Genomic DNA, 72,089 nt, shown 5'->3' on the forward strand with positions numbered 1-72,089 from the left:
TTTATGATCATGGTTGTTTTCAATTTGGTTTATAAGTATAATATTAATTAGTTAAGGGCCAGAGTTACCTTTCAATCTTAGGGTTTGACATTCATAAAATTAGTACTCAAGGTAAGATAGGAAATTTATTTAATTATTTATATATTACCTAGTGTAGGTTTTAGCAAATTAAGATTACTTAGGTTAAGATGATAGTAAGGGTTATGATTAGAGTTAAATTCAATACAAATTGACATTACAGAACTAATCCTAAATGACGCCCAGCCAAGGGATCCAAAGAACTAATCAAAAGTTTTACTAAGCAAGCAATAACATACATACAATAATTTACATTTATAAAAAACATAAGAGATTGCATTCCTTAATGAGCATATTTACATTTTATTTTTAAATAATTATAAACTACTAAAAGTAAAATAAATAACACATCCACATGAAATTTCATATTAACTACTTCAGTTCAATCCATTTAAATAATTTATATACATTTGTTCTTAATGCCACTTGGCAAATTAATTCAGAATGCACAATCATCCACTATACATGTCATAGGGTATGAGGGGCTAAAAGAATATAAATTTATAAAATAGTTTACATCATCCATTTTTGATCCATGAAAAAAAGCACAATACAATTTAAGTAAAATCATTTTAAATACTATAAGTTTTTTGTTTGGATCCTTGGTCGGCTGTTATGTGATTAAGTATTTTATATATGTTTAGGGCTTTATTTATATGGTTAGGTCGAGATTATAGTTTAAACAATGAATTTAGGTCGAGGTTACAGTTAAAACAAGGTCAAGGTTATATGGTTTTAGGTCAAGGTTATATTTATTTGTAAAATTACATGTTTAAACAATAAATTTACATCTAATCTAATCATTCAACATTGTAATAAATACATAAATTAAATACATTTCAAAACATCTAAAATAATAATTTTTTAAATAAGCATTTACAAAACTATATTTTAATTAACAAATACAAAAATTTAAACATTTAAGTTCATTAACAATGTAAATTTACAATTTTACGTACATATTAAAAGTGAAAAAACAATAAATTAACATACATATTAAATTGAAAATTGAAAAAAATAAAGTAAAATAGTATAAAACATATTAAAATACCTGTGTATTGAAACTAGCAGTAAGGGGGTAGTCAGTAGGGCTGAAAAATGAGCTCCCGTATGCGTCTCTAATCGGGCTCCTAGTTTTGAGGTCATGAAAATGACCTCAAAAATGCCAAAAAAGCACTTATATAAACTTTTACAAATCGGGTACCCGATTTGTAAAAAATCAAGTACCCGATTTTTAAGCAATCGGGTACCCGATTCTTAAAAAGGTGGGCATCCGATAGTTAAGCGGCTCAGGCACCTGATCCGTTTTAAATATCGGGTACCCAATTTTTAAAATTTGGCTTGGGTGCTCGAAGCATAATTTTAGAAATGGGTACCCGATTTTTAAAAAATCGGGTACCCGTTTTTGAGAAGTACAATTCCGCGGATCTGACTTTCGTGGAATTGCGACCCAACTTCTTGCGGTCACCCCTCTACAAGAATTCTTGTTTTATATACAAAAGAAATCACCTAACATGAAGAATTATTGAGTATTAGAAGAAGCTTTAATGAAAGTGGTTGCCTCCAATTTAGAAGGATTCATTATGGATAAATTACCACCTCAATTGGGGTTTTTTAATTAGTAGTTCCTATCGTAGGTAGGAAACTATAGCATTCAATGCACTTCAACCTTTTAATTTGTTTGTCCAATTAGAACAATGTATTATTCAAATACTTTTTGAGCTATAAAGTTTTCATATTTACTGTATTAAAAATAATTCAACAAAATATATTTTTTGACATTTTGATTGGTTGTTGTATGCTACAGTAGGGAGTGCAAGTTTCTCCTATGTTTGTGCAATCATAACAATTTATTATTCAATTACTCTTTGCAACCATAAAGTTTTAATATATATTATATTTCAAATAATTTACAAAAATATATTTATTGACAATTTAATTGGTTGTTTTGTGCTACAATAGGGCTTGCAATTTTTTGTACATAAAATACAACAAATTATTTTAGAGACTTTCTAAAAACATTTTTTTTCTTAAAAAATCTCTAAGATTTATTTTAATTGTTAAACAACACTTTACATTAATATTATTTCTTTCTATTGAACTCAACAAAAATCAAAACTACTATCCTCAACACAAATCAAAACTATTAAACTACCATTTGCAAGAACTAGACCAGATGCGTTGCGTACTTGTTAAAAATGTAATGAGTTATAAATTGGTACAATTAGTTATAATATCAACTCTTCTGAAATAGATGAAAGGTTGGACTATTACAAAGTAAACACTAAGGTCTCGTTTGGTTGAAGGAATAGTGGTGGAATAAGAAAACCCCAATTCATGCATTCACCAATATTGCGTTTGTTTGCAATCCACCAAATCAGAATTAGAATTCAACTCTCCTCATTTGACCTTAAATTGGGAAGAGTGGTATTCCTAAAAAAACATGGTATTCCATATTTTTATAAACTCGATTTCATGTCCTATTAGGTCTGTGAAAAGGAAAGGCAAGTTTTTTGCCACTTGATGCTTTTTGTTTGCTACTTGTGGAGTTTTTAGACACTTTTGACTAGGGTTTTCACAGGGTTTTCGATGTCCATGTTGTTGTTGCCAACCAGAGTCGACACAGGAATACAAGCAAAGGTAATGTTTTCCTGAAACAGGTGATGGGTTTTTGCAAAGTTCATTTTTTTCTGATTTTTATTAACGACATCTGATGAGGGTTTGTTTTTCTATGCAGGATTTGTTGATTTCTGGGAGATCTTTGCACAAAGTATTCATCTACAACTAGGGTTTGTGTTGGGAGAAATCACTAGGGTATGTTGAAGTTTCTCAAAATGTTTATCTGCAAATTTAGATGGAGTTTTTCGTGTTTCTCTGAATGGTTGTTTTATGCTTCTTGATGTGCTTCTTTATGTTTTGGCGAGTAGTTTTTGTACAAGTTGTGAGGACATCTCAGTCCCCTCAAAGATTTATGGTCTTAGGGTCTGCATCTCACTCCCAAGATGTGCTCAATCTATGTTTCAATATTTTTAGAAGGTTTTTCACATCTGATATGGAAACAGAAAAGTGGGATCTCTTCCAAAAACCTGCAACTCTGTTCTAAAGTTTCCATGGAATCTTGTATAATATTATCCAGAATCACAAGTTGTGGTCACACTTGATGACTGAGAATTTAGGTGTTTAAGCAATTTTGGAGCTTCTATTTTAAATGCCTTTAGATGAATTTAAGTATTTTTTGCATACATTATTTTCTGTGCTTCGATTTAATAGTTTTGGAGGCATTTTGATTGCCTTTGTCCATTGAGTGCCTGATAAAAGATACAAGGGACCTGAAGGTGGATGGAGCTCTTTGCTATCGCTCATAATTTCATTTCATTTCATCTGTTGAGTAATCATAGGCACACTAATAGTTAATTAAGGTTCTCACTACAGCTCGTATTTTGATTTCCTTTCCTTCAGCTGAGTCCCTAATCAAGAGAAGCTTTTAATTCTGTTGCTTTTGATTTTATTTTGCTTGTTTTGAACATTTTGTAGAGTATAATCTAGCTTTATATGGTTGTATAGTTCATTTGAATATTGAGTGAAATTGTACAGCAAAATAGTGTTTTTTTTGGATTACATTTTTTGAAAAATATATATTTTAAGTATATCGATAAGTTTCAGCCTTCAAGTCATTTTTTATTGTGATTTGGGGCTAAATTGTTCTAGTGTTTAGTTTAAACAAAAAGCTTGAGTTGAAATTATATAATGTAGGGTAAGTTTTGTTTTGGGAGATTGCCTAATTTGTACGATTAAGGAAGAAATTGTGTAGTTTTGGGTTGATTTGGTTTCAAGTGCCCAATTGGAGGGTAGGTTTCAATTTTAGCTCTGATAGCTATTGTTTCCTTCAAAAACATTGGAAACATTGTGTTTGTGTTTGTAATTCCTTTATATGGAGCTCTCAATCTCCAACGTTTAAAGAATGAATTACAATTTCAAATCTTTGATCAGACATTGTAATTTTTTGGGCCTGGTTTAATGGACTTCATTACTTGGCTGAGATCATTCTCACCCAAAGTTACTACCTCACAGTGTGCTCAATAATGTCACATATCTCAATCCCAAGCCACACATCTCACATTCAAATCATGGCTAAAGAGTCAAACATGTGAGATAACTTGTCAAAAATTTGTTAGATTGTGTAATTGGCAGATCTCTTCATTAAAAATATTAATCAAAATCACTACAACAGAAAGAAATCTAATCAACCAAACCACAATATTACAAATCGGGTATGATAATAAACTCGGTAAATTGTAGAACATTTTCTTTATATGTTTTTAGACAGGTGCTAGATGCAAAAGCTTTACAGAAACCACTACTAGAATATAATAAGAAGCATGAATCACAATTAAAAATCTTTCAACTAGAGATTCTCATATGTTATTAATACATGTCATGACTCATGAGTACAACTAGATTTCTTATATAATACTTGTAATGCCAAATACAATATGTAACATCTCTCATTCATCATCCATAGCACTATCTGACGATGGGTTTATAAATTGGCTTCATTAGTTAGCTAGTTAACACAGATCCAAACTAAATTCTACGCATTATCCTGGCAAGCAACATCAGTCAATTTTTTCTCCATGCAATTAAGAGACTTTCTTTTCTTTATTGCTTAGAGTGCACACATACACACTATTATATAAGACTTTGATTAAACAATTAGGTCGTGCAATGTATCTTTCTTTGTCATCAGACAAGGATAATATGTTCCCTTCACTGTTATAATTTTCATAATGAGCCTTGCAATCTGTATTTTATGTCGTTTCCTAAATAGTTCCCAGTTTGAACTTCAACCAGAGATACCTTGGCCTTAGTAGTTATTACTATTGTCTTCGCATATATATATCAAGTTATCAACAACTGCACAGCTGAATGCAAATGCCATACAATCATATTAGCACTATTAAATACTAATAGCGAACGACAACTGCAATGTGGCACAAGGTGTTGATTGGTTGACTAGAATTAGTTTAGTTAAATAAAAGCTTAATTATGCTTCAATGAAACTATGGTCCTCAAGCAAGGGTGATCCCTCCTTGCCTGGATTATGCATGACAACTTCATTGAAGGTCCTTTTAGTTCTTTCTGTATTGTTCATCTGCTTTTCTCCCACCCAAGAGATGGATGTAACTAAATACATCTCTCCAACTAGAATGTAGCTGATACTACATATGTGGAGGACTGAAGTGGTACTTAAAAAGGCTGGGGACTACGTTAAGAATAAAGTAAAATGTGGGGATCAAATTCCCAGTCTTCTTGTGTCCTTTCCAGTTCTCAGAAAACCTGGAAAGTCTTTCCCATGCTTAAGAATATTTCCCAAGACAAATGGACAAGAAAAAATGCTGAAAACATCTTTTAATTAAATTTTGGAAAATTAAAAGAATCATTTGGAAATATAAAAACTTCTGGGATGTTGGTTCACCAATTCTATGCACTAACTGAATCATCCCTGCTCAAAAACCAAAATGAGATATAAAGTGCAATCACATCTGATACATGAGGAACCACACTAGACATTATTAAGTATTATAACATTAAACCCAAAAATCTATGGAGGTAACAGTGATTCAGCTGTAAAACCATACCATGAGCAAATCATCACTAACCCAAATAAGTTAGTTGAAAACAAAAATTGCAATTCATTAAATTCTTAAATGTTAAAAATTTGAACCCCAGTCTAAATCAACTAGTATAACCTAGCTTTATATGGTTGTACAGTTCATTTGAATATTGAGTGAAATTTTATAGCAAAATAGTGTTTTTTTTGGATTGCATTTTTTGAAAAATATATATTTTAAGCATATCAATAAGTTTCAGCCATCGAGTCATTTTTCATTGTGATTTGGGGCTAAATTGTTCTAGTGTTCAGTTTAAACAGAAAGCTTGAGTTGAAATTATATAATCTAGGGCAAGTTTTGTTTTGGTAAATTGCCTAATTTGTACGATCAAGGAAGAAATTGTGTAGTTTGGGGTCAATTTGGTTTCAAGTGCCCAATTGAAGGGTAGGCTTCAATGTTTTTAGAAGGTTTTTCTGGTTATTTTCAACTTGTGTTTCTTGTATGCCATTGTTCTATAAAAGACTCTATGGTCTGTTTTAATTTCTATTGTTAACTACTAGTTGAACTTAGAGGCTCGATGGTCTCAGATACTCTTGTTTGATTGGTATTTGTATATCTTAATTTGTGGGTAATAACAGATACTAGATTTCTAAAAGTTCTATTCATTATTTAGTATGAATATCTTGGTGATGACAATGATTATGTGCATAGGTAAGGCAGACTAGCTCATATGGGCTAACAAATTGAATGGAAGTGAAATGTTAGAAATCCAAAAAGTGCATTAGGTATGAGATGCAATTGTCATTAGTCTTTTTATGGTGTTGTTTGAGTTCTATGTCACTATATTGTTGCACATTCAGTACTAACCTTAGTTTCATTAATATAACAGAAAGTTGGGTGTACACAAAGCTACCTTCTAAATAAAATAATAGCTTATATAACTTGTTAAAATGTATAGGGAAAGCTTATAATTTAAAGGTTAATATTCATATTAGAAAATTGATTTTGTTTCAGATTTCACTTTGCTCATCTCTAGTACTGATTTTTATCTAGGTCATTGATGGATCTTCTAATGATCCAAGGATTCATGGTCTCATTGGTAGGAGGACTAGAATCATGCTTGCTCTTGTAGCTTCTCTTGTTGCCCTTACAATATCCATTGTGGCATCTACACAAGAAGCAAGAAGATAGAGGCATAAGTGCAGAAGAGATGAAATCCCATTTTATAAGAGTATTATTCATTCAAATGAGACTGATTTCCATGACCAACTTCGCATGACTAGAACAACCTTCTTTCATCTATCCACTATTCTTAGGCATAAAGGAGTCATTGGAGATTCTTGCAACATCACTTTAGAAGAACAACTATTGATGTTCCTCCACACACTTGGACACAATTTGAGGAATCGTAAGATTGCTCATAAGTTTGCTCACTCAAGAGAGACAATTAGTAGATACTTCCACAAGGTCTTGAGGACTATCTTAGCGCTCCATGCTGACTATATGTTGCTCATTGAACCAAACACTCCTTCTCAAATTCTTGGGAAGGATCATTTTGATCCCTACTTCAAGGTACATCTCCTATTGCCATATATTTTTTATGTTGATTATTACTTATAAATTAATGTTTTTAATGCAAATTCACAATTTGTAGGATTGTATTGGAGTAATAGATGGGACCCATATACCAATTACTATTGATGTCGACAACCAAGCTAAATATCGTGATAGAAAAGGCAACCTATCACATAATGTTATGGGTGTGTGTTCTTTTGATTATAATTTTCAATACATTATTTCTAGTTGGGAAGGGTCTATAGCAGATAGTCGTGTTCTTGCTTCTACTTTGTCCAGATTAGATCCATTAGTAGTTCCCCCCAGTATGTGCAATCAACTTGTTCATGTTTAGTTCCTTTGATTTTATTAGAGACGTGTCAAGGTTATATCAGCATACTTTTGGTACATTTGTGTAGGTAAATTTTATTTGGTTGATGCAGGATATTCAAATGTACTTGGATTTCTTGTCCCTTATTGGTGTACACGCTACCATCTAAAGGAGTTTTGTAGAGAAAATTTGATTAACTCTCCATGAGAGCTATTTAATCATCAACACTCCACACTTCGAAATATAATAGAGCATACATTTGGTATTCTGAAGCAACATTTTCCTATCTTGAGGCATGCGACATTGTATCAAATCATGACACAGACTAAGATTGTCTTAGCATGTTGTATCTAGCACAACTTCATTACGATAGAGGACGACATTCCTTGTGAAGTTGAAATTGAAGAGGATGAGTGTGATGGGATAAATGTACCCATACTTGAGACATATGGGATGACTCAGCGAGATAGAGATGATTGGGGAAACTTTCGAGATGAAATAGCTTGGAGGATGTGGGAAGACTATAGAGCGTGTGCTTATTTGTAGTTGGAACATTACTTTTTGTTGTAGAATATATATTGGCAGATATTTTTGATATATATATATATATATATATATATATTGACACGTGTGTTATTTCAAATGAATGAATTATATGTGACACTTTCATCATCATTATAATGTGGCTGTAAGTATATTGACTAGTGTGAGTTTGTATTATTTCTCATTTTTGTGTTGTATTCTATTTTTTTCCACATCTTATTTGTGTTTTGCCTAGATTCAATGAGTGCTGAGTGTTCCATTTATTCTCATGAGAGATAGATATTAATAAATATTAATCTCATTAATAACTTTGAATATCTGAATGATGTACAAATGTCATGGTAGTTGCTCCATTGTTAAGGTATGGGAAATACTATGGGATATTTTACTGTGGGTGCCCTAGAGAAGCTCCATGTGATTGTGCTACCTTACATTGGAGCTGACTTGACATCCTTCATTTCTGCAAGGGCTACTTAGGATTTTCTCATGCTATTTCATTTCTTTTCCTTGTATATGCCCTTGGTTCCTTCACATATTTTCTATTGTATTGACCTTAACACTACCTCTCTTTGTTGCTCTGGGACTTTGTGTTTAGGTATGCCAATCTTGGAGCTATTAGTCTTGGAGCTATTCTAAGTGAGAAAATCCTACTTAAATAAATTGCACTTATCGTAAACCTAGCATCTAAAAAAGATGTTTTATAATAAAGTGGTCACTACCACTCAATTCCTGCAAGTTTTAGGATTGATATGGAGCTAGTAAATGCATGACCAAGTTGAAATGAATCTATTCATAGTTGTTAACCTAAATTTTGTGTGAATTATAGTTTGCTAGGTATTTTGCAACTGCATTCCCAATTTTCTGCAAAGATGTTTCATGTTGGTACATCACTTGGAATTAAGGCAAACTTAACCTGGAAATCAGTTTCTCATCAATAAACCATATTTCTCATGAACAAAAACTCTTCTTGAAATTCCCTTTGGCATCATTATTGTTGTCATATCACCTGAGATATTCCAATTATCTTGGACCCATATCTTTTTAAAGAATTTCTCATATCATACTAGCATCCGTAAATTTGCATATAATTAATCTTTTGCTTACAATAACCAAAATTCTTCCTTCAAATTTATCCATTGAGAATCTTCAACATAGTTTTATTCTGACATGGCATCCAATTCCTTTGTATGTGGATGGTCTTCGTACTAATAATGTATAAATCTTTGTAGCCCTTGCATATTTATATGATTTCTTGCTATACAACAGTTCTGATTTATGCTTGAATTATTGGAGGAAAAATTCTGTGAGGGGTCATGGTTCCCCTACTAAGTGGCAAACACTAGATCCAACTAGTTGATCGTTTGGGAAAGAAAATTACAAATTATAACTACTTAAGAGAGTCAGCTCCAAGTGATATTATCTTCTCTAGTTCTTCTTTAATGTCATCAGAAATAATGTTTCTAGTAGGCTCTCAGCTATGAGGATGCTATCCAACCTACTTTGTTGTAACTAATAGTAATGTTTATTAGTACAGTTTTGAGTTTCTCGTCATGTCATGAATTCTGAGGGCAAGACTGAAGTACATAAATCTAGTTATATAAATCAAAGCTCCACACTAGCAAATCAAGCTCTGATTTAATGGAGAAAGGGGAAGGGTTAAAATCAAGTGGAAAATGTTGTGTGATTTGTTTTGTAACAACATACCTATCTGCATATAAAGTACTACTTGTTTACATAAAATATATCTATATTTTATGGCAGGCCACTCATCACATGTGATTCCAATAATATGTTTTTATGTTGAACTATGGAAAAAAGTCCTACAGGGTTTGGTTTAATGAAAGGTTCTCTTGCTTGGAAGTAAAACATCAACATCTTTACATTATGTTAAAATACGAAGCGTTCTTTCTTAGTAATGATTTATATGCTGTGCTCAATTGTCCTTTTAAAGTGGTCTGATTTCATGATTTTGTATATGGTCTAATATTATATGGTCGAGTATTTTTTACATACACATTATTAAGGTCTAATATTATATGGTCGAGTATTTTTTACCCATTTTTGTTATGTTCCTTAGCATGGATCAAGAAACACATGTCAACGATGCACCTTCTACAAATAGGGTGCTATCGAGTAGGGATATGGAGCACAAATTCCTTGAGTTGCTTCAAGAGCAAGTACAGCTAGGTCAAAAAGGTGAAGGTGGTTTCAAAAAGGAAGCTTGGACTGCCATTGAGAGGTGATTTAATGATGAGTTGAAGGAAAATCTAAGCAAGGATAATTTGAAGAATAAATTGAAAACATGGAAAGCGAGATTTAGAGTAATAAAAGATTTAAGAAATACAACTAGCTTTGCTTGGAATAAAGGTACACAGTGCGTGAATGCTGAAGACAGTGTTTGGAATGAGTTGTTGAAGGTAAAATGGTATTTAATATTCATTTTTTAAAAATAAATTTGGTATTTTTTATGTTGCAGGGTTGATGGCTTTAATCAATGTGCCAACATGTCGATGTGGTGCTGGCCCTTGTTTGTTGAAAATCTCCAACACAAAAAAAAAATCCTGGGCATAAATTTTGGTATTGCTCGAATAAGAAAAAGGTCGTTATTAATTTTCTTTAAAATTAGCATAATGAATAAATAATTATTATACTAGGAACTAATGAAGATTTGCTATTGTAGGGACACAATGGATGTGGATTCTTTGAATGGGCTAGTGATGCACAAACAAGTATAGTGTGTGATGATTGCAAGTGTTGCAATAGTCAGAAGGCTAAAATTTAGTTTTTACGATGTCTTGTTTGTCTTTTAATTGCATTTATTTGTTGGGAACATATGCAAAAAAATGCATAGCTATAATTTGTATAAGGATTTTTATTGATGACAAAATGTCTAATATCAGACTTGATATTTATTATAAACTTTTGTTGGTTGTTCCCTATCTTTGTTTGGTGAATCACACTACTGTATTTGGGTCTTATATTGTAATATTTTTAGATTTGATGTACAAGGTTTCACGACCTTTCAAAACCTATTTTTACCTAATCAAAACTTTTGTTAAAATTATCTTTACAAATAAATGTTATCTTTAGCCTTCTAAATAAAACTTGGTTCAAATATCGTATATTTTACTTTTTTAATATATTTAAAACAAAAATGTTTGTGTTCGTTGAAAACGAGAGACAGATGGCATCTTCCTTGATAAGGATGGGAATAGTCTTTGGACTTTCCTTCACACATGATTCTTACCCAAAAATAAAATAATTTTAGTTTTGATATTATATTCAAATTTATAATTTTTTTTTTTTTTTTTTAGACTGTAGGAATCGGTGCAACACGGCCCCCTATAAACTGTAGTGTGCCTGGTAAACTTCTTTACGTGACCGGTAGCACTGGCGCGACACGCCCACCGGTACCACGAGGACGGGGGAGACTAGAACCTGTGACCAACCCCCTGCAACAGGGAAGATTTAGCCAACCGAGCTAGGGCCCCCGCCCCTACAAATTTATAGTTATATTTAACATAATTTTTTATATTATTTATGCATACAATAGTATTTATAATCGAATTCTATAAATGTAATTAAAATTATTAAAAATGTTAAATATTTATAATTAAAAATCATAACTTTTGACTTCTTTAACAATAAACATATATATTAAAAAATTATGCTTATAATGGAAATAATTTTAGGCAATATTGAATATACTTTTAAAATAACTAGATTAAAATCCAATGAATTTAAGATCCAAAAACGTGGGTATGACAAAGCGAATTGATTAAACTTGGTTGCTTTTAGTGTGGGCTAAGCAAGCAAATATATTTGTGGATAAGAGAGGTCTAAATATTTAAATTTTATAAACTTTGAAACACATTTAACTCGGTATTAAGTGAGATATGTGATATACCTTTTTTGCTGATAAAGTCAATTTATAATGAAGAGGGTAGTAAATTAATTTGACTTTTAAAAATTTAACAGAAAAATATTTTTTATAAATTCGTATTAAGATTATTTAAAAAACTTATTCTAATTCCTATTTATTTTGATGCAACCAAACATGGAATAGTCATCTACCAATTCCTCTTCCGAGACAACCAAACACCTCCAAATGATATTCCAGAATTTATTTTAGAATGTGCGAATTCCAAAAGAGAGCTTATTCCAGCATAGTTGAATTCCACATTGAACAATTCTCGCAACCAAATGGAGTCTAAACTACTACATTAGAAACAAAAAGTCAAAGCAATAATAAAAAATTGACCATAAACTATTGCATTGCAAACAAGTCAGACACAAATCGGAACAACGTTTCTTGACAATTGTTTGATCTCTATCAATTTGAGGTTCATGCTAGCCTAACGTTTCTCCTCTTTACAATGATTCACTTGCCAAATCCTTTAGCTAGTCTGCTGTTTGAGCTTTGAAAGGTTGCATTCCATTATGGAGGAAGTGTTTCCAAGATACCATGTTTTCATAAATCACAGAGGACCTGATGTCAAGAAAACACTGGGCAGCCTCATCTACCGCTCTCTTAAGAGGTTTGGCCTAAGAGTGTTTCTTGATGAGCACGAACTACAACCAGGGAATTCTTTAACCCTTGCAATAGAAACTGCCATTAGTAATGCCACAGTTCATATTGCTATTTTCTCTGAAACATACGCAGAATCTCCATGGTGCTTGAATGAGCTTTTGTGGATGTTGGACTGCCATGGCGCCAAACTTATCCCAATATTCTATGACATCCAAACTTCTGACCTTTGTTATATTAAAAAAGAAGCATATGCCGAAGCCTTCAGCAATCACAAAAACAAGGGCAGGATTGACATTTCACTGTTGGAGAGATGGATGAATGCTCTAAACAAAGTATCAGGTGTTTCTGGTCTTTTGTTCAGTAAGGTCAAAGAGTAAGCATTCCTATTTTCTATCACCTGCAAATTTATGCTGATGATTATTAATTTTCTTTGTCTTTTACTCTGTTTTTTTCCGCATTTCTCTTATTTCTTTGATGATGGGGATGCTGTGATCTGAAATGTTTCCCATTTCTCTTATTTCTTTGATTATGGCTATCCTGTGATCTGTTGACGAAAAAGTGACAGTCAAAGTCAGAAACAACAGCAATCGGCTTTTTCCATTCATCTTTACTGATAGTTAACTAATGTTTACAGCAATTTATTTTTTATATTTCAGTGATCTTGGGGAGCTTTTAGATAGAATTGTGGACAATGTATTGAAAGAGGTGACGATGGAAACAGTCGATATAGCTATACACCCTGTGGGGCTCCATCAAGCTGCAGAGCAATTCCAGAACAAGGTTTTGAATGAAATTAGATCGAGTGATGTTGTTGTTATGGGGATTGTGGGACTCGGTGGACCGGGGAAGTCAACTCTAGTTACTCATCTCTACAACACAAAACGTTCCCAATTTGGAAGCTGTTGTTTCTTGTCTGAGGTGAATAAGAAGAATTTACCAGCATTGCAGAAAAGATTGCTTATTGATCTATTGGGGTTTCAACCGTATTTGCATATTGAGAATGCCAGTCGAGGAAGGAGCTTGCCTAGGGATCGTCTCCGAAGGTTCAAAGTTCTCATTGTTTTAGATGACGTAGATAATACAGAGCAAATAGAGAACGATAGAATGATCTCCACATGGGTGTTTTGAAATTTGTATTGACCTACTATGAGTGTGTGATGTTTCTCTGTTCTTTGAATCACAGGTTTAGCATTCTACTGACACGGTGCATGAAATAATTCATCTCCATCAGTTAAGAGACAAGGTTCAATGGTCGCTGTCGAATTGATTTTGACCATGATTTAGGTTTCATGTTTCTTGTTTGATAGGCCTCTAGACTGCTAATTTTGACTGGGGAATTATCTTTCCTCCTTCTTTCTTTTTCAGGGGATTATGCAATACGCATTCATTGTAAGCTATCGTGCTATTCAGCTTCATTAGTAGATCACAAACCACTTCATTCACACCGTTATAAAAATATGAATCAAATTTCAACTTACCCTGTTTATACTTTTTATTGTGGGACGATGCAGTGAAAGCCCTACTTTGTACGAGGAATTCGAGGTGAAGAAGATCATAAGAAGCTTCAATTGTCCCTCTTTTTACAGAGTCAAGATATTTGTTGATTTAAAACTTGTACCTCTTCCAGTTTCGGGGCTTCTACAGCAATTTAAAGGCCTATCAGGAGATTTGATATTGCTTCGCCTGGGCAAATTCTTTTAGCTGCCTAACAAGTTTGATCATTAGGTATAGCTGCATATCTAAAATATACATTCCTCTGGGCAAAAGCCTCCGCCCCAATCATGAAATCGTTGATCTGTCGAACAATCCAAATTTGACAGACATTGAAGGCTTACCATCCAATTTGATAAGACTTAATCTCATGGGTTGTCCAGCATTAGAGACACTGACATGCCTTTCTAACCTGACAAGTCTTAAATATCTGAATATAAGTGGATGTGATGGGCTACAAACGCTGAATGTCGAAGGTCTGAGCTCAGTAGAAATAATTGAAGGCGATGAGTGTTGGAAATTGCAGAGAATTCAGGGACTACTACAGAAGTTGCAAAATCTATCTCATATGCGGGTTTCAACTGCTTGTACGGTGTCTAGATCTACCTGGAGAGACATTCTGGCCGTAAGTATCAGGAATAAGTACTCATTACTCTTTCCTTTAATTTGATTTGTTAATGGAATATAGAAACATGATTTATAGAGTTTATGAAAATATTTTATATGATGAAAATCTATTTATTTTCTCGTCTTGAACTTCATTGCTTACTGTCCACAGTGGCAGCTAAAAGATAATTGCATTTCACAATAGAGTCGTCTGAATCAATGACAGTTAAAATATCATTGTATTCCAAGAGTCATGTACATCAGGTTTACTTTCATACCAACAAGCAGATTTGGTATTTAGTTTCATTTATTTTGAGCTCTGCAACCTGTCTCTCAGAATGATACTTTATATAATTTTTTCACAGATTAATTGCGAATCAAATCTACAACTTCTCAATGTCTCTGAGATGTTTAACGGCTAACCATTATGTTCAGAGGTGTGTCAGTTTTCAAAAACCATTTTTTATACAATATTAAATGACCAGATCACCATCCTTGATTAAACATTTCACACATTAACTAGCAATTCAACTTCAAACGGCTTAAACATCACACATTAATTCTTCATTCTTAGAAAGTGTTAAATAGTCGAAGTTTGACTTACTTTTCCAAGCTTAATTTCTTGGTTAGTGTGTGATGTTTTGATGAATTAAAACAGCAGCACAAAGAATGAAAAACAGAGCATAAAAACAGAGCTTAAAAACAGAGCAGCAAAACTCAAATATATCAAAGAGCTATAAAGTTTCTTCTTGTTATTACAGCTGAGAGGAATGCTCTATTTATAGAGCTCATACATATTTCTAGAGGGTTCTTGAGAAGCTTCAAGAAAGGAAGCACTCTAAAGATTTCTACATAATTTTAAATTCACATTTTGCACAAAGAGAGAGGCTCCAAGAAGCAAGTAGAAAGTTCTAGACTGTGCATTAAATGCCCAGCGACTATAATAAACATTATTTTTAACACCCCCCCATAATGTTTATTTGGAGAGAGTAGGAACATCTTTGAGCTACAATAGATCTCTAAATTTCGTAGATTTTACAATAGACAATGCTTTTGTAAATATATCAACAAGTTGATCTTCTGTTCTGCAAAATTGAAGCTCCACCTCTTGTCTTTCAATTAGATCTCGAACAAAATGATGATGCACTTCTATATGCTTGGACTTTGCATGATATACTGGATTTTTTGCTAGCTTGATAGTACTTTGATTATCACAAAATATTGTTGTTGGAGAGTCTTGTGGATGATGCAATTCTTCAAGTAACCTCCTAAGCCATAATGCTTCTTGAGATGCTTTTGATAAACCAATATATTCAGCTTCTGTAGATGAGAGTGACACTGTTGATTGCTTCTTGCTACTCCATGAAATCGGTCCTGATCCAAGATGGAAGATATATCTTGAAGTTGACTTTCTATCATCAATGTCACCTGCATAATCAAAATCCGTATATCCAACTAAAGTAGGTTCTCCTCCATATTTGTATTCAATGCCAAGCTGGTAAGTACCCTTAATATATCTTAATATTCTTTTAGCCGCTTTCCAATGTTCAATGTGTGGATCTGCCATGTATCTCGATACAATACCAATTGCATATGCAATATCTGGTCTAGTTATAGTAAGATACAAAAGATTTCCAACAAGCTGCCTATATAATTTTCCATCCACTTTCTTTTGAGTAGAGTTAGCACCTAACTTTACTCCTATTTCACATGGTGTATTACATGGTTTACAATCACTCATATTGAATTTTTTAAGTACATCAAGAGCATATTTAGTTTGAGAGAGCATGATTCTTCCTTCTTCTTGCCATACTTGCATACCCAAAAAATAGTGCATTAGTCCTAAATCAGTTATTTCGAAAGCTTGTTTGAGTTGATTTTTAGTTATCTCAATATCATGTGTGTGATCTCTTGTAATAATCAAGTCATCCACATACAATACAATGATAACAACCTTATTATCACAATATTTTACATACACATCTGGATCAGCATTACTTCTTTTAAATCCAACTTCTAGGAAGTAATTATTAATTTTTGAGTACCATTCCCTTGGTGCTTGTTTGAGACCATAGAGTGATTTTTTTAATCTACACACCAAATTCTCTTCTCCATACTTAATAAATCCTGGTGGTTGTTGCATATAAATTTCTTCTTTTAAGTCACCATGCAAAAATGCACTTTTTACATCCATTTGAAAAATTTTCCAACCAAACTTTGTAGCTAAAGCAACTATTGTACGAATGGAAGTCATCTTAGCTACTGGAGCAAAGGTTTCAGTATGGTTTATACCTTCTTCTTGTGAGAAACCTTTAGCCACTAACCTTGCTTTGTATTTTTCAATAGCTCCATCTGATGTGAATTTGGTTCTATAGGTCCACTTGCAACCAACCACATTTTTGCCTTCTGGAAGTGTTGTTAGTGTCCATGTTCCATTCTTCATCAAAGAATTGTATTCTTCTTGCATAGCTGCTTGCCATTCTTCTTTTCCTTTTGCTTCTTCATATGTGTTTGGAGTGTCAACCTGCATCACCTTAGTCATAAGAGCATAGTTAGCAAATATATATCTAGGACCTTCTTGATAAATTTCTTTGATGCTTCTAAATTTCTTTGGATTTTCATTATCACTTTCTTGAGTCTCATCCCATGTAGTGGTTTGCACACCTTGACTTTGACTATTGGTAGAAGTAGAATTTTTTTCATCAATCAAAATTGGAAAGAAAGATAATGTTGGAGAATTATCATTTTTAACATCTTCATCAAAACATACATTTCTTTTAATATAGATTTCATTAGTTCTAGGATTGTATAACCTATATCCTTTCGATTCCTCACTATATCCAACCATTATGCACTTCTCGCTTTTCCTTTCAAGTTTGCTCCTCCTTTCATCAAGAATGTGAGCATATGCTTTACAACCAAAAATTCTAAAATGAGATAATGTAGGCTTTCTTCCACTCCATGCCTCTTCTGGTGTTATGTTCAAAACTGCCTTAGTAGGTGTTCTATTCAAGATATATACGGCAGTATGAACTGCTTCAGCCCAAAATTTAGCTTCTAGATTTCTAGAATGAAGCATGCACCTAGCCATTTCTATTATAGTTCTATTTTTCCTTTCAGCAACACCATTTTGTTGGGGTGAATAAGAGACAGTTGATTCCTTTTTAATGCCATGTTCTTTACAAAAATCTAAAAGAGCTTTATTCATGTATTCAGTCCCTCTATCAGTTCTTAGTATCTTTAAGTACTTTCCACTTTGTTTTTCAGTCAAAGCTTTAAACTCTTTAAACTTTTGAAACACTTCATCTTTCTTTTGTAGAAAATACACCCAAATTCTTCTACTATAATCATCTATAAAAGTGAGGGCATACCTTGATCCTCCAATTGATGATGTTTTGAAAGGACCCATTACATCACTATGGACTAAATGTAGAGGAGTTCTTGCTCTCCATGATTTACCTTGAGGGAAACTTTCCACATGTTTTTTTCCCATTGCACATCCTTCACACACCTTAGGGCTTAATGGTATCTTTGGCAGCCCATGCACCATTTGTAATTTCTCCATAAGCTTGAGACTTTGAAAATTGATGTGCCCCAAATGCTCATGCCATATCCTGCTCATATCATCATATTGGGCAATAGCACACATGTTTATCTCCACATTTAGAAGTAAATTCTTGAAATTTATATAATCCATTCTCCATTTTACCAATTGCAATGACTCTATAATTATCATTGACATCCTTGATTAAGCACTTATCATTGTAGAATTCTATTTTATGTCCTTGACTTGCAATTTGAGATACTGAAAGCAGATTTGTTTTTAATTCAGGGACTAATTTCACATTTTTGAACAAACCATTATCAATTTTGACATTACCAGTCCCTTTAACTTCTAAAGCACTATTATCCCCCAAATATTTTTTCTCTATATTATTTTCACTTATTGATTCAAATTGATTCTCATTATGAGACATGTGTTGTGTAGCACCAGAATCAATAACCCAATCTTCTTTGAAAGTATTATTTTCTTTAAGTGCAACACAAAATGCATTTATTTTAGAATCTCCTAATTTTGGATAATTATTTACTTTCTTTTCTACATCTCTTTTCTTCTTGAAACATTCATTTGCCTTATGACCCATTTTACCACAATAATGACATTTCCATTTACTTCTATTATGATCTATATATGAAATACTCTTATTTTCATTCTTCTAATTTCTTTCTTTAGATTCATTTTCTTGTGACTTCTTATAATATTGTTTTCCTTATCATTACAAATGCTTGATATTCACCATCAAATGATTCTTTTTCTTTAACTTGTCTTTTCTCTTCTTGAACCAACTTAGCACACAGTTCTTCTGATTTAATACTTTTTAATTTATCTGCAGTATCTAAACCCCTTATAAATGATTGATAAGATCCTGGAAGACTTTGTAATATAATTTGCACAAAATCTTTATCATCTATATCTTTTCCAAGAGAAGCAAGCTCATTTTTCTTTTCCTTTAACTTACTTAAATGTGGGACTATCTCTTGTGAGCTTGATAATTTCAAATTGTATAATTCAGTTGTGAGAGATAAGATCCATACATCACCTGAATTTTGATATAAATTTTTCAAAATCTCCCAAACTTTGACTCCACTTCTCTCATTACGAACTTCTAAAAAAACTTCTTCTGAAAGTGTAAGCTTGATTAGTGCTGCTGCCCTCTTGTCCCTTTTATCCCAATTATCTTGATCATTTCCTGGATTCGTAGGCCTTTGTTCACTACCAGTCACAATATCATAACAATTTTGAAGGGTTAGAGTGATTTCAACATGAGATACCCAATCATAATAATTTTTTCCATTTAATTTAACTGTAGGCAAAGTCACACCAAGTGATTCCATTGTTAAATTCTCTCCCTTTTTTTGGATGAGAATGAAAGATATTTAAAAACTTGAACACCCAAGCTTGAAACTGAAAAAATCTCACCAATTTGTTGAAGAAAAAACCTTTTCTTTTGCTGCAATATCCTTCCTTTGATGTAGTTTTTTTGTCCCAAACCAAACTGTTGTTCACTCCTTAGTTACAGCCTGCAAATGTAAAGATTCACACAAGGAAAACACATATATTCATTCCAAAAGCATCATATAGTCACAGCCCAAAGAACTGAAAATGCTCTGATACCATGATGAATTAAAACAACAACACAAAGAATGAAAAAAAGAGCTTAAAAATAGAGCAGCAAAACTCAAATATATCAAAGAGCTATAAAGTTTCTTCTTGTTATTACAGCTGAGAGGAATGCTCTATTTATAGAGCTCATACATATTTCTAGAAGGTTCTTGAGAAGCTTCAAGAAAGGAAGCACTCTAGAGATTTCTACATAATTTTAAATTCACATTTTGCACAAAGAGAGAGGCTCCAAGAAGCAAGTAGAAAGTTCTGGACTGTGCATTAAATGCCCAGCTAATATAATAAACATTATTTTTAACATGTTTATTGAACTTAAGACCTTCCAGAGATGACCCCAACGAATATACACAGTGCAGTTCCGATCCCCTCCTATATCCTATCACACAGAGGGTTCACAGCCAAAACCCAGAACAAGCTAATACCTGTAAGATGCAACTAAAAGACAAGAGAGAACAAATGCTCTACACACAAAGACAACTGTATGTTACAAAATAACTTAGAATTCAGCAAGCACGGACGGTTAACACGAACACAAAATGTCATGCATGCAGAACACGAACACGATCACGAAGGCAAACTATTGATCCTATTAAATTTTAAAACTTGTTTACATACATGGAAAATACCCCTTAATTCTGCCTTCATCTATTTCTCGCTCCTATGCTACTTCCTTGCTATTCAGCTTCCTCTCCAATGTGGGGTCACCACCCAAGCATTTCCCTTTTCTTCTTCTCTTTCTTCCACCAAAACCTAACTTAAAAGGTACACATAAGATGTTTAAAATGGTGTACTAATCTGAGTGCCAAAAAGAAACCTCTGATTCGAGTAGCGAAAAGTTGGACAAAGAGGGCCCTGTATATTATAGAGTAGCTCCATCAGGATGTGTGGCTGAATAATAGAAGCCCTCCTACCTATATATAATATTGGGCTAAGTTCCTCACATAATGCAATAAAGATAGAGAAAAATGAAAAAAAAAAAAAAATTAGTAAAATGTTAGTGTTTTTTTTCCAATTAGATATAGATCATGAAGAACAAGAAATGAGAATTTCATAAATCTAGTGTATTTTCTTTTTTCTACACATCTAATCCCCCCACAGCCTACCATAGAAAACTGAAGAATCAAGGGTTCCGACCATTTCAATAGAGTGAAAATTTTCTTATCCTAGATTACTAGATTAAATAACATTCCAATGCAGCTAAATACTCTACCAATGAACCATCAGCCCTCTTAATGTCCAGTCCATTTTTAATTTCATTCTTAATTCTAGCATAACTTATTTTTCAATAAAGCTCGTTTTTCATCTTTTTCCCTAGTTTTATATTTTTTTGGTTACTCTTTGGGAATGCTTATGTCTAACAAAGCTTTCGTTCTCGATGCGTGTAGATGTTTCCTTCCAATATGTCATCTATCTTCTACCGAGCAACCCTAAATAAGGAGGATGTTGATAAAATGGTGGGTGAGTGAATTGAAAATATAACAAAGTTTGTCTCCTCAAATTTGTGCCTTAATAATTTATGCAATATGTGAAACATGCAGGACATAGATGCAAACAACTTTCAAAATGTTATAGTAACGAGCATCCCCCAACTCCCATTTTTTGTAAAGTTAGAAGATGAGATCTTACAAGGTGCAATTTTTGTATGTCTAATAGTAGACAACACTTGTAGTTTTCAAGTAATATTACTTGGACATGTTTGCAGGACCTCCTATTTTTTGGGAACAGTAATAGGTATGGAATGTGGACAAAAGATTCACCATTGTTCAAAGATTCAAAAATTTGTAGCAGCCAACAAAATGATTGCAAGATCAGGCTACTTAATTCATCCCCGTAGGAAGATGCATCATTAAAAAGAACATCTGTTGTACTTAAGAGGGGTTGGGTAGCAATTGCAAACAATATAGATCTCTATAAACAATTCTTAAACCATCTTTTCTCGGGAACTAGTAGAAAGGATCACAAATTTTAGGGAAAAGGTTGAAAAGAGGCATAGTATTTTGCAGCCAATGTATAATCTGAATTCATATTCAATATTGAGGCAAGTTTACAACATCAACTTTCTTGCATTAAAAAAGAGTCCTGATATGATGCTCTTATTTTAGTGAAGCTCTAAAATTGTTGTCTCATGTATAGAATATTGTTTAATTTTATCTCAAGGCTATAACCTATTAGAAGGATCATTTAAATTTTTGACATCTAGTGGACATTCCCAATGATAATTGTTAAAGGATCTTAAGTCCTACTACTAGGTATCGGTTGTGGTTACATTAGTCCTAGACATCTTATCTTAAGATTCTATCCTATGATGTATTAATCCATCAACCTAACTTTAAACTAATGATTGAATATGTTAAAGAAACTGATAAAGGGTACCCTTCTTATTAACTCAAATGTACACACAACAAATAGAGTAATAACAACAAATTGCAAGAATAGGAAATGAGCTTTTTATTTTCTTTGATAAAATGAAACTAGAACATTTAGATGAAAAGCCACATGGACATTCTCCTTATCATATTCTATAGGCTAGAGCCACCATACACATCCCCCAAAACTGCCCTAAATAACGTTATGAGCCTTCATTATGTGGACAATTTTCCACTGCCTAAGAAGGTTCTAGAAATTTTAAACCTATACTTGGAGGATAACCACACATAAGATATTGTTATCTATATTTTATTACATTTGAGTAGGCCCAAAACAATGTCAAAACTCAAAATAAATTTTGAAGGAATTTTATTTTCTTTAATTTTGGGTATTGCAACCTCTAGAGACCATACCTTATCACTAGCTAATTTGATTGGCTATTATGACCCCATTTCAAAAGTACTACAAACTTCTCTATGACGTATATCTTGCAAAATCCTTAGTCAACAAAGTTTTGACCCATTTTTGCAACCTCTAAAACCTTCAAAATTGAGTTCAAAGTTTTTATACCTTGTTATAAAGCACTCCACTTCCCAAGTCTTATGTTGATTTCTATTTAAAGAAATCAAATGCCAATAAAAAAATTGAGGAGATGTGGCCATTAAAAGATCACAATTTAGGATGAGATTTTACATTATGATAAATTTTTTCACATACGTATCTTATATCAATTCTCTGCATTCCAATTTTATATTTTTTAACAATAAGAATTATGATAGATATGAATTAAAGATGGAAACTTTATTTTTGGTCTCAAGAGTTTTTTAGATAGAGTGGTACAAGTACATAAATCTAATCAGCTAATAAGAAAATATTCAATTATAAGAAAATATTTAATAAATAAAAAATTGGGCAGAAAAAGAAAAGGAGTTCCCAAAAGTTTGTTAATATGTTCAACTAGGTGTGGAAGAGTTAATTTTTGAGAGAGTTAAATATGTTCCATTATTTAAAATGATATATATTATACGTTGGATATTAAAGTTTATGTAAGGTTAAAAAAATATATATTGCAAAAACTTACAAGAGGTTTTGAAAATATTTAAATTTAGTAGATAAATGTTAAACAATGTGGGGGGAGGGAGGGGGGTGTGGTGAATCATTTATGTTTAGTTATCATATAGTTCCTTTCAAACATTTTAGTACCAATAAAATATCATAAACATCAACAACAATCACTCAATGTACATATTAATAAATTTAGTGAAATACTTTAATCCAAACTTTCAAATCATTGTTCCTTACATTACTGACTCATAGTAAAATTCCAATTTATATGTAGTGATATCTTAGTTATTACCGATTTGTAGTAAACTATGAAACTATTGACCCTAAAGGCAAGTTTAGTATTATTTAATAGTAGAAAAAACTTCGACATTTACCAGGGAAAGTTGGTCAGTCAACATTACAACTGAGCCAAAATAATGGTCGAGCTACATTAAGAATAAGTATATAAGTTTAGTATCTATTGAGGAAGATATAGTTTCCAAGAACATTAGAAGTTGTCAAGCCTTCCAATTCTTGTCGAATGATACATTAGCTGAGAAATTTAGAGGGTAACATGGTTCAAGCCAAGCATAGTTCATGCTGAGGGGCGTCATGAAGAATCAAGCATGGTCAAGCATCAAGAAAGTATATGTGTCGAGTTAAACAATATGGATTGACACAAACACTTAGGTAAACCACTTTGTCAAGCACAAATCATGTTTCTAAGTATGATGTGAACATTTAAAGGAGATAATTACACATGTGATTACACATCATTAATCCCTACACAACGTGATGGACAAATTAGAAAAATGGAAAGCTTAAGTGGCAAAAAAGAATGAATGTGGATCATTGATTGTGATCTAGAAGCTTTGTTAGATGGCTATAAAGGAATGGTTTTAAGGAAAAATTTATTGTTATCAGTAAGAGGAATGTGTGAATACAAAATTGAAGGAGAATTTAAAAGTTGTGAAGGAGTAAAATGACTGGTCAGTGTAGTGAAGAGATTTTGCAAATCAATCATAGAGAGACAATTATAGTTTTGATAGAGAATATTTGTTATCAAAATCTTAGTGCAAACCAAAGGATCAAAGTACTATTACAATCTAACAAATATATTAGGGGAATCTCTTAACAAAGTAGTCCTAGTAGTCCTATTATAAATCTCTTAATAGAGTGCTCACTTAATTGTGATGTTTAAATCATTTTGTAAAGGTAGACTTGTTACAAATATGGAGGGTGCGGTGCAGGGGGGGGGAGGTTGAATAAGTCTTCTAAAAACTTTAGCGCAAAAATGGATATTATTAATTACATTATAACTTGCATATGAAAGTAAACTAATTATGTTAAACAGTAAGCATAACTACACAATAAGAGAATTCATAATGCCATATTTTGTTAACTAGGGAAACCCTGGCCAATAGAAAAATTGGGTGGGGATAGTACTACAAAATGACTGAATAACAAAAAGTATCTAGTTAAAGATATTGACCCTGTTACGAGTATATTACATCTGTATAGTGTCTTGGTCCTTGTTAGAGGACTTAGACCTTGTTAGAAGCCTTAACCTTGTTAGGAGTTACTATATATGAATACAAAATGTATGCAAGAGGAGCCCACTATCAAAACATGCAATATACAATGTAGTTTCTTGATACAAAGAGATAAATACAAAATCTCTTTCACTGTTGTTGATATTTTCAATATTTGATATTTCATTTTCTCCTCATCACAATATTCACATTCCTCTAATCATACATCATAATTCGCATTACATATCGTTTGCATAGTCTTCCTTAGAAACACACTTATGTTCACATTTTATATTTTCTTTTATACCTTTACAAATTAAAAAAAAATGTCCATTTGACCTTCAAGCTTTCACACACTTTACAAAATAAAAAATATTGTGCTATGAGTTCTCTTATTGCATGGTTATGTTTATTTTTCAACATAATTAGTTCACTTTCATATGCAAGTTATAAGTTAATCAATAATATCTAATTTTGGGCTAAAGTTTGTAGAATATTGGTTCATGCCCCCACTCTCAGGATTCTCCATTTCTAACAATTGTATCAGAGCACTATTGTTTATCTGCCTGCACTGAATGTTGATGCTTCCTATATAGGGGAGTATTTGTGATGAGAAGAGTCATCAAAGACTCCTGGTAGTTGGTATAGAATTGTGTCTCTAGACACTTGAGCCAGTTGAAGACTTTAAGGAGATGATTGGCATAATGAAGCCCTTGTCATTGATGTCAATGGGGGAGATGATCACATGAAAAACATCTTATGGTAGTATGTGGGAGATGTATGTATATGTGAGAATTGTCCATGAGTAGATTTATGTCAATGAGGAAAAACACTAAGTTATATTAATGGGGGAGAAATGTGAACAATTGATGGCAATCCTAAGAATGAAGAATCATAAATAGAACAATATTCCTGTAAGTTTCAAATTTGATTGATAAAGAGGATTTGAAAAGAAGAGAGCAGCAACGGAGTTTGATTTGGTATTCTTGGAACTTATAAAATTTTCATCTATGTTTCCATGAATGCCAAAGGAGGAGATTGTTAGCATGAATGCTGATGGTATTCCTTTGGGGAAGTACTCTAAAAATTTGATAGATGGATATCATGATTGATATGTCGCATTCATGACTATGTTTCTCGTTGATGTCAACATAATATTTCTTTGTGAAGATTGGTAGAGTAGCAGTTAGAGAATGAGGTCGTACAGATTGCATATTGATGATTAGGTCATGCATAGTTGAGAACATATTTGACATTGCATCTTGATGAAGTGGACAAGTATGCATATAGAGAGTTAAAGATATGTGAGATTTATTGAAGAATTGCAAAGGACAATGTGTAGACAAAGTACTTGATAAGTGGCTTTTAATGTTTGTATTGGATCTCTTAACAGGGATAGAATCATAATGAGAAAAGTTAGAAAGTGACAAAAGAAAACCTAATGATGACACCAGTGAGTGCAGAAGGTGACAAGTCACGCATGCAAAAATTTGTAAAGACTATGAGCCTATAGTGATTTGTAATTATGAAAAGATGTACTGTTTTCTAATATCTTAATAAGGTCATATGATAGTTACTTGGGAAAGCCTCGAGGCCGACTCAAGGAGTCATTTTGAGGATATGGTATAAAAAAGGTTATTTTCCTTGTGGTGAAGTGTGACATGTAAGAAAGTATGTGTTCATGTGTTATATGTGAAGTATTTGATGAATGTGAGTAAGCAATCTAAGGGATTATTGGATACAAGGTTGGTGATATAGTATTGAGATCATTAAGAGTTTGGTTTAGTCAAGAGGACGGGAAAGGAGCTGAGATTATCTTATTTCTATTATTTTTCAAGGAATAATATAGAGGCAAGTTGGATAATGAGTTCGATGGTCTTTCCCTTGAAACTATTTTGAAAGTGGGTCCTTCTACCTTCTACAACTCCTCATAGGGTTGGTACAACTCTTATCAGGCTTGGAAACTCCTAACAGGGACTCAAAGCCTCCTAAGTAGGACTGATATGTATTGAATGTATTTCATTGGCTCCTAACATAGTTCATCTTCTTACAAGGAACTTTTATATTAGTACATCATTTTGTGGGTACCATCCCCACTAGGTTTTCCTCTTTGATCAAGGGTTTCCCTGGTTAACATATCTAGTGTTATAGTGTATGTGCATCATCTTATGGTTTCTAATTATATTTCTCACATGGTTAAGGATTAATAAGGTTGATAAATTTTTTAATACTTAGATAACTAATTCACCCCTCTCCCTCCCTCTCAGTTATCTTGGTGGACTTTACTTTCTAATAAGACTTAATAGTCTTATTATATTTTAATAGAGTAGATCCATCATAGGGTAGATCATCAAAAGTGATCAAATTGTAGCCCTAATAGGAACTTTATTTCTACATTAGTAAAGATTTTATTGGTGTCATCTCCACCATGATTTTACCTTCACAGTGGAGGGTTTCTACATTACTAGATTTTGAAGGTTTATATAGTTTATATTTGATGCAGTAAAAGTTTTCAATATCTCAATTCACACTCCTCCCTCTCAACATCTTACTTTCCTATTATATTTATAATAATTGGTATTAGATATTAGTTCTCTAATCAATAAGTCCAACCACTTGAGAGTCAAAGATCTTGGAGATGGAAGCCTACAAACTAGAAAAGGTGATTGAGAATTACTAGCTTGGTTTGCATATCACATTGGAACACATTAAGGCTACAAAGGAGGAATTGATGAAATCCTTGAAAAGAAGGAAGGAACAAAATGCCACACAATACAAGGAATAAAGTACATTGAGGACTTATGTGATGAAGGCATATCTAGTGAAACTAATGTAGGGATAACAAATCTACTAGAGAAGAACATCATTCTAAATGAAGAAGTGAGAGAATTGAAGAGAGAACATGAAATATAATTAGTAAGGCTATGTGAAATCACTAAACAAAAAAGAGGATGATGAAGATAAGGTAATTATTGACGAAGAAAAGAGGAAAATAGCTACAAGACATGATAAAATGATCAATGAAGTACAAAGGCTGACACACAATCAATTTGAAATAGTCAACTAGTTATTAAGTACAAATAATTAAATTTCTAGAAAGGTGGAAGAGATTGTAGACCTAATATCAAAGAATAATCAATTGAAAAGTGAATTGAGAGATGAAAAGTAAATCATTGAAAGAAGGAATAGATCTAGCGAGGCCATGAGACAAATTGATGAATTGTTAAGATCACAAATAAGACCTCATGATACTACTGGATTAGGATATACCAAGTTCATATCATCTGCTGAGAACAAAGTGTCATCAAAGCATGGAGAACAAAGAAATGTAAAACCAAAGAACAAGAAGCCTACATGATATCATTGTGGAAAACTAGGTCATATAGAAAATATATCTAAGAAGAAAAATTTGTAAGTCCAATCATAAGACAATAATCAATTGATATTGCTTTAGACACAACAAGCATTGAAACCAAGCAAATGAATGTATATCAAAGACTAGTAAGAGACCATTTACATCGAGATTTGAAGGTTATTACTATATGTAATACCCCAAAATTGGCTCATTTCCATTATACCAATTCTGGTCTATTTCTGATAATTTCTAAGTCCTATTCTAATAGGCAATTCTCATTTTGCTATTCGCTACTTGACTTAATTGTCAGATGCAGAAAATCCTAATCTGCATTCATCATATTTCTTATTTAATTCCTCTTGTACGTACTCATATTAGTCGCATTAAACCTACTTGATTTCATTATAATTTAATTATTAAGTATTTATACTTTAATTAAATTAAATTATATCCTAAGGCTAATGTACTATGGAATTAAATTTATTTAATTTAATAAATATGCCTATCTTGATTAATTAAATGAAGTTATTTAATTAAATAAGAAAAGTATCTCTAATTAATTAATAGATTATTTAATTAAATAGAAAAGGTAATTATGAGAGCATATCTCATTTTGTTAAATTAAATATTTCATCAAAATCTCTCTTCAGTTCAAAAAAGGGAAATTTCCAGTTCACTATTGATAAAAAATGAGTTAAATGAGTTAACTCCTTTTTCTACTCAAATTGAATCAGTTAACTCCTTTTTCTACTCAAATTTAATAAGTTAACTCCTTATTTTACTCAAATTAAATCTGTTAACTCCCTTTAATTTGGGAATCTTCCTTTATGACTGAACTTCACCTTTAATCCTGACCGTTGATTGAAATCGATCTCAACCGTTGATGGGTTCTAGGAAAGTCTATTTAAGAGACCCTCATCTCTTCATTTTGAGAGGATGAATTTGGAGAATTTGCATCGAATCCCTGCTGGAATTCATACTCACATTTGCTCATATTTTTACATACATCTTGCATTCTTAGTTTAGATTCATCTAGCTTAATAATGCATACATTTTTAGTTTAATGTCTTTTATTTCTTAGATTAATTGCTTGTACTTCATATAGATTACTTGCATATCCATATAGCTTAAATTGCATTCAAATCCTTCGTTCTTATAGGGTCTGGTTGCTTAAACACCTCGAATCTGAGGATATCTGACAAGCAATTCCCTTTAGATAGAAGGCGACAGGTTGCTTTGCAGGCTAATTTTTGGATGAACAATCCAATGTTCATTTCGGGATGAATTTGCATACAATGATCGTGTTGAAGTGTGTGTTAGCAGAGGCCACATATTCACGCATACATTTCTGGCGCCCACCGTGGGGCTCAAAAATTAGTTTTTCTGGCCTCTTTCTGTATTTTTTAAAATTATTTTTTGTTCTCTGTCCATACTGTTCTATACATATTCGAGAATCTTCGCGCGAGACTGTTCATTTTTGCGCGAGGATCCAGAATCTTCGTGCGAAGATTCTTTCCGCATCATGCAAGAAAGTTCTTTGGTGGGAGAAACTTCATGCGAAACCTGTTTCTTTGCGCAAGCCGAATATAATTTCGTGCGAGCCATAAAACTTCTTCGCGCAGGCTGTTAGGGATTTCACGCAAAACTCTGCTGACAGAGGCTTTTTTTGGCATTGATTTTCATGTTTTCTAGTTTTTCTGCTGACTGTTCACGATTTCTAGTGTTTCTGTGTTTTCTAATTTTTTTGGAACAACATAACAGCAGTTTGTGAGACAATGGGAAAAGCGTGATAAAGCCACTAAAAAATAGGTAAAATCTACTAAGCGCGTTGCAAAGATCATCAGGTAACCTTCCACAGCTAATAACACTTCATTTGGATCTAAAACAAAAATCTCTCGTGTCGAGCTTGTGTGTGTTTCCTTCAGTATTTTCATTTTACAACACATGCATAATTTGATACTAGGGTGTGATCTTCGTTAGTATTCATTTAGCAGGCTTAGGTACTAGTGATAGATTTAGATAGCTATTTTGGGTTATTGGACTCGCTAATCCGTCGGCCCCTCGTTCCACCTTGTGGTTGCAAGATCAACACCATGTTAAAGGGGAGGGGTCTACAGGACAGAAGCGTTAAAGGCTCTACTAGGCAACCCTTTTGTGCTTTCTAGAACTCACTAGTTTCTGAGTTGTGGACTCGTGTTAGCTTGTGTGAGGGGTTAAATGTTCCACATCTTTGGACTCACCTTACATTAGTTAAAGTGTTAAGTGTACCACCTTGTGCTTTTTGATTGCTTTTGGATAGATTTGCTTTCAGAAATTGACATCTGTTGCTCCGGTGGATATTTTCAGTAAAAATTGAAGTGTCTTCAAATCTCCAAATTTTTGCACCATCAAAAAGATCTCAACATCCTGATTCCAACTCAACTTGAATGGAGCAAAAAAGAATCCATTTGTGCAAGTTATGCTTGGTCAAAGTTTGGGTCAACAGGTAGACCAGAGGGCTAGATAAGGGGCAAAATCAAACCACCTCAAAAGTGGTCAACAATGGGTTTCAAAATGAAGATCTCATCACAAGCTTTCCAATGATGTTCGTTTTTTCAAAAACGGACTTCATATGTAAAAGTTATGGCAATTTGAATTTTGGAGGCAAAATGTAATAATGATGACATCATCATGATATCATCAGCTCAAGTGATGACACATGTCAAAAATATGAGCAAATAAAATAGTGCCACATTGCACCTCAAGCTCGAATTTGGTGGTTTAAAAATTTGTTGAGGAGATTTGAACCCTCAACCTCTCATTCCCTACTTTTCCTCCTTGCCACTAGACCACGTGGAGCATTTAGCAACTTTGTAACAGATTTTCTATTTAAACTATGAATGCTGCCAAAGCTGTTTGAAAAGATGCATAGGTGGGAGTTGAACCCTCAACCTGGCTTTCCCTAAAATAGCTACATGCCAATACATCACTGATGTGGCTTGTTAAATGCATGACAGATGTGTTATTTAACCTGTATCAAACATCGGAGCCCCCTTAAAATAGATTTATTTGTTATATTTAACAACATTAACCCCTAAAATTATATAAATGCCAAAATGTAAAAATGGCAAAGGAGATTTTCGAGGGGGGGTGTTTTGTTTTACTCCCTATTATTAAATTAATTGGTTTTGAGCCAATTTAAGTAAATTATTTTGTATAAAAAGGGGGGTAGGATGTCATTTGGAGGCAACAGAAATTAAGGGAGACTTGAGAGAAATTTCTCTTGGCGAAGTTTTCTAAAGGAATAGGGAGATTTTTTGGAGCCATTTTCGTACTTCAAAGTATTGTTATGCTATCGAAGTGCTAGAAGAAATGGTCTTCTTTGGTGCATATTTGTAATTGATTTTTGGAGATTAATCGGATCGGTCGTACTCTATTGGAGCCGACCCGGAGATGTAGTCACGTTTGTGGTAAACTTCAAAATCAAACTTTGTTTGCACTTTCTATCTTCTTCTCTCTCTCAATTCTATTTATTTCATCTCAAGCTTTTGAGTTTGTGATGCTTAATTTCATTTATGTTAAATGTATTAAGACTTCCAATAATTTTATTTTATTTAAGCATTTAATACTACAATTAGTCTAGATCCGTCCATCAGATCAAGTGGTATCAGAGCTCAGTTGACTAGTATTGTAGTTGTTTTCTTGAATGCTAACAAGATCCAGGATTCAAAAGGGCAAGGGCAAGCTTGAAGAATTTAATCTTGAGATTGGGAAGTGTAGAACATTTCTGAAGATGTCTATTTCTAGAATGGAGGTTCCTGATGAGATCAATGAGATGGAATTTTGAAGAGCGTTCCTCGAGATGAAGGCTAAGGTGGACATTCTTCTCCAAGAGAGACAGGAATAACAATTGAGAAAGGTAAATAAGGCTACGAAGAAGGAGGAAGCAAAATGCTCATTAAAGGATGACAAAGCCAAAGGAGTAGGAGGTGGTAGTGACCCTCCTGGACCTCCGTCCCCATCTTCATCATCTTCTTCATCTTCTCCTTCTTCTCCATCTTCTCCTCATTCTACTTCTTTTAATCCTTTCAAGAGTGTGTATAAGCCTAAGATCAAACTGGATGTAAAATTTGACTTGCCTAAGTATTGTGGTGAACTTGATGCTGAAAAATTGGATGATTGGATTCAACAAGTTGAAGTCTATTATAGAGTCCAAAACCTATTAGATGATGTTGATAGGATTCAATTAGCTACTCTTCAGTTAGGAGGTACAACTTTAACCTGGTGGGAGAGTAAGGCCAAGGCAGAAGTTTCACGACATGGTAGAGTCAGTTTAACTTGGGTAGAGTTTGTTAATACTCTTAAGAAGTAGTTTTATCCCCTAGGACATATGCAACAGTTAATGATGGACTGGAAAATATTTAGGCAAGGGAAAGATCAAACTGTCCAAGAGTACACCCATGAATTTAGGAAAAGGGCTATTGCTTTGAATGTTCCTTTGTACACCCAAGATACTTTGTTGAAGTACATAGGAGGTCTTCATTCCTACCTTAGACATTCTATTTTGGTATTGAACCCTTGTAATTTGGATGAAGTGTCAGTTCAAGCTACACACTTAGAGTCAAGGGGTAAAGCATCTTTTGTTGATAAGTTTGATAATGATGTAAAGAAATATTCTAAGAATGCAGAGATAGAGAAAGGAAAGAAGGCAGCTATAGTCAAGAAGGATGAGAAACTTTCTTGCACTCATTGTGACAAGAAGGGTCATGATGAAGACCATTGTTGGAAGTTGCATCCTGAATTGAAGCCTAAGTGGGCTCAAAAATTTGATCAGAAACAAAAAGGTAAGGATAAAGCCACAAATGTTGTTATGGATCTTGGTTCAGATTCAAATGATGAGACTAAGATAACAACTATGGGTTTAAAAGGTAAAGCTCCTATTTTTGGTGTTTCTGTTACTAGTTGTGCTTCTACTTCTATAGTTAATGATTTTTCTGAAGATAAAAAAAGGAATGAGTTGTTTCATTTAAGGGTTGTTGCTAAGAGCACTAAAATTGACGCACTCATATATAGTGGATCTCAGGTTAATTTGATTTCAGAAAATGTTGTAAGGAACTTGGGATTGAAAACTACATTACATAAGAAACCTTATCCACTAGGCTGGATTTGTGAAAATGATAAGTTGCAAGTAACAAGACAATGCACCTTAAGATTCGCAATCACTAGTATGTTTGTGGATGAAGTACAGTTTGATGTGGTTCCATTGGATATCTGCGGGATAGTGCCTGGTAGCCCTTATCTTTATGATAGAAAAGCAATTTTCTACAGGGAGAAGAATCATTATCACTTATTTAAAGATGGCATTCAGTATGTTGTACATTCTCACAAGATTAAGATTGATCATTCTTTTGCAAAAATAGGGCAGTTAAAGAGGGTAATTAATGCAAGTAAAGAGTTAACTCTTATGTCTGTCAGTACAGGTGGTTCTACACTTGAACTTGGAGTAGCTAACCAGGGCCAGATATTACAGGATGCACCCGCAGTATAGCATGAGGGAATGATGATTGAAAGCATTGATGGTTCCTTGGGTAAAATTGTTCCTGGTGCTAAGGATCGATATGTTGTTGATTTATTCTCTTTCATTTCTACATTATTGTTCAGCTTGATGCTAGTCAATGTTTGTTGGTTAGTGGCTACGAAAGTTGATGTAGATGTTTATGGAAGTGATAGAATAATGTTTATGATCAACAATGTTGTAGTAGTCTTCATTGTGCTTGTGAGTCAAGTATTTAGATGTATAGATGATATAGGACAAGTGAGGAGGCCAAGTCCTCACTTTATGTCAGAGTAAATGTCACTTTTGGAGGTCCAAAAGGTCTTTAGTAGGGAGGCTTGATCTGGTGGATATTTTTAGTAAAAATTGAAGTGTCTTCAAATCTCTAAATTTTTGCACCATCAAAAAGATCTCAGCATCCTCATCCCAACACAACTTGAATGGAGCAAAAAGGAGTCTATTCGTGCAAGTTATGGTCGGTCAAAGTTTGGGTCAACAGGTAGACCAGAGGGCTAGATAAGGGGCAAAATCAAACCACCTCAAAAGTGGTCAAAAATGGGTTTCAAAATGAAGATCTTGTCACAAGCTTTCCAACGACGTTCGTTTCGTCAAAAACGGACTTCATATGTAAAAGTTATGACAATTTGAATTTTGGAGGCAAAATGTAACAGTGATGATGTCATCATGATATCAACAGCTCGAGTGATGACACATGTCAAAAATATGAGCAAATAAAATAGTGCCACATGGCACGTCAAGCTCGAATTTGGTGGTTTAAAAATTCATTGAGGAGGTTTGAACCCTCAACCTCTCATTCCCTACTTTGCCTCCTTACCACTAGACCACGTAGAGCATTTAGTAACTTTGTAATAGATTTTCTATTTAAACTATGAATGCCGCCAAAGCCGTTTGAAAAGATGCATAGGTGGGAGTTGAACCCTTGACCTGGCTGCCCCTAAAATAGCTACATGCCAATACACCACTGATGTGGCTTGTTAAATGCATGGGAGATGTGTTATTTAACTTGTATCAAACAGTGGAGCTCCCTTAAAATAGATTTATTTGTTATTTTTAACAACAGTAACCCCTAAAATTATATAAATGCCAAAATGTAAAAATGACAAAGGAGATTTTTGAGGGGGGGTGTTTTGTTTTACTCCCTATTATTAAATTAATTGGTTTTGAGCCAATTTAAGTAAATTATTTTGTATAAAAAGGGGGGTAGGATGTCATTTGGAGGCAATAGAAATTAAGGGAGACTTGAGAGAAATTTCTCTTGGTGAAGTTTTCCAAAGGAATAGGGAGATTTTTTTTTAGGAGATTTTTTGGAGCCATTTTTGTACTTCAGAGTATTGTTATGCTATCGAAGTGCTAGAAGAAATGGTCTTGTTTGGTGCATATTTGTAATTGATTTTTGGAGATTAATCGGATCGGTCATACTCTATTGGAGCCGACTCGGAGACGTAGTCACATTTGTGGTGAACTTCAAAATCAAACTTTGTTTGCACTTTCTATCTTCTTCTCTCTCTCAATTCTATTTATTTCACCTCAAGCTTTTGAGTTTGTGATGCTTAATTTTATTTATGTTAAATGTATTAAGACTTTCGCTAATTTGATTTTATTTAAGCATTCAATACTGCAATTAGTCTAGATCCGTCCATCAGATCATCTGTACACACATAGAAATTAAGCCCCCATGAACACTATTCGTGGATCTTGAGGGAGTGGGTTCCTAGTGAAACTCCTCTCTAAGACAGATTCCTTGTAGGTGGGGAGGATACTTTGAGCATCTCGTAGATAGATGAATCTTCAACTTGTTGATTAAGGCATCCTTTCTTCGGTGAGGTTGATAGATCACTGGGAGTTGATATCATAGATCTTTAAGAGATACTCTTAGTTTAGCGTGTCAGATTAATTTGTCTGCTTTGATTGGGCTAAAGGTGAAAAGGTGTCAAAATCTTGAATTTGGAAGCTAAGTCCCCTTGTGGTATACTATTGTGAGTTAGTCACCTTTAGAGAGGGTTAACTGTAGCAGACAATCCCTCTATAGGGAAAATTGCATTGATGGAACCTCAAGCGGTAATAGCCATTTTTGCCATGGTAGTGACAACCACTATATAAATGTCCTTGTGGAAGAAATCTCCACGGGTGTGGTTCATTGTGGGTTGTTAGATCTCCCTAGCAACTCTTGAAGATTAAGTTCTCGGACTGTGTCAAAACCTCGGTGAACCGGGATTGGAGGTCACCCCTGCGAGTCATAAAAGTTGCAGAGTCAAATCATTACTAAATACCTTAAAGAGGCCAACTTTTATTTTCTAGGGATGTATGCGTGATTACAAAACTCTTTGAAAACATACACAAATAGCTGTCTTAGGGATTAGCACAAACTAAGTCACTTGATTGTTCATACACAAGGTTGCTTTTGCCCTTGCTCATTGTTTTTAGACATGCTTGAAATCACTTGCTTGCTGTTCTACATGCTTGTTTATCTGCCTAGTTAATGGAATGACAATTTTTTTTATTAAAATCAATCACTGTTGTGAAACTGTTATGCCCTTTTGTGCGAAATCATTTGGGTCTCGCGCGAAATCATCTGGAACTCGCGTGAAGCCATTTTGTCCTAGCGCAAAATTAAATTCCTGTTGTGTATCTTCGTGTGATCCATGAACACTTTCATGCAAAATTAAACCACTGTTACTGACCTTCGCGCAAGACAAAAACATCTTCACACGCCCTGAAAAACTTCTTCGTGCGACCTGTAGAGGTTTTTCGCATGAGACTTTGTATCAACATTACCAATTTGGGTCTATTCTAGCTATCTACGACCTACACATTGTCCTTTTTTGAGTCCATTTATCGCTCTCTATTTGCAAATAGCCCTAAAATAGTGACACTTCGCTTAGCAGAAGACTTGTGTCTTATACATTGACTAGTCTCATCTCATAAGTAATTTTGGTCCTTGTCTTAATTCTTGTCATACTTTTTGTCATAGTGGTCATAATCTCTAGCTGTTCTAGCCTTTAAATCAGACCATTTGTGCCTTAGTGAACAAAATTCTTGCTATTATCTTGTCCTTTTTGAGACTCAGTCTTAGTGTAGTCCTTGTCCAGGTTCTAGCTTCTTGTTCTTGCCTATGACTGTCACAACCAGAAGCGGCAACGTGTTTTATCCCAATAATATTAGACATGGTTGTGCTAGGGGTCATAATCATGGTAGAAGTAGCTTACCTTTCACTACACAATCTGTATCCAGGTTGGCTAGTGAGGTGTCTTCACGGTCTTCCTCACTTGCAAGGTCATCTCAAGTTCAATGAACATTTTCCAATTTGCAACAAATTAGGAATCCTTTTTACCAAGAGGATACTGAAACAGGTAGAGGTCCTACATTCCCAAATACAATGTATGATCCTTTCTCCACAGACCCTTTTGAAGCACAACGTATAGAAATTGAACACATTCCTATAATGACTAATCATGAACCTAAATAGGGTAGTCATAGTCGATATCAAGAACAACCTAGGGATGACAAGGAGAAAGAGAAAGAATATGACACTGATGAGGAACAAGAAGAGGTGGAAATCCTTCTTGAACACATAGCAAAATGTTGAAGAGACAAAAACTTTCAAAAGGTCATGGGAATCCTACTCAACGAATAGAAAGAAAAGTACTTTCTCAAACTTGCCCAAGAGGGAGCTAAACTGCCCACACATTTCAATGTGGAGACCATTATCACACGTGAAGAAGAAACTGAGACCGCTAAACTCCAAAAACAACTAAAAATTATGCAAGACCAGTTGGCTCAGATGATGCATGAGAAAGAGAAACCCACAAAGACATACACATTGGACACTCTTTGTTCATTCCCATTTGACAAAAGTATAAACATGCCTCCTTTCCCACAAGCCATAGAATTACCCAGATATGACAAGTACTTTGGTACTACTAATCCCCAAGATCACTTGTGAGAATTTGGTGCTTTGTCTATGGAGTTTATACACAATCAAACGTACCTCATGTGTTTATTCCCTAAAAGCCTAGGTGGTCAGGCTTTGGAGTGGTTCTCACATTTACCTCTTGGTATTAAGACATTTGAGGAAATTGCTAATTCATTTATTCAGCAATATTCTCATAACATTCAACATCCTATAAATATTCGAGATCTGTGCAACCTTAAATAGAAGGTTGGTGAGCCTTTTCTCACTTTTCTCCAATGGTGGAGACAACTATACACTAAGTATTCCGATAAAATCTCAGAAACGAAGAAGCTCGACATTTTCACTGATAACCTCTTACCTAATTTTGAGTATAGAGTCCAACTACAAGGTCCACGTACCTTTGAAGATATGATTACACAAGCTATCTGTATCAAAGAATTTATGGTCAAGAAGGGTGAACTCACTCTTCAGAGAGACACAAAACAAGATTCCACTTCCAACAAGGATAAAACCAAACATTTCAACAAGAACCGAGAAATCATACATGATGGGGTTGTTGATAATGTCACACAAAAACTTGCTAAAGCAGTGTTTAATCTCATAGATTTCCTCAAAGCAGCCAAAAGTGCTGAGAAGCCTCCTCCTGACAGTAAGGTGTCTGGGAACAAATCAAGAAACTCATGGGCAACACAACCCAAGCGAGAGTATACGCCTTTAGGAGAACCTTTGGATGTGGTTTACAAAACATTGCTACAACACAAGCTTATCTCACCATTGGATAACCCTCATCCCTATGACCCACAACCACATCCACCATGGTGGAATGAGACCTCATTTTTTGAGTATCACCAAAACAAGAGACACAAAACCAGCAACTGTATAAACTTGCGTCATAAAGTCAAGGACATGATTGATGCTGGTGAACTTGTGGTAGATGGACATAACAAAAACTCAAACCACAAGGTGTTCAAAGAGCCTTTCCCAGCTTATGAAAAAGGAGAGACTTTGAAACCAGAACCCTACAATAAGGTCAACTATACGTATTCCAATGATGACAATGTCATTCACATGGTTGAACCTGTAGATTCTGACTACTATGACGTTATTACCATAAAGGGGAGGCAAGATAACGATAAACCCAAGACACCACTTGTCTTGAGAGGCCCTACTTCCAATAACATGGATAATGCATCTTTGCAACACTGTGCTAACGATGTTACTTGCTCTCATGTGAAGGTGGTACTCAAAGGCCCTGTACCTCCTACTTCAAATCTTGAACAACACAAAGACAAAGCCCTTGCTGGTCCATCTGGTAAAGGTGCAAAACACACAAAAAACTTGGCTGCAACCAATTATAGTGTTCTAGATTAGTTGAAACGAACCAATGCTCACATTTCCATATTTGAGCTGCTTAAAATCTCGCCTGCCCACAGGCAAATTCTGGACAAAGCCCTCACTGAGGCAAATGTTCCTCAAGATCTTAATCTTGAGCGATTTCAATCCATGGTAGGTCAGCTGACCTCACCTCATCTTATGACCTTCTTTGAGGAGGATGACGACTCACTGAATCACCCACACAATCAGCCTCTACACATTGAGGTTATGATCCACCAGACACGTGTTCGTCGGGTACACATTGAAAATGGTGCTGGCCTAAATATTATTTTTGCTGCTTTGCTTAGACAATTGGATTATTCTGAGGACTCTGTTGATCCTCAACGAAAGATCACTATTAAAGCGTACGATGAAGTAGAACGAAAGTCACTAGGTCTTGTGACTTTACCAATTCACGTCAGTCCTGTTGAAAGGGATGTCACCTATTAGGTGCTTGACATTCCCTTAGCCTACAACATTCTGTTGGGACGACCATGGATACATGAGATGTGCGCTATGCCATCCACATACCACCAATGCATTAAATTCCCATTTCATGGCTCCGAAGTTACTATTCCTGCCACTACTAGCTACACCTGCAATATGCTCAAAGCTGCTGATTCATTTGTCCCTGCTAACCGTGAGTCTACTGATTGTCACAACAATAAGCTAAAACAAATTGAGAAGTCATTTAAATTGAAAGAAACTGGTATGGGAGAGTACCATATGGAACCAGTGATGTCATTAACATCTATTCTAGAGTCCCCTTGACATTTTGGGAGACCCTCAGAAGAAAAGAAGCCATTCATGCTGACACCTCAGACCAAGTTTAATGGGTCTTTTTCCAAGCTATAGTTCCCTTAGAAGATGAAAGCGAAAATAGAGCCATTGCTGCATGACTTTACAAAGAAGAGGCTGCAGTAGATCTAACAGAACAAGCTCGAGAAATCACTCGTAAGAAGTATGGACCTGGTCTTAAGCTTATGAAGTGTTTTGGTTACAAGGGAATTGGCCCTATTGGGTGCAATAACAATGGTTTAATAGATCCAATCAAAATAACAGCTCAAAGCAACAGTGACACAACTGGCCTAGGGTTTAAGAAGGTCCCTTTCCATTTGGGATCCAATAAACTCATACCCATAACTGAGAGTTCATCTAAAAATGAGTCACAATCTAAGTCAGGTACTCAAGAGGAAGAATCTGATGATGAAGATTCTTACCCTCATCCTATTCCTTATGATCTTGCTAAATTCTTTACTGAGCCATATGACTTTGTGCCACGTGTTAGCACTATGGATGATACTAGTGATTCTTCTGAGGAAAATGCTGAGCAACTCAAATATCATTCAGAAAAGGGAGAATCTAGTCAGTCATGCCATATTGAGTATTTGTGTAAGAATCCAGAGGCTGAAGGAGAGTATGTCCCTATCACTGTTGGGGAGTTCTATAGTCTCTCACCATGTAGCTCTAATTCTCATGAATATCAATTTGACAATCTTTCAGAAGTGACTACTGATAAAGACATTGACCAAGTGCATGTCTATGAAAATCAAATTGAAGTGAGTGAAATGTCTAGGGTTAGGTCACGAGGGTCTAATCTAGCTAGTGTCCTAGAGTCATCAATTCCTGACGTTAGTATTCTGAGGCATTTGAATACACCTGTGGGTGAGGTCGCTATAGGTCTCAAATTTTTGGTCCACATATTTAATGACTATACTATGAATGCAATTGAACCAGTCACTACTCTCTCACTCGCACATCCTGAGCTTATAGACTGGAACCCCAATGCATCTAACGAAGTCCCCATGTTCCAGAATGACTATGTTCTTGCCTGTTACCTAAACACTATCAAACCTGTAACGTCTTCCACCAATGAGAAGAGCATCAACATGACTGAGGCCGACATCAAATATCTCAGTTACATAATTAAAAAGAAAAAATGCAAGAGGTCTGATGGTGAAAACCACATTGTGGCAGTGTCAAATCCCAAAAAAGTAAAAACAAACGATGTATCCAAGGGTGAAAACCTCTCTAAGGCGCCCACGGATGAGATATTTGATGTCCTTCCCAGTCACTTTCAGGAGAGATCATCAGTGCTAATAGAGTTGACATAGCCAATTAACCTGGGCATAGAAGAACATCCTCATGTGATACATCTAGCGCAGTCATTATCTCCTGAAGAGAAGGAACAATTCATTACCTTTTTCAAGCGAAAGAAAATAAATTTTTCCTAGAGATATTCTGACATGCCAAGATTGGATCCTGATCTTATCATGCACCACTTGTCCATAGCACCAGGCATCAAACCAGTTAAACAGAAGCTTCGAAAAATGCATCCTCATGTTGCATTGCTCGTCAAAGCTGAATTGGAGAAACTTCTGAAGGCTGGTTTCATTCGTGCAATTGATCATGCAGAATGGATATCCAATATTGTCCTTGTGTCCAAGCACGATAAATCTATCAGAGTTTGTACAGACTTTCGTGATCTTAACTTGGCATGTCCTAAAGATGACTTTCCGCTCCCTAATATTGATATGATCATGGACATGACAGCTGGCTATGAAATGTACTTATTTATGGATGGTTTTTCTGGATACAATTAGATAAAAATTGTGCCAGAAGATCAAGAGAAAACAACGTTTACATGTGCATGGGGAACCTTTTGTTTGAATGTGATGCCATTTGGTTTAAAGAATGCTGGAGCCACATATCAGTGGGCTGTTACTACAATTTTCCATGACATGATGCATAGAACCATGGAGGACTATGTTGATGATACCTTGGTCAAAAGTGCTAAATGCAATACTCATCTACAAGATTTGGGTCCCATCCTAGATCATATGAAAAAATTTAGTCTTCGGCTCAATCCTAAGAAATGCACATTTGGTGTCACATCAGGAAAATTGTTAGGATATATTGTTTCTGCAAAGGGAATTGAAGTAGATCCAGAAAAAGTACAAGCAATAATGGACATGCCACCACCTTGGAACATTAGTCAGATGAGAGGACTACAGGGAAGGCTTCAATCTATTCACAGGTTTATTTCACAATTGGTGGATAAATCACAACCCTTCACAAAGACCTTACATAAGGGTGTGAAATTCAATTGGAGCTAGGATTGTGAGCAAAGCTTAACACAGATCAAACAATATGTTGTCAATCCACCAATCTTGATGCCTCCTATGCATGGGAAGCCTTTGCTTTTATACATTTTAGCCACTGAAACATCTTTGGGAATCCTGTTGGCTCAAGAAGACAATGACAACAAAGAAAGAGCTATTTATTACTTGAGCTGAACATTGGTCTCTTATGAGAAAAACTATAGCATTATTGAGAAAGCTTGCTTGGCAGTTGTCTTTGCTTCCCAAAAGTTGAGACACTACATGCTTGCCCACACTACACAGCTTGTGGCTAAAATAGATCCATTAAAGTACTTTCTCAGTAAAGCAGCTCTCATAGGAAGATTGGCTAAATGGGTCATGATACTAAGTGAGTTTGACATCCAATATGTTGAAGGCAAAGCTATAAAGGGACAGGCAATTGCAGACCAGCTGGCCGAGGCACCCATACAGAGTCTTCTACCAATAAACTTTGATTTCCTAGATGAGTCAATTCTAACACTCACTCACCATACATGGGTTATGTTCTTCGATGGGTCCTTCACACAACAAGGATCAGGTGCTGGATTACTCTTCATTACACCATAGAGATACTCATTGCCCAAAGCATACAAAATTATGTTTCCTTGTACAAATAACATTGTTGAATATGAAGCTTTGATCAATGGTATGAAAATTGTAGTTGAATGGAGAGTAGATTAGTTGGATATCTTCAGTGACTCTCAGCTTGTCATCAACCAAGTAAATGATGTGTATCAAACAAAGGATGAAAAATTAATTCCTTACAAATGCATGGTTGATGACTTGACAAAATATTTTGCACACATCACCTTCCAACAAGTTCCACCCACAAATAATAAAGCGGCTGAGGCCATGGCCACTCTGGCCTCTCTTCTACAAATGCCAGAAAATGATCTACGACACGAGTTCTTGGTGAAAGTGTTACACTACCCAGCCTATGACACACCTAATTCCAAGATGATCTGTTCTATTATAGGACATGAATCATCTTGCTACCATCACATCTATTCCTACCTTCATAATCAAACCATTCCGAAAGGTCTAACCCGGAATGAGAAATGTTACCTAATCTGTAATGCTTCACATTATGTCATTATTGCTGATGATTTGTATAGGAGAGGTCTTGACAGAACACTCCTTAGGTGTTTAGAACCCGATGAGTCCAAATGTGCACTAATTGACGTTCACGAAGGCATTTACAGATCTCATTCCAATGGCTTGACACTTGCTCGCAAACTCCTTCGTGCTGGTTACTACTGGCCTAAAATGGAGCAAGAAGCTGTTAAATATGCTAGGTCCTGCAAGCAGTGTCAGCTACATGGGAATCTCATTCAAGCTCCAACCAGATAGCTGATTCCCTCTACTACAACATGGCCATTTCAACAATGGGCCTTTGACTTGGTGGGGCAGATTCACCCAACCTCTTCTAATGGACATAAGTTCATTATCACCACTATAGATTATTTCACGAAATGGGTAGAGGTAGTCCCTCTCACAATTGTTGATGGCAAAACTGTAGTGCTTTTTATCACAAACTACATCATCTGTAGATATGGTATACTGTCCTCAATCATTACTGACAATGGAGGATAGTTCAAAAATAAAGACCTCAAGGATTTGTGCAAGAAATTCAAGATTACACAACATTGGTCTTCCATTTATTACCCTCAGGGTAATGGCCAAGCTGAGGCATCCAATAAGGCAATCCTTAAAATTATTCATCACATAGTCAGTACGTCAGTGAGAGACTGGCATCTCTAGATCAATCTAGCCCTGTGGGCATATAGGACAAGCATTAGAACTCCAACGGGCATGACTCCTTTTGCGTTGGTGTATGGGGCGGATGCTGTGCTTTCAATAGAGGTTGAGATTCCTACCTTGAGAATCTCCATGAAAGGCCTTATCACTGATGATGACTATAGGATAGCTTGACTTCAAGAGCTTGTGTTACTAGATGAACGACGACAAGTGGCCTGTGATCATCTATGAGCATATCAACAAAGAATTGCAAGAAGCTACAACAGGAGAATTAGGCCATGTGACTGCCAATTGGGTGACCTCGTCCTGAGAGAGAACCCTAAGAATCAACAACAACGAATGCAAAAGGGAAAGTTTGAACCAAACTGGCTATGTCCTTACATAATTACTATAGTATATGGATCTGGCACCTATCAGCTTTCCATAACTGAACGAGAAGTTCTTAAAGAGCCTATGAACACTCTCCACCTGAAGCAGTTTTACAGTTGATTTAATCTCAGCAAGCTCTCTGTACATATCTAAATGTCTTGAAAAAAAAATCTAAAAATAAAAAAAAGTCCTGAATAAAATTTAAAAATAAAAAAAATAAAAAATAAATAAAAATAAAAAATATAAAAAAATAAAATAATAATAGTAATAAAAATTTAAAAAATTAAAAAAATTAAAAAAAAAAAAATTGAAAAAAGAGAAAACTTGCCAAGAAGGTGAAAACTTGGTAAACAGGCACCTCTTGTTTCCAATGCCTCACCTTGCAGCATATCTTTTAGCTATTCTGTACAGTCACTTTCGCTTTCCTGCTTCCTGCTCATGTATCCATGGATTGAGTCTTGTCATAGCTCGGGGGCATTCCCCCTTAGTGTCACTCTTTTCAAGATTCTCATAGAATCTCCTTCGCGATAGTTACCAGTGGTCCTCACTGTGTCTGTCTACTATCGCCAATAACACTCTGTTTTCAAGATTCTCCTCATAGAATCTCCTTCGCGACAGTCACCAGTGGTCCTCACTGTGTCTACCTACTGTTGCTAGTGTCACTATTTTTGAGATTCTCATAGAATCTCCTTCGTGATAGTCACCAGTGGTCCTCACTGTGTCTGCCTACTGTTGCTAGTGTCACTCTTTTTAAGATTCTCCTCGTAGAATCTCTTTCCCAAAAGTCACTAGTTATTTCAGCTGTGTCTGTCTACTATTGCTAGTTCATGTCTCCAGACTACTTTATGGAAGATCTCTTTTGCATCAGTCACCAGTCGTCCTGGCTGTGTCTGTCTACTATCGCTCAATCCTTCTTAGGTTCTTCATCGTGAAGATTCCTCTTTGACCTCAATCGCTAGTCGTTCTGACTACGTCTACCTACTATCGTCACTCTACTGATGAGATTTCTTTCAAACTTGTTTTGGACATTGACACTTAACATCAATCCCGAAAACATTGAACTCAAAAAAAATGATATACTTGTTTGGATATGTTGAGCATTTTCTTTGTTTGCTTTGTTTTGCTTTATCATATCTCCTCGAGCAACTCGATGATGTCATCTTCGACTAGAGAAGTAATGACTGGGGGCATGATCATTTTCTTCGCTTTCTATTTGCAGTTTAGTTCCAATAAGTTGATCTATTCCTATTAGAGGGGTGTCCACTATAAGAGCCTCCATCTTGTATTGGATGGCTGTGTGTACCTCGACTCCTTTTATACAGATATGTCAATGACATTAGTTCTTCTCCTTGTTTGTTGGAGTGAACTCTTCATGCTATAGTACATACTGATACTCGTCCTACTAAGTTAGCATATGGGTCACTGCAAGTATATCTAGCGCACTTCTGTCTCAGGTTACAAACGTAAGGGTCATTGCGGACATAATGAATACTGAATACTTAGCATAAGAGGAATCTCCCGTGTCTTTGGTGTGCCTATCATGCAAGCAACGTTCAGGTCATCCTAGCGTTTATGCTCTGATGCTTATGTTAACTTGCTACATTAAAAGGGACAAATGTTCTGGTCATTCTGGCTTCTTGTGCCTCGAATGCTTACATTTAATCCCGACATCCCAATAACGTATGTTATATTCATATTTTCATGATTGCAATGTCACTGGGAGTTGTATAACATACGAACTTTATTTTATATCCAATGATGATAAATCGTTGAGGCTTGGTAACCAGACCTAGGGTTGCATTTAACATAGTCTTGCATTATATACTTCATTTGCATTAGCACACAATTTGATGGTAATTCTATCCATACTCCACATGCATCAGATTCCTCCATAGCTGCAGAAGCACTTGATTCATCGATTCACGCTCCTCAATGGAATACTTGTGACTGTCAAACAAAAACATGCAACACTACGTAAGATGTCAGTTCATACATATGTGTTCTATCTAAGTACAACATACATCTCATGTACATCAAAGAAAAAACAAACAAACAATGACATGTACATAGGAATACTCGGCTCAAAATCTCATATATATATATATATCAAAGAATGGGTTAGTACAAAATGGGCGCTACTCGAGCGCAATCGATCAAAAATGATACATGTGGTGCTGGCACACCAATCGATACATAGCCAGGGATCAAAATCAAAAATCAAGCACAGAGCATCTAACTCTGTCCTGAACCCTCACCTCCAGGAGGAGTAGGAGGAGCAGGGAAAACAGGTGGCAAAGGTGGTGGTGGCATATCTGGCCTGACAGGAGGTCGTGCACCTCTAGACTCTTGCGCGTACTAAGAGAAATGTTGATCCTGCAATGTCTCATCTGGCATGGCGCTGGTGTATGCGACATAGTAATACACAACCCGAGTAGATTGGAAGCGGATCTCATCCTGTGCTAGCTCCAGCCTCCGCTCTGCAGTCTCTGCGCACTCCCTCTGATGATCTGTATCCTGATGTCACTCTACCAGCTATGCATCTCGAACTACCACTGCAATCTGCAACTCTCCCAACTGTCAGGAGGCCTAACGAACCCGCTCATGATACTATCGTACCACATCCTGTACCCCACCTACCAGCTAATCCGACATATCCTCATCAAACATCTCAGGTGCCTGCTATTGTGGTGGTGCTTGTGGCTGTGGTGGTACCTACTACTAAGGAGCCTCCTACTGAGGGGCCTCCTCCTCTGTCTTTTTCCTGTGGCATCGGCCCTGTCCACTCCCACTACCCCTGGCACCTGTGTCTAATCCCATCTAATGTGGGGGAATCTGCATCTGCTGAACTCGATGCCAAACTCGTGACTGCTGCTGTGGCGGAACTGGTGGCTATGGTTGTGCCTGCTGCTGCTGAGGTGCCTGTCTCTCTGCTTGCCCTGCCATCCCCACTAGATCTGTAAAATGTGAGAATGGATGGTTGATCAAAAATGCCTAATATGCAGGCGTCATCCCTGCATCTACTACCTCTGGCAGGTAGTCTCACTGAACAACAACTAAACTATGGATATCTATCATGGATCGCCCTGGATCCATCCATGGAGGCCATCCCCGTTCAATATCCTTCTGCACCTTGGCATAGGCACAGTACTCAGGTGAAATATCCTGTGGTTGGCCATACTGCTGCCACACTTGTGAGATAACAATTCTCTCAATCATTGATGTCATCCTGCCTGTCAGAGGTTGAGAACTAAACATCCATGGCAGCTCTCTGGGAGCATCATCCTAGTCCTCTGTCTCTCTCCATGGTCGCCATACAATGGACACTAGGTCATTAAGATGAGTCCGCTAGTGCTTAGTCTTACCCAGGTGGGCCTAGGTAATATGCCCTCGATATTTGCATATGTAGGGCTCCATAGGCTCCTGGGCATCCTCAAAAATTGGCCTACATATAGGGAGATGCTCCCAAGCCCAGATCTGTAATACATATACACCCGCTGCCATGGTCTTCTTCTCATGGAAGACAACCTCGTGCATCTCATGGAAAAGGTTGGCCAACATGCACTGACCCCACCCAAAGATCTTTGGTGCCTCCAACATCTTGCAAAGCATGACACCCCATCCACACTCCAACCCATGTTGTCCCCTGTTAGGACATAGGAAGCAACTCAAGAATATACCCAGCACGGATGCCAACCTGTGAGTGGGTCCATAAGCATGCATCAACTCATCCCAGCTGATGGCCCTGCCTCTCGGTAGCTCTCTCCCGAGTACAATGGATAGTGCCTCTGTCCCTAATCGAGGCACTGTATCATAAACCACCCGACCATCATGGAAAGGAATCTGTAAGATCCTCCAGATGTCCTCTGATGTGATAGTCATCTCACCCATCGGCAAGTGAAAGGTGTTTGTCTCCAAATGGAAACGCTCTACCAAAGCTGTGAGTAAGCCATGATTCACCATCATGGCTAGAATCTGGCAAAAAGAAGACAAACCCAATCGGGCAATGTGTGCCCGATTTGCATCATCCAGACTCCGCAATAACTCTCCATATGGCGGATACTGTGACCTAAATGAAACATCTCCAAAGACCTCCTGCACGCACAACAAAAAATGACAAACAAATGATTAGTATCAAGTCAAATTGAAGCATCAAAACAAAATAAAATAAAATTTCTCAGTGCAAAAATCACAAAATTGTCAAGAAATTTTGCTCGAGATTCATGAAATCTCGCCTGAAGACATTTAGTTTCGCGTAAAATAATTATTTCTTTGTGTGAAGAATCTCGCCTTCGCATGAAAAAAGAGCTTCTCGCACGAAGATAGATCTGCCCGCGTGAGAAAAGAGATTCTCACACGAAACATGAATTGTCTCGTGCGAAGAAACTCCATCTTCACGTGAAACCAAAATTGTCCCGCGCAAAGATCCTCTGACTGCACACGAAGAAACAACGTATCCTGTTTATTCGCGCAAAGAAAGAAGATCTTTGCACGAGAAGAGATCTGTCTCGTGCGAAGAAAGATTTGGCCCCTAAAAAAATCATAAAACGTGCAATAAATGACCTCAAAATGCATGAAAACAAAAGTATGAAGCTGAGAAATCGACGACTTATCGGTGGTCTGTAGTCTGTTGGCTAGTTGTGTCGTCTTGAGTGCTCAAAACGATGATATCTCACATTCACTGCCATGTCTCTATCAGAGCTCAAAATCACTACAGGAAAAAAGCACAAATGAATTGAAAATGACCCTTTGGGCCCTTATATAGGTGTTGACCAAATTTTTCAAAGTGCTTGGATTTGCGCAAAAATCACATTCCTGGCTAATTGGAGCCTTCTGAATCCATTTTCGAGATCAAATTTGAAATCTGACACACCTAAGAGCCTCAAAATGCATTTTAAAATTTTCGGAACCGACGCGATCGAACACTTGTGCAGCCTAAATCTTTCTCATACTTTGTGATTCTTGGAATCCTTTCAACTTTACATTCTCCATATTTTTAAAATTCATTTTGAAAATAGTCAACTTAAGTCAACTATGGCTAAATCTAGTCAACTTTTGCTCAAACTTGGTCTTTTGGATCTTGAAATCACTTCGATTCAACTTTTACATTTCTTCATATCATTCTGATCTCTTCATATTTCTTCTGATCATTCTGATCTCTTCTTTATTGTTCAAATCATTTTGATCTCTTCTAGATTCTGCTGAATCTCAAATTTCTTCTATATCTCATGATATACTGCTTCAAATCATATTTTTGGTGTGTCATCTTTCGATTTCGCTCCCGAGGGGGTAGGATGATTACATAATTAAATACTTATTGCTTGGGGCATCTAGTTTCCATCTCATGTCCTCATCACTTAGGGCATCTCATCACTCAGAGCATCTTGTTCCCTTCTATCTATCTTATCTTTTCATCAATTGATGAACCTTATAATAACTCTTCTCAGATTTCGATAGACAGGTATCGGGACAGTCTAAACCCCCACTCCTGAAGATCAAGCCTCATTCTGGGGATGATTCTACAACTCATGATTTTACCTTGTTATCTTTTATCAATCTTAGGTATCTAGGTGTTCTATCTAGATCCTTGAAGGTTAAGCTTCGTTCTGGAGATAATCTTCTAAATGCTATCTATATATGAGCAATGTTAGTCTGCTAATAGAAACCAAATTTAAATAAAGCTTCTACAAACTAAACAAAATTCATAAACTTCAAGATAGACTAAGATGAGCTCTCAATTGAAAATATGAGCCATTAATGGGCTCTCTCAATGAGAAGCTCTCTTGTTGAGTGGCTTTATCTAAATGGATAGGATGTATGCTCAATATGCTTCCAAAGGCTTCAATGGATGATTGTGGATTTTTGGTGTGGATAGATGGCTTTAGTATGGATTTGGCTCTCAAAATAGCATTATAACTTTACTTCATGGATTGTGTTATTTTGCAAAGGGGAAGGATCCAATTTATAGGCAAGAGGCTTGAGGGATTGAGGGCTAACATGCAAGGATGGGAAAAAGCTCATGGAGGGCTCAGATTGCATGAGAAGAGAGCACATTGATTGTGCTTCCTTATAGCCAATCAAGGAGTGACACATGTCACATGGTGAGAGGATGGAGGAAAGGGGAAGGATGAGTCAACAAAGGAGGCTCAAGGGATAAAATCTTCATAAAGACCCTCATAATGACTTGTAAGAGCAATAAACGGGCTTGTAAGAGTCATTTATGACCTAGTGGACTTCATAAAGTTTTATGGTTGAGATATTTTGAGGGTGATGAGAGCAATTTCGACTTGGACTTGATTAGGAAGGTTTTAAGCTTGTTTAGGCTTGTGCAAATGATTAGAGGATGGATTAGGATGGTTTAGGATTAGCTTAGGGATAGGCAAGTGGATGGCATTTAATGAGGGTGGGTGAAGGAGGAGATATTTGTTAACTTTGGCTTGGGTTAGTAAGTTTTAACCCATGTTTAGAGAATGTGACAAGGTTAGGAGGGGATTAGGATTAGGTTTAAAGACATCTTCTAGAAGAGTCTAGACTTTGAATGAGGATAAAGACTTTCTAGAATAGTCTAGAATTTCCTAGGATGAGGATGAAGACTTTCTAGAAGAGTCTAGAACTTCTTAGGATGAGGATAAATTAGATTTTTAGAAAATAAATAAAGTTTTATTTATTTCAAGGGTTTGGGTTGAGGAGATATTTATTAAAACTTTTTTAATAAACATGAGGATTAATATATAATCTTAATTAAATATTTTGAGTTGGGATTAGGGGTAGGAAATGATGGGATTAGCCTTTAATCGAAATTAAAGAAGGATTAGAAGATTTTGGAAGAGGTTATTGGTCATAAGGAAATTGGCCAAGTTTTGGGCAAAAAATAATTTTTTTATTTATTTCAGGATTTTTGGTCAATTTATTAATTAAATAATTAATAAATAAGAAAATAATGTTTAAATAAGATTTAAACATTTTTGGGAGGGATTCCTTAATTAAATATTTTTAATTAAGATAAAGGGATTTAATGGCATAAAAATTAATTAATTAATTAATTAAATAATTAATTAATAAATGATGATGTCATCATGGATTTTTTTCAGAAAATAAAAATATTATTTTCTAAAAGATTTTTAGGTGTCTACACTATCAATCTTCGGTATCTAGGTGTTCTACCTGGATCCTTGAAGGTTAAGCTCCATTCTAGAGATAATCTTCTAAATGCTATCAATTTTAGGTATCTAGACGTTCTGTCTAGATCCTTAAAGATTACACTCCATTCTGGAGACAATCTTTTAAATGCTATCAATCTTACGTATCTAAGTGCTCTGCTTGGATCCCTTAGGATTAAGTTCTATTCTAGAGATAGTCCTTAAAAGATTATCAATTGGTCTCTGTATCATCACCTTCAGAACCAATCTCATGTTTGCATCATGCTTTCTGATTATCTTTGAATTGAACGTGCTTCTCGCACATTCATTCAAAGAGGGGCAAAATGTAATACCCCAAAATTGGTTCATTGCCATTATACCAATTCTAGTCTATTTCTGATAATTTCTGACTCCTATTCTAATAGGCAATTCTGAAATTGCTATTCTCTACTTGACTTAATTTTCAGATGCAGAAAACCTTAATTTGCATTCATCATATTTCTTATTTAATTCCTATAGTACGTACTCATATTAGTCACATTAAACCTACTTGATTTAATTATAATTTAATTATTAAGTATTTATACTTTAATTAAATTAAATTATATCCTAAGGCTAATGTACTATGGAATTAAATTTATTTAATGTAATAAATACGCCTATCTTGATTAATTAAATGAAGTTATTTAATTGAATAAGAAAATTATCTCTAATTAATTAATAGATTATTTAATTAAATAGAAAAGGTAATTATGAGAGCATATCTCATTTTATTAAATTAAATATTTCATCAAAATCTCTCTTCAGTTCAAAAAAGGGAAATTTCCAGTTCACTATTGATAAAAAATGAGTTAAATCAGTAAACTCCTTTTTCTACTCAAATTGAATCAGTTAACTCCTTTTTCTACTCAAATTGAATCAGTTAACTCCTTATTTTACTCAACTTAAATCTGTTAACTCCCTTTAATTTGGGAATCTTCTTTTATGACTGAACTTCACCTTTAATCCTGACCGTTGATTGAAATCAATCTCAACCATTGATGGGTTCTAGGAAAGTTTATTTAAGACACCCTCATCTCTTCATTTTGAGAGGATGAATTTGGAGAATTTGCATCGAATCACTGCTGGAATTCATACTCACATTTTCTCATATTTTTACATACATCTTGCATTCTTAGTTTAGATTCATCTAGCTTAATAATGCATACATTTTTAGTTTAATGTCTTTTATTTCTTAGATTAATTGCTTGTACTTCATATAGATTACTTGCATATTCATATAGCTTAAATTGCATTCAAATCTTTCGTTCTTACATGGTTTGGTTGCTTAAACACCTCGAATATGAGGATATCTGACAAGCAATTCCCTTTAGATAGAAGGCAACAGGTCACTTTGCAGGCTGATATTCGGATGAACAATCCAATGTTCATTTCGGGATGAATCTGCATACAATGATCATGTTGAAGTGTGTGTGTTAGCAGAGGCCACATATTCATGCATACACTATACACATTAGAAGAATAGTCATATGGGACAAGGTTTTAGATCTAATGCAAAAAATAGTTGGACACCCAAAGGTCAAGGTGATGCAACTCAATAAGGTAATGCAAAAAATTGATAGTATAATACTTGGGTTACTTATCAGTTATGTAGAGAGTATGGACACATTGCAAAAAATTGTGCAAGAATACATCTCAGAGGAAGGTCAATAAACTAGAAGAACTTTCGTCCAATATACTTTCACTGTCAAAAGGTCGGTCACCTAAGAAGCAACTATATGAACTGAACACTAGAATTAAATAATGAAGAGAATAATGGAAAATCAGTGATTAATGCTGAAGAAGTGAGAAGCTAGAGTGATCAAACCTATAAGAAAAAGTTTGAAGGAAGTAGCAATGAAAATGATGAATTTTTGATCACCCAATCCAGTGGACCAAGTAATTCCTATTGGAATATTTTAGAATAACTAAGAGTTGAGGTGACTCAATTATCCAAGGTCCAAATGTACAAATAAATCTTCTTAGTGCTTAATAGATTCATATCCATAAAACAATATCATGCATAGATCCATTGGAACATCCAATAGCTTAACTTAATAGGCCACTATCCTAGGTAAAAATAACTTTATAGAAATGTAAGAATGAAATACAAAAAACTCATTTACACAATTTGAAACAAGGATTTTATGTCGAAACCCAACTTGGGAAAAATAACCAATAACATGCTACCCAATTTCACTCTTCTAAAGTGATGCCCTATTAAATGCCAACCCTATTAAAGGCTACAAGACACACTATTAAATGTGATCTTGTTAAAGGATTTCAATCATCTTAGACTAGGAGTGAGCCTTGTTAGAGGACTTTATGACATTTCATTAGAATATCACCTAGTTAAATGATTTGCAAATGACTGTTAGGTCAACCTTAATCCAAAGGATTTATCTAGATTGATACAGTTCTTAGAAAATAATAGTAGGACTTGATCTAATAATAAACACAACTCACTTGCATATTATAGATTACTAGTTCAATCCTCCATTCTGCTTGGCATTCATACTCTTGATCTTTGACAACTTGTTCACCCTTTAATCATTCATCCTCTTAAATCTTCTTTCTTCGCATGCCAACTGTGGACTCTTCTATTTGACCATGATATGAAGTAGTGCGCTAGACTAATTGTCTTCCTTAGGTTCTCACAAATGAAAACCTTTGCTTTTGTCTTGCTATCTCTATAAATATAGAATTTAGGTCATTTGTCATTTAACCACAATCGTCTAGTTTACAGTTAGGTAAAATTCAACGAATCTAACCACTTTTCCATTTTAGTCATTTCTAGAAACTTCTTCTATAATCCTCTTTGAAAATTCCTAAAATTGGTTTGTCATGAATTATGTGCCACCCAATCATTGTGCTTATCTTCCAAACACTTCACACAATTCAAGAAATCAAATTAGTCAGCTCAGATTTGACAAATCTTTGATTTAACACTTTTTGTTGTCACTCAACATCTATACTATTCACTTATAAATAATGGTCTTCTGATGCTCGACCAAAACTGTGTTGCTCGACATCAACTTTATCTTCTTAGCTCGGTCACCATTGTTATTCCCCTGATGCTCAACACTTACTAAATTTTACTAACGCTTGACACATACTAAATTCTACTTGGCTTGCACTAGGTTTTCTCAGCTTATAGTGTTTGCTCAACCAGACTTGATAGACACTTTTATGAAAACTCTTCTTCTTGGATTAGCTTAAGTAACCATTTACTTCAGTCTTAAGTAGATCAACAATACATAATATCATTAATGTCTTACTTTTTCTTAGTGCTCCTTTTATACACCAAATAACTCAACCTTTCTCTAGGTGCTCTTGTTATCTTATCTTTTCAAATCCTTTTCATTAATCAAACAATTAATAGCATTCAGAACAAAAAGAAATCATCTGACCAACAAGTAAAAGGTTCAACATCATTGACAAAGTAATGATTTTTTCATCATAAATTCTACACTTCAAACAATCTCTTTTCAAACAATGTCCCTCTTTGAGATTGATGGCAAACCGATACCAACAATAATATCAAAAAAAAAATTAATATCTTTGAAATCTCTCCCTCTATCAATATATGTACCTCTATCTTCTTTTTGTTCTCTGATATGATCTCTTTGATATCTCTTTCCTTGAACTCTCTCTACTATCTCCCTCTTTCTTATATCTCCCTCTTTGCCAATAATGCCAAAGACTTGTCACCTATTCATGCATATATAATCAATTCAAGTTCTCCCTCTGTCACCTTGTATGTGACTACAAATCTTCTGATTCAACTCTTTCATTACTTTAGGTAGCTCCTAAAGTAAGATCCACTGCACCAAATTTTGAAATATGACATTCAACTCAGTTGATGCAGGGCACTACTATTGCTTCTTAAGTAGCTTTTGATTGGGGTATCACCCCTAGTTTATCTCTAAGATATTCATGTGCATCCTTAGGTGTATCAGCCCTAGTTTACCTCTAAGATATTCTTATGCATCCCCTTAGATAAATATTTTTTGAATATATCAGCTATATGTTCTTTTGTATTCACATATTCTATTCTCACTTCTTTGTCTTGAACCAACTCTCTCAAGTAGTGATACTTGATTGCAACATGATTTCTCCTTGTGTGCATCACATGGTTCTTTGATATGTTTATAGCACTTGTATTGTCACAATAAAGTACCACAGGTTCATTAATTTCTTCCTTCAATTCTTTGAGTAGCTGTTTGATCCATACCACATTTGTACAATTCATTGCAATAGCCACATATTTAGCTTCAATAGTAGATTGAGATATACAATTTTGTTTCTTATTGGTCCAAGTGACCAATATCTTTCCTAAAAAAAATTCTCCACCACTTGTACTCTTTTTGTCATCAATATTTCTAGCCCAATCAGCATTTGTATAGGTTCTTAATTCAAACTTATCATTTTTTTTGTAGTATGGACCATAGTCTTCTGTTCCTTTAAAGTATCTCATGCTCCTTTTAACATCCATCAAATTATTCTTCTTAGGATTTGTAGAAAACCTTGTAACAACCCCACCATTTAATGCAATGTCAGGTCTGCTATGAACTACATATTACAATTTTCCAATTATAGACCTGTACAAGATTTGATTTACTTCAACAGAATTATGGGTATGTGCAGGATCATGGTCAACCAAACTATGGCCTTAAGTGGCAATGAAAAACCAACAAATTAGGGTTATGTCAACTTGACACATAATTTTAAAGTGGTTCTAGAATTTATATCAAAAAGTTGTAAGAAAGTAATCTGTAAGAAATTGAATCTAGTTTCTAAACTACTAGGCCTTATCTGGAGAAAAAATTATTTGATTAGTCAAAAGTTTGGATTTTATTATAGTACTACAAAAATTTTAGGGCAGAAATAAAAAGTAGGTCTATGTTTGACCACCTTAATAACAATCAAATGATAATACTTCTTAATATAATAATAGATATAAAAAGTAGACTCATGCTCGGATGTGGCACACATTTTTGGAAATTTTTATTTCAAATAAATAATTAATTATGAATTTTCTACTATAATGTTTTTAGAATTAAAAACTCCCATGTTTGACCACCTTAACTAGTTCAAAAAAATCAAAATCAAAATTTTCTTTTATTTTTCTTATATTAGTTGAAGCATAGAATGTGACACATCTTTTGGATTTCACAAATCTTATATAGTTTGAAAGTTATAGCTATTTTTCATTCAATATGTCAATCACCACTTTGTAGCTCACTCTATTAGAAAATAAGTAATAATTACTTACTTGATTCATAATTTGATAGACATTATATCAATGGAAAGTTGAGAACGTTCTCAAGAAACCCTTTCATTTTATCAAATTTGGATGAAAAAAGTCGTCAGCTACATCATCAAAGCAAGAAACACACAACAATAGGCTAAAAACACATTTTTGGGACATTTTTGGCATTGACCATGGAGGGTTGGATTCCAAAGAAAAACCAAGCCTTATCGGGTACCCATTCCCAAATCAAGTATCCATTCCAAAATTCGATAGCTATTTTCAAATCGGATACCCATTTTTTTTAATTAATTTTTTTAACTAATTTGTTTTTCAATTTTATTTTTTAAATTCTTTAATAATAATATGACCCCTTTTTAGGATACTTAATATTTCTTTTAAAGGCTTTAGGACCCTTAACATAGATACATATAATGGTTCTAAAGGATCAAAAGTGGTCATAAGGTACCATTTGACACTCTTTAACCCATTCAATCACAATATGCGTGATTATGGTTATGGTTCCTATGACACCTAACCACATAAATGATGTGATCTAATGAGTCAAATGGCCTTAGAATACCCTACGACTCTTTTTGAACCATTCGATGACATTAAGTGTCCTTAGGGGTCATATGATACTCTATTATCACTTTGAACCCATTCATACACATAATATATATTCCTAGGACCCCTAGGAATGTATTTCCTTATTTAATGAATTAGAAGGGGTCATAGAAAAATTTATAATTCCATTCAACCCATTCAAACACATAATGTATGTCCCTAGGGGTCCTACGACCCTTGAAAATATATGTGGTTCTAGGACCCCTAGGAACCTATGACCCCTTTGGACCAATATAAACAATTATAATATGTCCCTAGGGCTCATAGCACACCGAAAGACATATGTTGTTATGAAATGTGTCGAAAGGGGTCATAGGTTATCATTGACCCCTTTTGACCCATATAAATGAATATAATATGTCCCTAGGGGTCCTAGGCCCCTAGAGACATATGTTATAATGAAATGTGTCGAAAGGGGTCATAGGTTATCCTATGACCCTTTTCGACCCTTATAAATGATTATAATATGTCCCTAGGGGTCTTAGGACCCCTGGAGACATATGTTGTAATGAAATGTTTCAAAAGGGGTCTTAAGTTATCCTATGGCACCTTTCGAGCCATATAAATGATTATAACATGACCTTAGGGGTCAGGGACCCTTAGAGACATATGTTGTAATAAGATGTGTCGAACAGGTTCATAGGTTAACTTATGACCCCTTTCAACCCATACAAATGATTATAATATGTCCCTAGGAGTCCTTAGACCCCTAGAGGCATATGTTATAATTAAATGTGTTGAAAGGGGGTCATAAGTTATCCCATGACCCCTTTTGACTCATATAAATGATTTGAATATGTTCGTAGGGGTCTTAGGACATGTAGAGACATATGTTGTCATGAGATGTGTTGAATGGGGTCACAGGTTATCGTATAACCCCTTTCGACATATATAAATGATTATAATATGTTCCTAGGGTCTTGGGACCCCTAGAGACATATGTTGTCATCAAATGTGTCAAAAGGGGTCATAGGTTATCTTATGACACCTTTCAACCCATATAAACTCTATCATATGTCCCTAGGGGTCCTAGGACCCCTAGAGACATATGTTGTCATGAAATATGTCGAAAGGGGTCATAGATTATCCTATGACCCCTTTCGATCCATATAAATAATTATAATATGTCCCTAGGGGTCCAAGGAACCGTAGAGACATATATTGTAATGAAATGTGTCAGAAGGGGTCATAGGTCATCCTATGGACCCTTTCAACCCATATAAATGATTATAATATGTCTCTAGGGGTCCTAAAACCCCTAGAGACATATGTTGTAATGAAATATGTCAAAAGGGTTCATAGTTCATCCTATGGCCCCTTTAGACCCATATAAATGATTATAATATGTCTCTAGGGTCCTACGACCCCTAGAGACATATGTTGTAATGAAATGTGTTGAAAGTGGTCAAAGGTTATCTTATGACAACTTTAAAACCATATAAATGATTATAGTATGTCTCTAGGGGTCTTCGGACCCTTAGAGACATATGTTGTAATGAAATGTGTCGAAGGGGTTATAGGTCAGCTAATGGCCCCTCTCGACCCATATAAACTATTATAATATGTTCCTAGGGGTCCTAGGATCTCTGAAGACATATGTTGTAATGAAATGTGTTGAAAGGGGTCATAGGTTATGCTATAACACCTTTCCACCTAGATTAACAATTATAAAATGACACTAGGCATCTTGGGACCCTTAGAGACATATGTTATAACATCAAAATTTCTTGAAGGGGTCATAGGTCATCCTATGGCCAATTTTGACTCAAATAAATGATTATAATATGTCCCTAGGGGTCCTAGTACCCTTAGAAATATATGTTGCAATGATCTGTGTCAAAAGGGGTCATAAGTCATTCTATGGCCCATTTCGACCCATATAAATGATTATAATATGTCCCTAGGGATCCTAGAACCGCAAGAGACATATGTTGTAATCAAATGTGTCGAAGGGGTCATAGGTAATCCTATGAACTCTTTCGACCCATATAAATAATTATAATATGTCCCTAGGGGTCCTAGAACCCCTAGTATCATGATGTAATGAAACGTGTCAAAAGGGGTCATAAGTCATCCTATGGCCCCTTTCAACCCATATAAATGATTGTAATATGTTCCTAGAGGTCCTAAGACCCCTAGAGACATATGTTGTAATGAAATGTGTCAAAAGTGGTCATATGTCATATTATTGCCCCTTTCCACCCATATAAATGATTATAATATGTCCCTAGAGGTCTTAGGAACCTCAAAGACATATGTTGTAATGAATTGTGTTGAAAGGTGACCCATTTCAACCCATATAAATGATTATAATATCTCTAGGGGTCTTTAGACCCCTAGAGACATATGTTGAAATGAAATGTATCAACCCTTTCAAAACATATAAATAATTATAATATGTCCTAGGGGTCCTACAACCCTTAGCAACATATGTTGTAATGATATGTGTTGAAAGGGGTTATAGGTCATCTTTTGGCCTCTTTGGACTCAAATAAATGATTATAATATATTCCTAGGGGTCCCAGGACCCCTAGAGACATATGTTGTAATGAAATGTGTCAAAAGGGGTCATAAGTTATCCTATGGCCCCTTTCAACCCATATCAATGATTATAATATGTCCCTAGGGTCCCATGAACCCTAGAGACATATGTTGTAATGAATTGTGTCGAAAGGGGTCATAGGTTATTCGATGACCCATTTCAACCCATATAAATTATTATAATATGTATCTAGGAGTCTTGGGACCCCTAGAGACATATGTTGTAATAAAATGTTTTGAAGCAGTCATAGGTTATCCTATGACCCATTTTGATAGATATAAATAATTATAATTTGTCCCTAAGATTCCTATAGCCCATAGAGAGATATATTGTAATGAAATGTGTCGAAAGACCTGTGATCCCTTTCGACCCATATAAATGATTATAATATGTCTCTAGGGGTCCTAGGATCCCTAGAGACATATGTTGTAATAAAATGTGTCAAAAGGGGTCATAAGTCATCCTGTGGCCCTTTTTGACCCATATAAATGATTATAATATGTTGGTAGGGCTCCCCGGACCACTAGAGACATATGTTATAATGAAATGTGTTGAAACTAGTCATAGGTTATCTTATGACTCCTTTCAACCCATTTAAATGATTATAATATGCCTCTATGGGTCTTGAGGCACCTAGAGACATATGTTGTAAAGAAATATGTCAAAGGGATCATAGGTTATCCTAAGACCCCTTTTGACGGATATAAATGATTATAATATGTTTTAAGGTGTGCTAGGACTCCTAGAGACATATATTATAATGAAATTTGTCAAAAGGGCTCATAGCTTATACTAGGACCCCTTTTAACATATTTCATTATAACATATGTCTCTAGGGGTCTTGTGACCCCTAGGGACATATTATAAACAATTATAATATGTCCCTAGGGTTCCTAAGACTCCTAGAGACATATTATGTAATGGAATATGTCAAAATAGGTCATAGGTTATCCTTTGACTCCATTCAACCCATATAAAAATTATAATATGTCCCTAAGGGTCATACGAACCTTAGAGACATGTTGTAATTAAATGTGTCGAAGGGGTCATAGCTTATCTAATGACCCATTTCAACCGATATAAATTATTATAATGTCTCTTGGGCAATTATGATCCCTAGAGACATATGTTGTAATGAAGTGTGTTAAAAATAACACATGACCCCTTTCAACCCATATAAATAATTCTAATATGTCGATGGGTATCCTAGGACCCTTAAAGACATATATTGTCATGAAATGTGTTGAAAAGGGTCATAGGTTATTCTATGACCCCTTTTGACCCATATAAACAATTAGAATATGTCCCTAAGGGGCCTAGGAACCCTAGAGACATATGTTGTCATAGAATGTGTCGAAAGGGATCATAGGTTATCCTATGACCCCTTTCAACCCATATAAAAAATTATAATATGTTCCTTGGCGTCCTAGGAGCCATAGAGACATATGTTATAATAAAATGTGTTGAAAGGGGTCATACATCATCCTATGGCCTGTTTTGACCCATATCAATAATTATATCATGCCCCTAGGGGTCTTAGGACCCATAGAGACATGTGTTGTAATGAAATATGTCGAAGGAGTTTATAGGTCATCCTATAGCACCTTTCAACCCATATAAATGACTATAATATGTCACAAGGGGTCTTAGGACCCCTAGAGACATATGTTGTAATGAAATGTGTTGAAAGGGATTCAAGGTTATTCTATGACCCCTTTTGATCTATATAAATGATTATAATATGTCCCTAGGTATGCTAGGACCCTTAGAGACATATGTTGTAATAAAATGTATCGGAAAGGGTCATAAGTTATATTAGGACCCCTTTTGACATATTTCACTATAACATATGTATCTAGGGGTCTTATGACCCCTAGGGACATATTATAAATGGTCCTAGGTTATCTTATGATTCTTTTTGACACATATAAATAATTATAATATGCCCATAAGGGTCTTACGACCCCTACAGACATATGTTGTAATAAAATGTGTCAAAGGAGTCATAGGTTATCATATGACTCCTTTCAACCCTTATAAATGATTATAATATGTCCTTAGGGGTCTTGGGACCCCTAGAGAAATTAATTCAATTGAAATGTGTTGAAAGGGGTTATAAGTTATCATATGACCCCTTTCAACACATGTAAATGTTTCTAATATGTCCCTAGGGGTCTTGAGACCCCTAGAGACATATGTTGTTATGAAATGTGTCTAAAAGGGTCATAGGTTATCCTATGACTCGTCTTGACTCATATAAACAATTATAATATGTTCTTAGTGGTCCTCAAATCCCTAGCAACATATATGCTGTCATGAAATGTGTCTAAAGGGGTCATAGGTTATCCTATGACCTCTTTCAACCTACATAAACAATTGTAATATGTCCCTGGGGTCTCAGGAACCATATGGACATATTTTGTAATAAAATGTGTCGAAAGGGGTCATAGGTCATTGTATGACCCCTTTCATCCAATGTAAATGCTTATAATATTTCCCTAAGGGTCCTAGGACCCCAAGTGGTGTATGTTATAATGAAATATGTTGAAAAGGGTCATAAGTTGTCCTACAACCTCTTTTGACCCATATAAATGATTATAATATGTTGATAGGGGTCCTATGAGCCCTAAAGACATATGTTATCATGAAATGTGTTGAAAGAGGTGATAGGATATCCTTTGACCCCTTTCAACTTGTATAAATAATTATAATAGGTCTCTAATGGTCCTAAGAGCCCTAGCGACATATGTTGTAATGAAATGTATCGAAAGGGGTCATAGGTTATGCTAAGACTCCTAAAGACATATATTATTATGACATGTGTCGAAAGGGTTGACAGGTTATCCTATGACTCATTTTGACCCATATAAGCAATTATAATAACTCTCTAGGGGTACTAGATCCCCTAGTGACATATGAAGTAATGAAATGTGTCAAAATGGGTCATAGGTCATCCTATGACCCCTTCAACCCATATAAATGATTATAATATGTCCCTTGTGGTCCTAGGACCCTTAGAGACATATGTTGTAATGAAATCAGTCATAGATTATCCTATGACCCCTTTCAACCCATATAAATGATTATAATATGTCTCTATGGGTCCTAAAAACCTTAGAGACATATGTTGTAATGAAATGTGTCAACCTACAACCCCTTTCAACTCGTATAAACAATTTTAAAGTCTCTAGAGGTCCTAGGACCCTTAGAAACATATGTTGTAATGAAATGTGTCGAAAGAGGTCATAGGTTATCGTATGACCTCTTTCAACCCATATAAACAATTATAAGATGTCCCTAAGGGACCTAGGACCCATAGAAACATTTATTGTAATGAAATGTGTTGAAAGAGGTCATCCTATGGCTCCTTTCCACTCATATAAATGGTTATAATACGTCTCTAAGGATCTTAAGACCCTTAGAGACATACATTATAATGAAATGTGTTGAAAGGGGTCATAGGTTATCCTATGACTCTGTTTCATGCATATAAATAATTATAATGTACACCTAGGGGTCTTGGGACCCCTAGGGACATATGTTGTAATAAAATGTGTAGATGGGGTCATAGGTGATCTAATGACCCCTTGCAACCCATATAAATGATTATAATATGTCCCTAGGGGCCCTGGGTCCCCTAAAGACATATGTTTTAATGAAATGTGTCGAAAGGGGTCTAGGTTATCCTATGACCCTTTTTGACCCATATAAATGATTCTAATATGTCCATGGGGGTCCTTGGACCCATAAAGACATATGTTTTTATGAAATGTGTCGAACGGGGCTATAGGTTATCATATGGCCCCTTTTGACCCATATAAATGATTATAGTATGGCCCTAGGGCTCATAGGACCTCTAGAGACATGTGTTTTCATGAAATCTATCGAAAGGGGATATAGGTTATACTATAATCCCTTTCAAGTCATAGAAATTATTATAATATGTCCATAGGGGTCGTATGACCCCTAGAGACATATGTTGTAATAAAATATGTTTAAAAGGGTCATAGGCTATCCTATGACCCGTTTCAACCCACATAAACAACTATCATATGTCCTTAGGGGTCCTAGAAGCCCTAGAGACATATGTTGCATTGAATTGTGTTGAAAGAGCTCACAGGTTAACCTATGACCCCTTTCGACCAATATAAACAATTATAATATTTTCTTAGAGTTCTTAGGACCCTTAGAGATATATGTTGTAATGAAATGTGTTAGAATGAGTCATAGGTTATCCTATGGCCCCTTTCAAACTATATAAATGATTATAATGTCCCTAGGGGTCTTACAACCCGTAGAGACATATGTTGTAATGAAACATGTTGAAAAGGGTCATAAGTCATCCTATGACCCTTCCAACTCATATAAATGATTATAAAATGTCCGTAGGGGTCTTAGTTCCCATAGAGAAATATGTTCTAATGAAATGTGTCGAAAGAGTCATAGGTTATTGTATGACCCCTTTCAGCCCATATAAATGATTATGTCTCTAAGGGTCTTGGTACCCCTATAGACATATGTTGTAATGAAATGTGTCAAAGACCTATGACTCCTTTTGACTGATATAAATGATTATAATATGTTCTAAGGTGTGTTAAAACACCTAGAGACATATTTTGTAATGAAATGTGTCGAAAGGGGTCATAGGTTATACTAGGACCCGTTTCGACATATTTCATTACAACATATATTTCTATGGGTCTTATGACTGCTACAAAAATATTATAAATGATTATAATATGTCCCTAGCATTCATAAGACCCCTAGAGACATATGTTGGAATAAAATATGTCAAAAGGGATCATAGGTTATCCTATGACCCTTTTCAACACATACAAATAATTATAATATGCCCCTAAGGGTCCTAGGACCCCTAGCAACATATGTTGTAATGAAATGTGTTGAAGGGGTCATATGTTATCCTATGAACCTTTTCGACTCATATAAACGATTATAATATGTCCCTAGAGGTCCCAACATATGTTTTCATGAAATGTATTTAAAGGGGTCATTGGTTATCTTATGACCCCTTTCAACCCATATAAACAATTCTAAAATTTTCCTAGGTTTCCTAGGACCCCTAGAGATATATGTTGTCATGAAATGTGTCAAAAGGTGTCATAGGTTATAATATGATTAAAATATGTCCCTAGGGGTCCTAGGGCCCCTAGAGATATATGTTCTCATAAGATTTGTCAATAGGGGTCATAGGTTATCTTATGACCTCTTTCGACCAATATAAACAATTATAATATGTCCCTAGTGGTCTAAGAACCCATAGAGACATATGTTGTAATGAAATATGTCAAAAGAGGTCATAAGTCATCCTATGACCCCTTTCGACCCATATAAATGAGTATAATTTTACCCTGGGGTCTTATGACATTTAGAGACATGTTGTATGAAATGTGTGGAAAGGGCTCATAGGTCATCCTATGACCCCTTTGAACCCATATAAAATATTATAATATGTCCCTAGGGGTTCTAGGATTCTTAAAGGCATAGTTTGTAATGAAATCTTTTGAAAGGGGTCATAGGTCATCCTATGGCCCCTTTCGACACATATAAATGATTATAATATGTTCCTAGGGATCCTAGGACCCCTAAAGACATATGCTATAATGAAATGTGTCAAAAAGGTCATAGGTTATCCTATGACCCCTTTTGACCCCATATAAATAATTATAATATATCCCTAGAGGTCCTAGGACCCCTAGAGACATGTGTAGTAATGAAATGTGTCAAAAGGGGTCTTGTTAGGATAAACCACGGACAAAAATAAAAACTACATGAAAATATAACCAATAACAAAAAATAATAGAACACACAGAAATGAACACAAGGCACCAAGATTTAACGTGGTTTGCCCAATCCCTGGGCTACGTCCACCAAACAACAAGTCTGATCTTATTACAATCCAGTGATTACAACCTGATTACAATCCGTAATCCCTTACAGCTCAATACCGCCGCAAGAACCAATTTCGTATCACCACATATATAAAAAATACCCAACCCTAAGCCCTTTTTATACAAGTATTAAACCGCTTTAGGGTTATAACATGTCGGCCATATGTTAGCCATAATATGTCGGCTACCATGTCAGCTACCATGTCACCACAATCTAACAATCAGTCACCACAATCTAACAATCTCCCACTTGGGGACTGATCAGGATCCACACTAAACAACAATCTCCCACTTGGAGACTGATCCTGTAGCAATACAACTACCGCATGGGGCTCTCACTGGATCAAACCACCCTGGACTCTGCTGTTCTTTTATTCACATTTAGTCTAAAAGACCAATTGAAGCTGAAGAGGAGTTCAACTTCTCCCTTCTGACAACCTTTGTCAACATATCTGCTGGATTTTCATTGGTATGTATCTTCTCCAGCTTTAACTGTCCATCCTCCAAAACTGACCGAATAAAATGGTACTGCAACTGTATGTGTTTGGTCTTAGAATGCAGAGCTGAATTCTTAGCAAGATGAATGGCACTCTGACTATCTGTGAACAAATAATTATCCTTCTGAGGATGTCCCAATTCTTCCAAGAAGAATTGAAGCCATATCATCTCTTTGGATGCCTCTGTAGCAGCAACATACTCTGCCTCTGTAGTGGAGAGAGCATTAATCTTCTGTAGCCTAGAAACCCAGCTCACGGCTGCCCCACCTGTAGACACCTAAAAACCTTTAAAAAATAAAGTATTTTTATTTTCTGAAAAAGTCCTGATGACATCATCATTTATTAATTAATTAATTATTTAATTAATTAATTAATTTTTATGCCATTAAATCCCTTTATCTTAATTAAAAATATTTAATTAAGGAATCCCTCCCAAAAATGTTTAAATCTTATTTAAACATTATTTCCTTATTTATTAATTATTTAATTAATAAATTGACCAAAAATCCTAAAATAAATAAAAAATTTATTTTTTTCCCAAAAGTTGGCCAATTTCCTTATGACCAATAACCTCTTCCAAAATCTTCTAATCCTTCTTTAATTTCGATTAAAGGCTAATCTCATCATTTCCTACCCCTAACCCCAACTCAAAATATTTAATTAAAATTAAATATTAATCCTCATGTTTATTAAAAAAGTTTTAATAAATATCTCCTCAACCCAAACCCTTGAAATAAATAAAACTTTATTTATTTCCTAAAAATCTAATTTATCCTCATCCTAAGAAGTTCTAGACTCTTCTAGAAAGTCTTCATCCTCTCCCTAGGAAATTCTAGACTATTCTAGAAAGTCTTTATCCTCATCCAAAATCTAGACTCTTCTAGAAGATGTCTTTAAACCTAATCCTAATCCCCTCCTAACCTTGTCACATTCCCTAAACATGGGTTAAAAATTACTAACCCAAGCCAAAGTTAACAAATATCTCTTCCTTCACCCACCCTCATTAAATGCCATCCACTTGCCTATCCTTAAGCTAATCCTAAACCATCCTAATCCATCCTCTAATCATTTGCACAAGCCTAAACAAGCTTAAAACATTTCTAATCAAGTCCAAGTCGAATTTGCTCTCATCACCCTCAAAATATCTCAACCATAAAACTTTATGAAGTCCACTAGGTCATAAATGACTCTTACAAGCCCTTTTATTGCTCTTACAAGTCATTATGAGGGTCTTTATGAAGATTTTATCTCTTGAGCCTCTTTTGTTGACTCATCCTTCCCCTTTCCTCCATCCTCTCACCATGTGACATGTGTCACTCCTTGATTGGCTATAAGGAAGCACAATCCATGTGCTCTCCTCTCATGCAATCTGAGCCTTCCATAAGCTTTTTCCCATCCTTGCATCTTAGCCCTCAATCCCTCAAGCCTCTTGCCTATAAATTGGATCCTTCCCCTTTGCAAAATAACACAATCCATGAAGTAAAGTTATAATGCTATTTTGAGAGCCAAATCCATACTAAAGCCATCTATCCACACCAAAAATCCACAATCATCCATTGAAGCCTTTTGAAGCATAAAGCTTGAGCATACATCCTATCTATTTAGACAAAGCTACTCAACAAGAGAGCTTCTTACTGAGAGAGCCCATTAATGGCTCATATTCTCAATTAAGAGCTCATCTTAGTCTATCTTGAAGTTTATGAATTTTGTTTAGTTTGTAGAAGCTTTATTTAAATTTGGTTTCTATTAGCATACTAACATTGCTCATATACATTTTGGCACGCCCGGTGGGACCCCGCATGGGTCATCTTCATTAGTTTGTTTAGTCAAGTTTTGTAAGTCATTTGCTGATTTTGACTAATTTTTCTTGTTTTTGTGATTGGTAGGATTGTATAAATTGGTTTTGTAGGTCCACATGAGCATGAAGAAGACAAAGGAACTCATAATCTATCTCATAGTGTTTGCAGATTTTTCAAGCTTATAGGTGGACAAAGAACTTGAAATTCTTCTTCTTCTTCTTGTCTATATTCTTCTTATTCCATCTACTTCTTCTTCTTCTTCTTGTGGGAGATCTTGGCCATTTTTTTTTTAATGAAGCAAAATCATACACACTTCTTTTTAGTGCTTAAAATGAACCCCCAAATCATACTTAAATTCATTGAAAAATTAAAAATTTGCAAAAAAGAAAAAAATCTTTTAACAAGTGAAACTAAACCAATCTAATCATTTGCATCCTTGCAACATCAAGGTTTTAGATGCATTCATGCAAAATTAGGAACACTTCATTTTTGGGAATTTAAAAAGAACTTCAAGTTTCCATTTCAAAAGGTTCAAAATCAACACTAAGTGCACACTAAAGTTCTTTTAAAAAATCTCATGAAAACTAAGAGTCCTAAATGGTTGCCAAAATTGTCCTAAAAAGCTTTGTTATTTGTTCCAAATAAATGTCTTGTTGCAAAATCTTGAATGTTTCTTAGGTTTTTCATGCATCAAAACAATCTAGGAATATCATTTTTGGGCTTAAAACATGCAAACTAGCACACAAAATCTTGAATGAAAAGCAAAGTCCAAAGAGTCATTTTCACTTTTGAGTCCAAAACAATCTTGAATGATCTAAGGTTAAAACAAAGCACTTCAAAGCTCTTAAAACAACACACAAAATCTCAATCTTGAATGCTCAAAGGAAAAAACTTGAATGTTTAATCACTTGTCTTTGAATGCATGTTGCTAAAATCACTCTTGAATGCCATGGATTAAAATCAAATTTTCCTTGAATGCACCTTAATCTCGCTCACACTTCATTTGGGCATAAAAATTGGACAAATCTTGATGTGGAGGGCCTCCGGGCGCGCGCTTGAAATCGAATCTCACACACCTTTGTTTTGGGCTTAAAATAAACTCACACTCAAGCTTGAATGCCTTAAAGAAAAATCAATCGATACTTGACGTGGAGGGCCTCCGGGCGCACGGGTTTACCTTCTTGTTGACCCTAACTCTTCTTCTTGTTTGCATTCTTCGATCAATTTTATTTTTGTTGACGCTTCAAAGTTGGAATAAACATTGTATCTTAAACATGAGTGCTTGCAAAGTCTAGATCAGAAAACTTAAGCGTCAGTTGGTAAAAGAACAAGCGTGTTTTTTAGCCCAAGATCATCCAAGTCTTCTCTCCCCTTTTCGTCTTTCGAGACCATCTTGGGTGCATAAGATTAGGATCCAAAATCTTGTCTTAGCTTTTTAGGAGGCCTGCTTGGGAATTTCATCACCCCTTGGGATGACCTCAACTCCAGCGTTCTGATGGAGTATAAAGATCGGGAGGTGAATCCAAAGACACCTCTCTTGGGATCAAAATTTTGTCACTCGGGCTAAGCCTCAAGGAACTTTATACCCTTGAGAAGTGAAAGAGGAGAAGTGGGTTACCGCTCCTCTCGGCTGTGTGACATCTTTTTGGTTTCATCTACGGATTTGGGCCTCACGTACCTTGCGTATATCGAGGACTCCCTAGCTAAACCAAATTTCATCCTTGTAGAAAGCTTCCTAGGATGTTGGTGTGTTTGACGTGCTTGCTCCAAAATTTTGTCTGCTTGTTTGTTCATGGCTTTTGAATGAATGTTTGCCAACTTTGGTCAAAATCCCAAAAAAGCAGAAATCTCCCAGCTCAAGGCATACTTAGCGTAGTCACTGCCTCATCAGAAAATCATCCAAGCTTCCCCGCTGCAACCAAATCTATCTAGTTCCTTTCTTTAGAACAAATCCCAAATCCAAAGTCTCTCCAAATCATCCCCCCCTAGCCAGCTAGAAACCCAATCCAAAATCACACCCAAGCCTTTAGAGAGTTGTTGTCATTCTGCTAGAATTTGTTATCCAATCAATCTGACCAATCAACCAATCTCACCAAGGTTATCCCTTTGATAGAGCATTGTCTAGGGTAATCCAGCTTTGTCACTTGTATCCCTCATCACCTTGAGCTAAAGGTTGGGATCCACAAGTGGTCAATCTCGTGTCATGCCATAGGATCACTAGTCTATCCTTAAGTTGACACAATCTTCACCAATCCAGTGCATAGGAAAGCAAAACTCTCACTTTTTGATAGCATGCCCTTGAAGTCTTCCATCCACAGGAAAGCCAAAAATCTCCATCCAATCCTCCTTAGGTCTGTCATACAGCTTTGACTCTCCCTAGGAAATCTTTCATCAGCCAATCCAAAATTTGTACTTAACCCAAATCCAACCATGAGCTTCCGTGTTCATCCATACGCAAGACCCCATCCCCATCAAACTCATCATCAAAGCATGAAGTACCAATCCTATCATGATGTGTTTGGTCGCATTGTCCTTGCTCCCACCACCTCCTATTCCAATGATGATGAAAATCTTGTTGACTATGACGGGTATATTGAAAGCCTTAGAAACATTCCTCGAAGCATCTCCCAAAATCCAAGAGTTATTCCAAACTATCTAGTCATGCCATCCGATATTCCAGCTTCCCCTCCATCACCCCATCAACCAAGCTTCCAATCTTCCACCCCCATCACACTAGCTATTCCTGTTAATCCACCTCCACCTTCGACACACGAGTCTCCAAGGAATCTCCTAGAGGAAATACAAGAAAAGTCGCCTCCAACAGTTGATAAGCCATGTCATCTAATCCAACCATGTGAAGTAGTCAGTGATGAAGCTTCCCCATCTATAATATCACCTCCATCTCCCATAGCTATCATCCCCATACCATCCATCAAATTGCTTAAAATCCTTCCACTTCCTACAAGCATCAAAATCCCACCACCTGTCAAATCCCTCCAAATCCTATCCACATCGCCTCCAAGCATTTCCCAAATCTCTCATAATGAACCTTATGCATCCATCTTCTATTCACCCATCTCCACTACTGAATCTCCCATCTATCCATCCGCTGCCTTTGAAGAATCCATCCCTTCACCTCCTATCGCACCATCCACTCCAAATCAATCCTATCAAGATCCTGCCCAAAAGCATGTTGACATCCCCCAAATCATAAATGAAGATATCATCATACCATGTCTTCCATCCATAGTGCAGTCACCATCTCCTCCATCTCCCAAACCTTGAGCCATATCTCCTCCACTACAAGATATCTTGTCATCCCACCAGCTACATCAAGATCCTATCCTTCCATCTCCCCCGCTCCATGCTTCCATCTTACCACCTATCCAAGCTATTCCACCATCTATAATCTACCCTCTTGGTTCACTTACATTCATCCACGGTGGCCCTCTCTCAGCAGAAGAATTAAGAACAGTATCTCCTAATTGCAATACACCTAATAAATCACTTCTACCATTTTCTACAAGCAAAAAGTTTCCTCAGCTTGTTCAAATGCTCAATCAATGGCATTATCAAGGTCAAGGTTTAGGACCACAAGAGCAAGGAATCAGAGAGCCTATTATTGCACAAAAAAATCTAGGATTTCATGGTCTTGGATATGTATCCAAAGGCTCACCATATAAAGGTGTTGGTACACCACACCCCCAAACCAAGCCTATCTCCAAGCCCACCATGCCAGCCTCCCATCACTCCTTCAAGAAATCTTATGTCATCCCCCCTCCACCATCTTTGCAACCCAAAACAACCTACCATATCCCCCCTTCATCCGCTAAATCCATTTTGGGTCCCTATGTCCCAAAATCTACCATCCTCCATCCTCCTATCAGCCATCATAAAAATCCTATTCCATCCATTTCTATGCAAGATCAACAAAGGCACATATCAGGGCACA

The 72,089-nt window shown here is 35.4% G+C and overlaps 1 protein-coding gene and 1 non-coding gene across 31 annotated transcripts; both read left to right on the forward strand.

Annotated features, from left to right (window-relative positions):
- Positions 1 to 2,450: 2,450 nt before the first annotated feature.
- Positions 2,451 to 21,987, forward strand: LOC149577373 (putative 2' cyclic ADP-D-ribose synthase BdTIR). 30 transcript variants are annotated; one of them, XR_016363417.1, is made up of 9 exons: positions 2,483 to 2,718; positions 2,816 to 2,892; positions 6,402 to 6,475; positions 13,306 to 13,692; positions 13,833 to 14,038; positions 14,161 to 14,765; positions 21,317 to 21,385; positions 21,470 to 21,502; positions 21,634 to 21,987. XR_016363417.1 is itself a non-coding variant. In XM_089823657.1 (8 exons), exons 6-8 carry the CDS (start codon positions 14,511 to 14,513, stop codon positions 21,779 to 21,781), a joined length of 636 nt encoding a protein of 211 aa, XP_089679783.1. In that variant the 5' UTR covers positions 2,521 to 2,718; positions 2,816 to 2,892; positions 6,402 to 6,475; positions 13,306 to 13,692; positions 13,833 to 14,038; positions 14,161 to 14,510; the 3' UTR covers positions 21,782 to 21,987. The 30 variants fall into 30 exon arrangements, 23 of the variants coding, with proteins under 23 accessions (XP_089679824.1, XP_089679866.1, XP_089679832.1 ...); XR_016363411.1 differs by adding an exon at positions 15,112 to 15,183 and having other exon boundaries at positions 2,490 to 2,718; positions 13,306 to 14,038; XR_016363415.1 differs by lacking the exon at positions 21,470 to 21,502 and adding an exon at positions 15,112 to 15,183 and having other exon boundaries at positions 2,490 to 2,718; positions 13,306 to 14,038; positions 21,317 to 21,389.
- LOC149577374 (U6atac minor spliceosomal RNA) lies at positions 11,279 to 11,403 on the forward strand. Its single transcript, XR_016358079.1, has one exon. It is a non-coding gene; the product is annotated as a U6atac minor spliceosomal RNA (small nuclear RNA).
- Positions 21,988 to 72,089: the final 50,102 nt, after the last annotated feature.

Source organism: Cupressus sempervirens, chromosome 1 (genome assembly GCF_028749045.1).
Source record: "Cupressus sempervirens isolate cs-2001-9-10 chromosome 1, ASM2874904v1, whole genome shotgun sequence".
NCBI lineage: Eukaryota > Viridiplantae > Streptophyta > Pinopsida > Cupressales > Cupressaceae > Cupressus > Cupressus sempervirens.

What these genes read in the sequence shown, in the direction of transcription:
- LOC149577373 (XM_089823666.1), top strand. Translation starts at nt 14,511, where the DNA reads ATGGGTTGTCCAGCATTAGAGACACTGACATGCCTTTCTAACCTGACA. An exon ending in CCTGGAGAGACATTCTGGCC is followed by an intron (nt 14,766 to 21,316) that starts GTAAGTATCAGG and finishes CGATGCGTGTAG; the next exon opens with ATGTTTCCTTCCAATATGTC. An exon ending in AGGAGGATGTTGATAAAATG is followed by an intron (nt 21,386 to 21,469) that starts GTGGGTGAGTGA and finishes TGAAACATGCAG; the next exon opens with GACATAGATGCAAACAACTT.